The sequence below is a fragment of the Triticum aestivum genome, chromosome 1A (assembly GCF_018294505.1).
Source record: "Triticum aestivum cultivar Chinese Spring chromosome 1A, IWGSC CS RefSeq v2.1, whole genome shotgun sequence".
NCBI classification, from domain to species: domain Eukaryota; kingdom Viridiplantae; phylum Streptophyta; class Magnoliopsida; order Poales; family Poaceae; genus Triticum; species Triticum aestivum.
In genome coordinates, this window is record NC_057794.1 from 134,358,323 (window position 1) to 134,430,411 (window position 72,089).

Below are 72,089 nucleotides of genomic sequence, written 5' to 3' on the forward strand. Positions count from 1 at the left end.
AAACAATGCATAGCTTTTGTCTATTTTTTGCATTACCCTCTTTTTATATATATGTTTATTAATAACATGCTGCACCCGTACACTGTGGTATGACAAAATACGCCAGGGGCTTCAGTACCCATCAATATGGCGTGAGAAGTCTGTCCACTTTCAAAAGTGCGGCACCCCGAACTTATAGCACTATATGCATCGGCTCCGGATCATGATTTGGGTCAATAGTTGGGTTTGCCTGGCTCCTATGTTTTGGTGCCTTACGTTCTGCTATATCGGCTAAGGTAGCACTAGGAGAACCACTGCGATTGTGCCCCAGTTGAGCTGGGCCGAGCACCTCAGTGGAGAAAGCTAAAACTGACTGTCATGATGAGGCGAGAGACCGGTCGCTCTTCGAGAGGTTTTTCGAGTCCTTAAAGGCTTATGCCGCTTCGAGCGAGGAACCGGCTTTGTCTGGCCAAGGCGTGGATAGCGCCCCGAACTCGGTCTTCCGAATACTAGGGGCTTCGCTGAAATTTAAAATTATAGAGTTCTATGGCTAAGTGAGAGTGTTCAAGCATTATAGTCCGATTGCCTTGTTCGTTGTGCTGACCGCCTACCTCGACGGACCCAATCATGGGAAGAAGAGCGCTCAGGTTTATCCCGAATACCCCAGCACTAGTGGCATGGGGGCAGAAGCCGACGACTGGCCATCTCTCAATTTTTTGATAAACGGCCGCACAGAAAGTAATATTTTAAATTCAAGCATTGCTTAGCGCATATGAATAAGTTTTCAGCGCACAGGATAACACGAGCGAGTTCATTCAAAAATTACATCCTTGGTACATTCATCCGCCACAAGGCGGGCACCAGCAAGAACATCCTTGTAATAGTTCTCGGGCTTGCGATGCTCCTTCCCCGGCGGCGGCCCGTCCTTCACAAGCTTCTCACCGTCCAGCTTACCCCAGTGCACCTTTGCACGGGCAAGGGCCCTACGGGCACCTTTGATGCAGACGGAGCGCTTGATGACCTCGAGCCTTGGACAAGCCTCCCAGGCAGGGCCTCTCCAGGCCACAGCCGAACTATGAAGCTCTTCAGGGCCTGTTTGGCCGCCTTGTGGAGCTCGACTAGCTGCTTCAGCTGGTCGCTCAAGGGCACAGGGTGTCCGGCCTCAGCGTACTGAGACCAGAACACCTTCTCCGTCGAGCTACCTTCCTCGGCTCGGTAGAATGCGGCGGCATCGGATACGCTGCGGGGAAGATCTGCGAATGCCCCTGGAGAGCTCCGGATTCGGGTAAGTAACAAGTAGTTTACTTTTATATGTCTGCTTTGCATATAGAATGCCTTACCCGCCGCTATCTTTTTCACCGCATCCAATTCCTGGAGGGCCTTCTGGGCTTTGGCCTTGGCAGATTTGGCAGTTTTAAGGGCCGCAGCAAGCTCGGACGCTCGCGTCTTCGAGTCGAGCTTCAAACTCTCATATTTTTGCATGAGAACCTGAAGCTCTTGCCGCACCTCGCCGACCTGCGCCTCAAATTTCTCCCGCTCGGCGCGCTCCATGGCCGCTTTCTTCTCGGCCTCGGACAACGCCTGCTTGAGGGTCGCCACCTCAGTTGTGGCCCCTACAATAAGCAGTATACTCCTATCATTTTTTGCAATTGCGCCTTCCTATAGGCATTTTTTCTATAAGGTATCTCTTACCTTCTTTCTCCTCGAGCTGCCGTTTGGCAAGGCCGAGCTCTTGCTCGGTCCGCTCGAGGCCCTGCTTCAGGGCATCCACCTCCGCAGTCAGTGCGGCGGTGGCCAGCAGCGAAGCCTGCATACGTATATTGACTCCTTTTTAGTTAGACTCCTGCGATATTTAATAGATCCTCTATTCGGCTTTTCTTTCCGAACGCCAAACAGAGCATCAGGGGCTACTGTCTATACGGTAATATTTTTACATATTTTTACTTACCTCGAAGCCTGTTAGAAGGCTAGCACAAGCTTCATTCAGTCCGCTTTTGGCGGACCGAACCTTCTGGACCACCGTACTCATGATGGCACGGTGCTCCTCGTCGATGGAGGCGCCCTTAAGCTCCTCCAGCAGATTGTCTGGCGCTTCCGGTTGGATGGAGGACGCCGGCTCAGTAGGCTTGCTCCTCTTGGCAGGAGTTCGCCTACCGCGGTCCGGAACCGTTGATGATTCCGGCGCAGTGTCCGGCTTAAAGCCGGACTTGGAGCCCAGGGGGGTCTTGTCCCCTTCACTCCTGGAGTCTGGGAGGTCGCCTCGCGGCTCCTCCTGGACCACCTCCTCTCGCCCCGGAGCTTGTCGTGATGCCACTTCGGCGTCATCCGCAGCATAGGGGGAAGCAGCGGGCGGAACTGAATTCATGTCCGATGAATCCAGGGAGCCGCTCGACGACTCGTCGAGCCCGTCCTTGGGCGGACTGCATGATTATATCTGACATTAGGGAAAGCTGTGCAACAAAAGGAATATCACGAGTTACTCTGGTATCCGAACACTTACGATCTCGCCGGACGCTTGGCCCTGTCCGGCCACTCCTCTTCGTCCTCGTCGGCGTCGGGGACGTAGTCCGGCGGAGGGGTTTTCCTCTTCTTGGACCCCTCGGCTTCCCCTACTGGGGCGGCCTTCCTCTTCTCTCCTCCCCCCGCTGGAGGGGGAGAGGTTTCTTCTTCCTCCTCCTCGTTTTCACGGGAGGAGTGCGTCTCGGACTCGTCGGACGACGAGTCCGACACCACCATATGCCGGGAACTCTTTCGAGTCCCTGTGGCCTTCTTCTTCTTGGCCTTCTTCTCCGGCACCACATAAGGTGCCGGAATCAGCAGCTTCTCTAGGAGAGCAGGGGCTGGGTCTTCGGGCAAGGGAGCCGGACAGTTAATCTGTCCGGACTTCTCCCGCCAATCCTATCAAAGGTGAGGGAGTTTAGATCCCGCATAGAGTCAAACTATGAAAAAACTTAACATCCTGTAAAGGATGGAAATATCTTACCTCGCCAGCAGGACGCTGCGAGCTGAATTCGCGGTCTTCGGAGGTGGATGTGGGAGCCTCGGCGCCTTTGGTTAGCCCCCTCCAGACATCTTCGTACGTCGAGTCGAAGAGCCTGCTCAAAGTGCGGTGCTGCGCCGGGTTGAACTCCCAGAAATTGAAGTCCCGTTCTTGACACGGAAGGATCCGGCGGACGAGCATGACCTGGATTACGTTGACAAGCTTGAGCTGCTTGTTCACCAGGGATTGGATGCATTTTTGCAGTCCGGTTAACTCTTCTTCGTCGCCCCACGACAAGCTCGTCTCCTTCCAGGACGGGAGCCGCGTAGGGGGTCCGGATCGGAATTCAGGGGCTGCGATCCACTTCGGATCGCGTGGCTCGCTGATGTAAAACCATCCTGACTGCCACCCCTTCATGGTCTCCACAAAGGAGCCCTCGAGCCATATGACGTTGGCAATTTTGCCCGCCATGGCACCTCCGCACTCCGCCTGGTTGCCGCGCACCACCTTTGGCTTGACGTTGAAGGTCTTGGGCCAGAGGCCGAAATGGGGGCGAATGCAGAGGAAAGCCTCGCACACGATGATAAACGCCGAGATATTGAGGATGAAATTCGGGGCCAGATCGTGGAAATCTAGGCCATAGTAGAACATGAGCCCGCGGACAAATGGGTGGAGAGGAAAACCTAGTCCGCGGAGGAAGTGGGGAAGAAATACTACCCTCTCATGGGGCCTTGGGGTGGGGAGAAGCTGCCCCTCCTCGGGAAGCCGGTGCGCGATGTCTTTGGACAACTATCCGGCCTTCCTTAACCTTTTGACATGGCCCTCCGTGATGGAGGAGACCATCCACTTGCCTCCCGCTCCGGACATTGTTGGAGAGGGTTGAGGTAGGAAGTGCGGGCTTGGGCGCTGGAGCTCGGGTGCGCAGAAGATGGATAGGCAAAGGAGGAAGAAGGCGTAGGTAAAAAGGTGGATCCTTATCCCCTTATATGGGCGGATGCGACTATGCGTCCCCACCAGCCTAGAAAAACTCGCTTGCCTCCCAAGCGCCATGATAAGTGGCGCGTTTGGGTTACCCACGTCCGTATTAACAAGAATCCCGTAAACAAAGGGGACACGATCTCTGCTTTGACAAGACGTGCCAAGGAAACCGCCTCGCAAAACACGCTGAGGTGGAGAAGTGAAAACGATTTGAGTGAAGGCTTGGCCGTAGTGTGATGTCACGCTGCAGAATACGTCAGCAGATTAGATTTGTGTTAATATTATTCTCTCTATGGCAATACGTGGAAGCTTATTTTGCAGAGCCGGACACTACTCTTGGTGTTTACAAACTTTTATGAAGAATTTGGAGGAGGAACCCGCCTTGCAATGCCGAAGACAATTTGCGCGCCGGACTCGTCGTCATTGAAGCCTGGTTCAGGGGCTACTGAGGGAGTCCTGGATTAGGGGGTGTTCGGGTAGCCGGACTATACCTTCAGCCGAACTCCAGGACTATGAAGATACAAGATTGAAGACTCCGTCCCGTGTCCGGAGGGGACTTTCCTTGGCGTGGAAGGCAAGCTTGGCGATGCGGATATTCAAGATCTCCTACCATTGTAACCGACTTTGTGTAACCCTAACCCTCTCCGATGTCTATATAAACCGGAGGGTTTTAGTCCATAGGACAACTTCATCATACAACAATCATACCATAGGCTAGCTTCTAGGGTTTAGCCTCCTTGATCTCGTGGTAGATCTACTCTTGTACTACCCATATCATCAATATTAATCAAGCAGGACGTAGGGTTTTACCTCCATCAAGAGGGCCCGAACCTGGGTAAAACATTTTGTCCCTTGTCTCCTGTTACCATCCGGCCTAGACGCACAGTTCAGGACCCCCTACCCGAGATCCGCTGACACCGACAACGACGACCTCGGCCACGCCCCCTTCCGCCTCATCTCACTTTGGGCTTAGCCCCCGCATCGTTAGAAGGAGGAGGGAGGCGTTGTCGAGCAGAAGTTCTCGTCGCCACTGGAGCAACACCAGATCCCCGACCTCTCGCCATTATAAGCAGAGGCTATGGTAAGAATGGGAGGAGCAGGAGGTGTGGGAAAGTGTCTCGCCCCGCACCCCCTTTTATAGGCGGGCGAGGGAAGGGGCTGGGTTTTTCCATGGAGGTTGCCGCCCCGTTCGACCAATCTGACTCCTCATCACCATTAATGGCTCAAAGAATCAAGGTTGACCCTCTGATCCAATCCACGACACATGGCTTTCTGCCATGGCACCCATTCTCTTACCCTCCGCATCCGCCACCAACCCTGCGCAATGCATGCAGTACACGTGGCACAAGTGCTTGGAGTGGGATGAATCGTGGGATGGCAGTTACTGCCCCGTGAACGTGGGACGTGGGTACTCCGCAAGGCGTGGCCCATTATCTGCCCCACTACAATTAGTGTTACGCGACACGCGGGAGAATCGAAAACTGACCCGGGATCAGGTTAATGAAGAAGCAAAGAAGATCTCAAAAGGGCCAAGCCACCACTACGCCCCTGCGTGTGCACTGGTTAGGGCCTATCCCGACGACACCCATTGGCGCATTCGGGCCAGGCCCGGGGGCTTCTGTCGGTGCAACAAACCCTAGGTCCATTGCCCAGACCGGGCACTGGCCTAAGGACAAGTTTACAACACCCAAGATCAGACCAAGCACTAAGGATCAGCCCTTTGAAGAATCAAAGTGCAGATCAAGAAGACCAAGTCGAGCCAGAGAAGCAAGATATCACTAAGGGAAAGAAAACCTCCCTTGGCAGGTAGGTGACCCTGGCGAGGTCGGAGTTACCCCGGAAGCAAGCCTCCAGACCGTCCCAGCAGGCCTGGCGGGGCTTGCGGAGGTGAACTACCCCACCACACCACCTCACAGCAATGCACGTCACCGATCGGTGCGGTGTAAAGACCCCAAGTGACTAAGTGGCTGCTTCCTGCCACATGGAAGCCACTTCCTACAGGAAACACCTCCAAATGACACCTGTCCTGAGACATGTCAAGCAAGCAGGCGTGAAGCTGGCAAAACAGCCCGGCAAGGCCTACCGGGCACGTTGTGATGTGACACTGAGCGGCGCATTTAATGCGCTCTGTCCGCCTGCGAAGTTAGGTATGATAGCACTGTTTGCTATCTAATCAGTGTGTAAAAAGACTGATTTGCTGCTGTGGTGACCCCTTTATCTATAAAAGGAGGCCCATGGCAACCGTAGAGAGGATTCAGACCCTCGCATATTCATACGCGTGTAGCACTCTTGCCCCGAGGCAAACCCTGTCGGGCAAGAGCGCTACGTTCCCCACCATCAATCCACCAAAGCAGGAGTAGGGTTTTACGCCTCACGGCGGCCTGAACCTGGGTAAAACTGCCCATGTGATCTCCATTGCGCTGCATTACGCTTCTCCGCGCTTTGTGCAACATGCCCATTCCCCCTCCCCGCCGAACCAAAAGGGGGTCATGGCCCCATAGGTGGTCATGGTTTCCCACGACATAGGTGAACTGTTCAAACGTTGCCGGTTCTTGGTGTTCACACACAATTTTTTTACCCTTGTATTCAAACCCTTGGGCGTAGATGTTGTTATCATGCTCATCCTCCACGATCATGTTGTGCATGATCAAACAAGCAGTCATCACCTCCCAAAACTTCTCGGTGGTCCATATCAGTGCAGGGCGTCGAATGGTAGCCCTTCAAGATTGAAGCACACCAAAAGCACGCTCCACGTCCTTCCTAGTACTCACTTGTGCTTGGGCAAATCATTATTTCTTTTCTCCTTCCGGATTGGATATTGTGTTCACAAGAGTTGACCACTGAGGATAAATACCATCAACTAGGTAGTATTCCTTGTTGTATAGGTGGCCATTGATATCAAAGTTGACCTCTGAATAGTGGCCTTCTGCAAGCCTTGCGGACTCTGGAGAACACTAAAGCATGATGATGTCTGAGAACCATCCATGCCGAAGAAAGAGTGCCATATCCAAAGATCTCGTGAAGCGACCGCTTCAAGTATGATAGTGCAACCTTTCACATGCCCCTTGTACTACCCTTGCCAAGCTAATGCACAGTTCTACCACTTCCAGTGCATACAATCTATGCTGCCAAGCATTCCCGGAAAGCCTCTATCTGCATTGATCGCCAACAACCAGGATGTATCTATGACATTTGGATCTCTCAGGTACTCAGGCCAAACACTGCCACCACGACCCTGCGAACCTATACACTAATACGCAACATGTGGACTCACTCATGCGGACGTACTTATCCAGAAGATCACCAGGAATTCTGTATGCAAGCATACGAATAGCCGTTGTGCATTTCTTATAAGAGGAGAAGCCAACCTTACCAAGGGCATCATCTTTGCACTCAAAGTAATTATCATATGCTACCACTCCCTCCCGTATACGACTGAACACATGCCTCGCCATTCGGAAATGGTGCCGGAAATGATGGGGTTTGAAGAGAGGGGAACTCTCAAAGTAATCGGCATAGAGTAGGGAATGACCTCTCTCTCTCTCTCTATTGTGGTTCAATGCTGGAGCATGGCCCGGGATTGATCCCCTGAACCTAGGCAGCTGCCTAGCAATGTGTTCATTGACAACCAATGCAGGAACCACAAGCTACTTGTCATCCAACAACGAGTCATCCGATGAACAAATGAAGTTTTACAAAAATACTTGTCCCCGCTATCCATGGCACCTTGCAAGAAAAGTGTCGAACACCTTGGGGGTCGTGGTTGGGACGCGGCTGGTGAAGAGCACCTCGGCCTCCTCGTATAGACAGCCGACGTGTAGTAGAGGAGATGAGTGCGGGAGGCGGGCCTGTAGCGCTAGGGGGTGGTGTTGGGACCGATGGGCATCGCCGGTGGCTGTGGTTTCCGTAGTATCGGAGGCGGCGAAGAAAGCCCACAAACGCCGGCAAGAACTCCTCTGAAAATGGGCGAGGGTAGGGATTGTGTCGAGCTGCGAGGCTGTTGGATGGCCGGCCTAGACAGCGACGGAGCGGCCGGGCGGCGATGGCTATGGCGGGGGGTAGGGAGAGGTGCAAGCCGCGTAAGGAAGGGGGGAAGGGGGTATATTCCTCCGACGGGCGGGCCGGGGGAGGACAAAAAGAGCGCTTGTGTGCATCCGCGCCTTGTCCGTTTCGATGCAAACATGACCCAAGTTTGGGCCGGGGTCGAAGGCGGACGAAAAACGGATGCCAGTCCATTTGAAGGGGTGCGTTGGGCCGCGATTTGTGTCCGTTTAGCCCCAAACAGACGCGGCCGGACCAGATGTGGTGGCCGTCGGAGTTAGCCTTTTTTTTTTGAGAAAGGCCGTCGGAGTTAGCCTAACTACCTTCCATGCACCGGCACAGCCACGTTGTGACCGAATGGGCCGTGGCCCACCCAACTTTTGAGAAAATTTATAGAAATTCACCTAGGCCCAGCCCATGAATACACAACGCTACAAGGCAACAACCAAGATTTAGCATCAAATTCAGCCCGGCCCGCACAGTCTTCGTTTGTAGCTCCATGCTGCTTCCAGGGATCTCCTATTCAGTGATGTAGGCGCCGGGTCGCGCCCCTGGCGCTCGCAAGGACAGGAAGTAGGCCGGCCCAGCAACGTGCTATAAAGCAAAAGACAAAGAAAAATGCCAGGTTAAATTCGGAAAGACATGGGACTTGAACTGCTGACGCCCTAGTAGAAGCCCACACGAGTTAACCACTGGACCATGTTTAGTTTGTTGATTACTTGTGGAAAACTAAGCACTTTGACATTCATCCAGTACAAACATTAAACATATAGTACTAGTATTACGTACCCACTATAAATTATTTGACTAAAGAAAACATAAATATGAAAAAGCATTCACATGAACCATGAAATGAAAAGAAAACTTCACAAAAATGGAAAATGAAAAGAGTTCATCGAATTTGAATTTTTTTAATCCAATTTGAAAAAAAGATCATTGAATGAAAAAGTTCACCAAATTTGAGAAAGAGTTCATTGAATTTGAAAGCAAATCATCCAATTTGAAAAAAAAGTTCTTCAATTTTGAAAAAAGTTCATCGATTTTGAAAAGAGTTCACAGATTTTGTAAAAAAGTTCATCGAATTTCAGATAAAGTTCATCAAAATAAAAAAAATCATCAAACTTGAAAAAATTTCATTGAAATTGAAAAAAAGTTCATTGATTTTTTATAAAAAAAGGTCAACGAATTTTAAATGTTCATTAAATTTGAGAAAAGTTCATCGAATTTGAAAATAAGTTCTTGGATTTTTGAGAAAAGTTCATCAAATGTTAAAAAAAGTTCACAAAGTTTGAAAAAGTTCAACAATTTGGATAAAAGTTCATGAATTTTTTTAAAACGTTCTTTGATTATTAAGAAAAAATTCATCGATTTACAATCAAGCATTTCAAAAAAAAGAAATAAATAGAAAAGGAAAAATGGACAGAAAAATAGAAAAAAAAAGAGATCCGAATTGGGGAAGAAATAAAGTATGGAAGCGGTTTCCATTGATAAGTTCGCGATGGCCCTAGTGGTTAGCTCAGTGCGCTGAGAGCGCAGAGGTCTAGAGATTGATTCTCTGGCTCGCACCAATTTTGCACTTCAAAACGGATAAAAACAAACGCTAAATGGGCTGAGCCCAGCTAAGGTGCCTGCAGGCGCCGGTTTGCAGAAACAGAAGAAACTGACGCCTACAGCCCTAAATAGGATCCCCCTAAATAGGATTCCCCCTGCTTCCATGCAGGCACTGAAGATGAAGTTCCACTTCTAGCTTCTACTAGGGCATGACGGGCATCTGCACCCACTTTAAAAAAATGCATTTTAAGTATGTTTTAAAATAAAAAAAAATAAAAGAAAATTCTATGCATACATGTTCACAAATGTGTGTGCGCAGCATAAAGTTTTACGAAAAAATATCTTATTGTTTTGTCTCCGCAAAAAAGATAAATTTCAGTGCTTCTAAATAGCGTTTTAGGACACATTTTTTTTGTCTTTTTTGCACAGGCTAAAAAAAATTATTTTTCCGTGAAACATTATGCACACACATATAACATGAATACGTATCCGTGCCGCCTTTTTTTGGAGTTTTTTCTAGCATTTAAAAATGTGTTTTTCAAAGTGGGTTCATATATACCCGGATTCATCCATGCACTTCCCCTTCTACTAATTCCTTGTTTATGTGGATTCGGCTTTACCAGGATGTGAAATGAGTGTTTTGCCGCAGGGACGATGATTGATCGGGAGATACCACACGGTGGACAGTAATATCATATTCCCATACATATATAGATTACGGTTGCCCTCTCTTTCACTCCAAAACAGATCAACAACACTTGAAGAAAAAAGAAGTCTCTGGACTGATTATAGAGGAGCATCATCGCGTGTGGGAAGAGAATGTCGCCCTTGCACCACCCGTTCACAAGGGAGACGGTTTAAGGTTTTTGTCCACTACCAGGAGCTTTCCTCGCCCCGAATCATTCCCTTCTCCCACAAGCCCTCTGTCCCCCTCCTCCTCCTTCCTCTCTAACCATCTCCAACCCTGCCCAGCCCAGCCCAGCCCATTCTCTCGCTACCCCTTGCATATATATGCACCCACCAACACATAGCTAGGCATCCCTCCAAATAAACCTCGTGTTTTTCCTACTTTTTGCCCATTAACTGCCCCTGTTAATCACTTGCCCAAACCAGCGCGCTCCGATCCTTATCCCCTCGCTCGATCGCCGTCACCATCAGCTCATCGTCGTCCTTAGCTCCTCGTCGGGGCTGGATCGACGGTTATAAATAGAGCGACCCGCAGGCGGTGGAATTGAGGCACGTGCATGCATATTGCAGCCCGGCCAGCATGCAGCTCCGCCTCTCCTCGCCGGCGGGGGCGCCCTTCCGCCACGGTGAACCCCGGCTGCTGCCGCGTGCTCTCGCCAAAGGTGATGGATGTCCCTTCCTGCCATGCTTCTCGCTTGCCGCTGGCGCTGGTTTCTTCTCTGTTTCTTCAAACGGAACGCTGGTTTAATTTCTTCTGCTATACGATGTTTTCTTTGTGTGCGTGTACAGCCATTAAAATTTGGAAATCGGAAAATCCTTCGCTGGCTTACTACTGATCACTCCTCACCGTCATATACATGATCCATCAAGATTTTTTTATTCTAGCTTCGTCCCCGCCATTAATTCTACGGGTGCAGCGTATATACGCATGTACAGACGGGTCAGAACCACTGCATGCTCAACGTACGGATTAATTTTCGCCCAATTCTGCTAGTACTCTTTTCTACGGATTCGCCAGTCTCTTCTTCTCCGGTAAGATCGACCTCGCAATTTTTTCGTGCGCGCCAGCACATGCAGCTCCGATCCACCTCTCACCTTCTGTGGCACGAGTTCTTGTCTGTCACTCGCCGGCAGATTTTGATGGCTTCTGCAGTGCAGTTCGCTGCCTGCAGCTGACAGCCCTTTCTCCCTGTTCACGTACGTGCTTGAAACGAAGCTGGCAAACGAGTTCTTCGTGATTATTATCTTCAATTTTTTCTTTTTCGCGAGGTTACGTGTGTATATCTACACATTTTTGTAGCCTGTGCCTTTTCTTTCCGTTTTCTTTTGGGATGATGTATACTTGTGTTGAGAAAAGATTGGATTGGGTCTGATCACTTTGGCTTTGAACAATCAGGTCCATGCCGTTTGCGCGGCAAAGGAGATGCCGGCGGCACGCGCGTCGCTCGACGGACCAGCAGCGTATCCAGTACTCCTACCAAAGGTACGTATCATTGCCCTGACTTGGGCTGGGGCCCGGTAATCTTGTGTCTTATCTCTCGCTTTGCTTTATGCCCGCCGCTCTTCTCCATCGCTCCATGCATCCATCGCTTTTACCCTTACTACTACTGTCCTTTTTTGCTTAGCGTTACCATCTAGGAGTATCTATATACAGCTAGGAGCTAACACCGCAAGCGTCTTATACGTTACTATACTTGGGCAGCACAAGCGTCGTAGCATATGCCAATTACTTACTACTCCCGTTTTCGTGTCTTGTTTCCCTATCTGTCATATATCATACAAATATGCCAGCCTACGCACTCCACGAAATAGGCAGTTAATGATGTTCTCTTTTTCTTTTTTCTTTCTTCATCTCATTATGTTCCTTTTTATTGCCATACTCACACATTACCACACGTGCTCGTATTAGTTCATCCAAGGGCCTCCGGTGTCTGTCAACGAAAAGGGCCTCCCGTGAGTTCATACGTGCGTCTTATACCAGCCGTGGAGCAAAATGTTTTTTTCCTAATCTAAGGCCTCTAAAAAGAACCAGCAAATATGCTTTTTTATGTGTGTGTGTGTGTGGGGGGGGGGGGGGGGGGGGGGGGTAAACACACTTTTTTCTTTCTTTTCTAACCTCTCTCAAGTACTTAACAGACACTCAAGTTACTGGATGAGACACAAACAAATGCTCCATCAGGATTCAAAAGATACCGACAAAGTACAAAGAGAACACGAGAAAAAGCCCTACTAGAGAGTGGGGGGTCGGTGAGAGAAGAACAAATTGTCCGTTAAGTCAATACGAGGAATTCTTTTTTTACAAAACTACATATAGTGTCATTTATCTCCAAGATTCGAAAGACACCGACAAACTACAGGAAAACACGAGAAAAGTGCCAACTAGAGGGGGGGGGGGGGGGGTGAGACAAGAACAAATTATCTTTTAAGTGAATCTAAGGGTTTCCTTTTTTACAAGACGACTTGTAGTGACATTTATCTCCAAGATTTGAAAGATACCGACAAAAGTACAAAGGAAACGCGAGAAAAAAAATACCTACTAGAAGGTGGGGGGGGGGAGCAGTGAGACCGTAACAAATTATCCGTTAAGTGAATCTAAGGATTTCTTTTTACAAAACAACATATCGTGTCATTTATGACCAAGATTTGAAATATACAAACAAAGTATACAAAGAAAACACGACAAATATACCTACTAGAGGGGGTGGGTCGGCGAGACAAGAACAAATTATCTGTTAAGTGAATCCAAGGATTTCTTTTTACGAAACGAAATATAGTGTCACTTATCACCAAGATTCGAAAGATATAGACAAACTATACAAAGAAAACACAAGAAATATACCTACTAGAGGGAGGGGGGCGGCGAGACAAGAGCAAATTATCCATTAAGTGAATCTAAAATTTAGTTTTTGACAAAACGACATATAGTGTCATTTATCGCAAGATTTGAAAGATACCGACAAATTACAAAGAAAACATGAGAAAAATACATAGTAGAAAGGGAAAGCGGGGTCAGCGAGACAAGAACAATTATCTCGTCAAGTGAATCTAAGAATTTTCTTTTTAACAAAATGGCATATCGTGTCAATTATCGCCAATGGGAGTTCAAAATATATTGACAAAGTACAAAGAAAACACGAGAAAATTATGTACTAGTGTCCGGGGTGAGACAAGAATAGATTAACCGTCAAGCGAATCTTACTATTTCTATTTTTAGCAAAATGACATATTGTGCCAATTATCGGCAAGAGGAGTTTGGAAGATAGCGACAAATACCAAGAGGGCAGGGACAAGAACAAATGTTCTGTCAACGACTCTAGTTCTTTTTACACAAACAATGCAACATGCCATTTTCACCAAGAGGAGATGGAAAGATACCAACAGACTAGACAGAAACACAAGAGAATATATACAAGTGAGAAGGAAAGGGGGGAGGGGGTGGCAGAATATCAGCCACCTAAGCTTAGGTGCTCCCACGCGAGCTCGGCCATTTGATCTCAGCCAACGGTCACTTGAGGTGCTCTAGAAAATTTGCAAAAAGAACCTCTAAGAGTCCCTTAATTATGCGTAAGCCCGAGTGCTCCATAGATAACCACCTGATCAAGATCCAACGGTGGAGCTCGCATGGGAGCACCTGAGCTTAAGTGCTCCCGGAGCACCAGATATTTAGCCGTGAGGGGGGTAGGGTTGAGAACTTTTAGCGCACAACACACTAATTAGTAGATGAGACAGCGTCAACGGCTACATGGTTTTCGGTCTCGTGAAGAAAAGGAATCGAAACCTGTATGAAAAATCTACAGTTGAATAAAGAATGTAGCACCCCCGCAAAAAAAAAAAGAACAAAAAATGTAGCTTTTCCCCTGCAAAAACAGAAAAACAAAGGATGTAGCTTTCTCATCAGATCCAAAAGCATGCAACTACAGGGGAAAAAAAATGCTTCTGTAGTTTAAAGTCAATACGATGATAGAAAGATCCTCGACGTACTGTTATTCTTGTTACCGTCAATACTATATATCTACCTAGGTGAAGCTCACCCATTAATTCAATTAAGCTCACGCTATCTTAGTACAACGTAGGATCGATGCATGCTTTCCTGGCGCCGAACTTGGTCTCTAAGTAAGTACGGGCCCGGCGTTCTTTTGAGCCGAATATCCGGCCGGTCTACCAATTTGGTTACGGAATAATATGATCAGAGATTCGACTGAGACTGGCATGTGAAAGTTAGGAAGGATTAGATCGGATAGTAGAGGGTGTGCTTATGCAAAGTTCATATGCCCACAAAAAGAGACGTGATCAGGAAAGGTTTCGTTTGGTTTCTTTGGATAAGGTGCCTTTAGCTAGCACACAACTCCATGCTCCCAGTGACAGAAATCAGTGAGGCTCTGTGGCAAAAACGATGAAATTCCCTGCCTTTCTTATCAGTTGAAAGTCAGTATGAGCTTGCGGCCGCCCATGTTACTTCTGCCAACTTTGCGTGCAATTCCTTGTTGGTCACGTCAAACTGGGCCTGAGCTGAAGCTTTGATACTCCTATTATTATAAGACAAAGTCATGCAGCGGGTGACATTTTGACCATTATTAGACCAACTCTAACCGATCCCTTGAAAAGTAAAGGAATATAAATATTAGTGGAGTGTATTTATTTCATTAAATTTTGACCGAACCTAGCTGATCCTCTGTATATAACAGAATAAACATAAATTTTGGCTCATATATTTTGTCGAACACTTGCTACGCACCTCCGCAGCCAGTGACAACCATGGTAACCACGCCGGCAGCAAGCAGCAGAGGCACGCAATTGGAAGGAGCAGCAACATCATAAGCATGCACCGGCGGCGGCGAGCAGCAGCAGCACGGCCGCGGAGCAGCGGCGAGCAGCAGCAGTAGTAACACGCAACGGTGGCGGAGCAGCGGCGAGCAACAGTAGTAGCAGCACGCACTGGCGTTGGCGGTGGAGCAGCGGCGAGCAGTAGCAGCACGCACCGACCATGAACAGTGGCAGCACGCACCGACGATGGAGCAGTGGCAAGCAGCAGTAGCAGCACGCACCGGCGGCGGAGCAGCGGCGAGCAGTAGTAGCACGCACCGGCGGCGAACAGTAGCAGCACGCACTGGCGACGGAGCAGCGGCGAGCAGTAGCAGCACGCAACGGGGAGAAGCAGCGGTGAGCAACACACATCGGCAACAAGCAGTATCAACACACACCGGCGGCGGCGAGCAGCAGCAGCAACAGCAACAGCACACACTGGCGGCGGCGACCAACACACGCAACAGCGACGCGCAATAGCAGCATTTAGTGGTCGTACCAGTAGTAGTACGGGCAAGGGTCACCGAAGAGGCCCGAGGTCACCAGCAAGGCCATACGAGCTTCACGTAAGTCACCGGCCGGCCACGAGAAGGCCTTCACGCGAAGAAAGCTTTTATTCGGCCACCAAAAGAAAGAGTAAATATAGAGAAACTTTTAAGAAGAGAAGTAAAATTTTACTCCCTTACGACTGATAAAGGATCAGCTAGGTACCGGTTAGAGGAGTAAAACCGTATTTTTACTTCTCTAATTGGTTATAAAGGATCGGTTAAAGATGTCTTTATACCTTAAGACAGTTCTTGGTGTGCACATATGGCTCTGTACAAATATTTGATTATCACTTTTGATATGTCCTAAGCTTATGTTCTAAGCTGGTTACTACTGATATATTCGTTTGACCGTCAACTAATTTAGGACGAAGGAAATACTAAAATACACAACCTTGTAATTGTAATCATTCTGGCATTCATTCGTTTGTTTCGACGTAGTACCTGCAGGGCTGCAAGCGAAACCTGCCGGAAATGACATCCAGATTCTAGAACGGCCCGAGGAAGAGGAAGCACGCGACCTGGACGGGCACCGTGTGATTCCTGGGACAGAGCTCGAGCAGCCGCTGATCGACCGGGTGAAGGCCATGCTCGGGTCGATGGGCGACGGCGAGATCAGCGTGTCGGCGTACGACACGGCCTGGGTGGCCCTGGTGCCGAGGCTCGACGGCGGAGACGGGGCCCAGTTCCCCGCCGCCCTCCGGTGGATCCTCGGGAACCAGCTGCCCGACGGCTCCTGGGGCGACGCGGCCCTCTTCTCCGCCTACGACCGGATCACCAACACCCTCGCGTGCGTCGTGGCTCTCACCAAATGGTCGCTCGGCCCCGAAAACTGCACGAGAGGTACCATGCATGCACACTGAACCAGGCATGAGTTTGGTGAAACTGAACGTGCGTTTTGTTCACTCGATCAGGGCTGAGTTTTCTGGAGGACAACATGTGGAGGCTGGCCGAGGAAGACTCGGAGTCGATGCCCATCGGCTTCGAGATCGCCTTCCCTTCTCTCCTGGAGGCGGCCAGGAGCCTGGACGTGGTGTTCCCGTATGACCACCATGCTCTGCAGCGCATATATGCCAACAGAGAAGTGAAGCTCAAAAAGTACATATCCTCCTAGACAAGTGCAGCATCTTTGCCTTCAATTTCTTCCCATGTCGATGGAGAGGCTAACATTTCTGTAACTACATTGCTGATTACTTTGATCCGAAGGATTCCGATGGAGATGATGCACAGCATTCCGACGACGATCCTGCACTCCCTTGAAGGGATGCCCGGGGTGGACTGGCGCAAGATCCTCAGGCTCCAGTCCAGTGACGGGTCCTTCCTGTTTTCTCCGGCGGCTACAGCCTCTGCTCTCATGCAGACCGGTGACGCAAAATGCTTCGAGTATATAGACAGGATCGTGAAGAAGTTCGACGGAGGGGGTAAGAGATCAATTAATGAAACCCGTCCCATGCAGTACAACACTGACGTTGGACTGGAGTACATTATTCGTCTTGGCTGACCATGCATTTTTCAGTTCCCAATGTTTACCCGGTCGATCTCTTCGAGCACATCTGGGTCGTCGATCGGCTGGAGCGCCTTGGGATCTCGCGCTACTTCAAGCAAGAAATCAAACAGTGCTTGGACTATGTCCACAGGTTTGGTTCCTCCTTCATATATAGCTGTGTTTTGCTGAACATCGGTGTGCTGACCTTAAACTTCTTCTCGCTCCATGACCAAAGCTTCTTCTAACCTCTTTACTCATATATGCTGTAGGCACTGGACTGAGGGGGGGATATGCTGGGCGAGGAACTCTGCCGTGGTAGACGTGGACGACACAGCCATGGCGTTCCGGCTGCTGCGGCTGCACCGATACAACGTCTCCCCAAGTACGTACGACCCATGGTTCTCCCTCTTCTGAATCAAAATACTGGTGTTGTCATGTTGTGCATATCTCCCGAGTGTAAGTTTTTTACGTCGCGTGACAAACAAAACAAAACCGATGCCGATCCGCAGGCGTGTTCGAGAACTTTGAGAAGGATGGGGAGTTCTTCTGTTTCGTGGGGCAATCAACACAGGCGGTCACTGGGATGTACAACCTGAACAGGGCCTCTCAGGTAAGATTTCCCGGAGAGGACGTGCTGCAGCGTGCTGGCAGATTCTCCTATGAGTTCCTTAGACAAAGGGAGGCCCGGGGCACGATCCGGGACAAATGGATCATTTCAAAGGATCTACCAGGCGAGGTAATTAAACACCTCCATCCTTTTTCTTTTTGACCCGGTGACCGTATATTTTCATTTAAAAAAAGTATGGACATGCAAGTGAAAAAAAGGAAACAAAGTGTCACTCAACCTATGCCCGTTTTATGAAACATATTGTACAATTAGTTCAGAAACTGGATTTGTTTTTTTGCGAGGAGAAACTAGATTTGGTTTGGCTGTGTGCATCTTAACTATGCAGAGACCAGGTGTAATATCTAAACCCTTAATCAAAAATATAAGATAAAAGATCCATCCATTGAGGTGGGTCGAAGCTTGTCTAAAGATTTTATCATTCCTTACAGACCAGGTGCTACAGCAATTCATAATAATAATATCCGATGCTATCTCATTGTTAATGGCTTGAATCCTGAAGCATATTCATCAAAGCTTGAGACTCCATCCTACTAATCAATCGCTTTAGACAGAATGGGAAGTAACGTACTCCCTCCGTCCTTAAAAAAATGTACTTTCAACTTTATTGAAAAGTCAAAAAAATAATATATTTGACCGTATTTATACAATAACAGATCAACATTTACGTCATCAAATTAGTAGCATTAGATTCGTGATAAGATATATTTTCGTCATATACCTATTTGGTTTCACAAGCATTGATATATTTTTGCACAAACTCGGTTAAACTTTGAGATAGTTTGACCCTTCAACAAAGTTGAAAGTATACTTTTTTAAGGACGGGGGGAGTAGCTCTCAACAACTAGAGAGGGATTGCAGTTGATATTACAATATAAGTATTTTAGAAACCGAAACAAAATAACCATATATGGATATGTACAATAACGTAAATAACTCTGTATGTGATCATAGGTACAATATGCACTGGACTTTCCTTGGTATGCAAGCTTGCCGCGTGTAGAAGCAAGAGTCTACCTAGATCAATATGGCGGTGATGATGATGTCTGGATTGGGAAGACACTCTACAGGTAAAACAAAAATGGTTTACGACGGTGCACCAATCAATTTTAAACAATTTTAGTTTGTTCGTTGCACAACAAAGGCAATGTAGAACTGACTTATCAATATGTGATAAACTGAATGGCTTTCGCAGGATGCCACTTGTGAACAACAACACCTATCTCGAGCTGGCAAAGCGTGATTTCAATCGCTGCCAAATCCAACATCAGCTTGAGTGGCATAGCCTACAAAAGTATGCATCAATCTTACATAATACTCTGTATTTTGTTAATGGATGTGTCTAGAGTACATCTAGATGTGCGCTAGTTATTGCACATCTAAGTGAGTGAATCAAGCATAAAGAGGAAAAAAAAGGAATTATCCACACGAATCTCGACGTAAGATCAATGATATAGGACTTAGATGTGCAATACTTATGCCACATTTAGATGTGCTTTAGCAAGACTATTTATTAATTATATCACATTTTCCTTCATGAGAACTTATATTTCCATGCACCTAGGTGGTTTACAGAGAATGGCCTCGAGGCTTTTGGGGTGGCTCCAAGAGATGTATTGAGAGCTTATTTTCTAGCTGCCGCTTGCATTTTTGAACCAAGTCGTGCCACAGAGCGACTTGCATGGGCCAAAGCATCAGTGATGGCCAACATTATTTCTAAATATCTTCGTAGCGATTTGTCGGGTAATAAAATGGTGGAACGGTTTATGCATGGTGGCCTCTATGAAGGAAATAATGATATATCATGGTAAGTACATTAAACGAGCATCCCTATATACAGTCTAAATCATCACGTCATATGGTAAATATTTGCATGCTTAATTGGACCACTTTTGACTAATCCTAGTAATTTGGTATATGATTTCCACCAGTGAACAATTAAGATACATATGTGTAATACATTTTTATTTTGTACCCCCTCCGTCCCAAAATTCTTGTCTTAAATTTATCTAAATACGGATGTATCAAGTCAAGTTTTAGTATTAGATACATCCATATCTAGACAAATTTAAGACAAGGAGTTTGGGACGGAGGGGGTAAACTTAAGATCCCCATATTTGAATAATAATTCTTTTTTACTTGATAAAATGTCACACAATATCTTTAAGCACAACCATGTAGTAATTCGTCACTGTACTATTAGAAAAACATAGTCTTTCGTTATAGACTCTTTTCATTTTAAATATGCTTCGTATGACACAATTTGTGCATCTAGGCTTAAAGGAGATGCAAAAGTGGAAATTCTTGTGGGCGCACTTGAGAAGCTTATTGATTTATTGGCACAAACGGCGCTACATGTTGGTGAAGAACCCATGCACATCAACAATTTGTTACGTTGTGTTGTAAGTTAAATGAGCAATTGCGCATGTCTGGGAGTTATTAAATGCAATGGTCTCTCTTAGATAGAAATTCTAATATATATCTTTGAACTTCTAGTGGGTCGAATGGATGATGCAAGAGATAAATAGAGATGATGGCACAAACAATATGAGCGTTATTGAAACAGGGTTATGCATGGTTCATGACAAACAATCATCTTTGCTTCTAGTTAAAATTATCGAGATTTGTGCTGGACGAATTGGTGAAGCATCATCTATGGTAAATAGCAAGGACAATACTTGGTTTATTCAACTTGCATCCTCTATCTGTGACAGCCTTCACCACAGGATGTTACTTTCACAGGTAACTTTTATGCTTAATTTTCTTGACATTTTTGTGGTTAACCATGTGATACATTGGTGATTGTATTTTTCTTTTCATTTGTCGGTGCAACGTGTGTTTACTTTTGTTGCTATCTACTACGTACAATATTTGCATGTACACACAAACTACAAAAGGTACTTCCCATTGGAAAAAGAGCCACCTATTTTTTCTATATAAGCTACAATTATGTATTACATGGGCATGTAATATATTTATGATAGCTATTGTAAGTTGGTCCACATATTTCATACCGCATAGCTACAAGTTGCTTTTAATAACTATAATTTTTCAACTTCTACATTTTTAACCATTGTACTAATGATGCAATTTATAGGACACTGAGGAGAATAAGGCAGTAACAAGTCGCATGGACAAGAAAATTGAGGTGGACATGCAAGAACTTGCCCAAAATATTCTTCAGTCATATGATGATAGAGCAAGTAACAACATGAAGCAAACCTTCTGGAGTGTTGTGAAAAGTTGTTACTATGTTGCTAATTGCCCTTCCTACATATTTGATAGACATGTTTCAAAAGTTATTTTTGAACATGTCTTTTGAAAGAAAAAACTTACAATGATGGGGATGGAAGTGAAATTGTACATACAAAGAAATGTTGTAGGAATGCTGGTGGAATGGCGCGTAAGTGATAGTTCTCCTATTGGAAGTTGGTTGTTAGGTTGATATTTTTTCCAGAACCCGCAAAAGCTTTGCATGTCTTTTATATTAAGATTGAAGAAGAGTTTTACATTTGTAGGAGGATATTACATGGCTGAAAGGCCCTGCAAGATATCACAAACATCTACTAGTACTCTACGTGAATTCCCCTAGGTAGATTTCTTATAAGATTTTGTCCACCACCACCTGCTGGCTTGATGCAATTCTGTCAAAGGTCCTACCACTGCGCTCAAGCCATAGTTTATGCATGCCCATAGCATGCCTCTTGGCAAGGGTGACCATGCCATATGAAACAACCATTCGCAGATAGTCGAATCCCCTAATGGAGTCAAAGATTGCATAACATCATACCAGACTCGTTGTGAGAAGGGGCACTACACCAATAGGTGATGCATGCTCTCTGGTTCCTGGCAGCAAAGTGGACTAATGGTTGATGCGGCAATCCCCTCTGGGCTAGCCTATCTGTAGTCCAGCAGTTGTTATGCAGTACCGGTCAAACAAACACTTTAGCCTGAAGATACGCATGCGAGGACCACACTTGTTCTAGACTAGGGAATTCCTCAAGCCCTTTAAACAAGGCTTTTTAGGAAAATTGAGATGAGAAATTACCATTAGTTTCAAGCTTCTAGGTGAACTGATCCTCAACCATTTTATTCAATTGAACATGGTTGAGCTTCCCATAAGATACATAATTGCGCAATTGCCGGTAATGAAAATTGACCATGAATTTTGGACCCATTTCCCTCCTCAAGAGTGAGCACCACAGTGTCAGATAGTGCTTTGGGGCACACGAAGGGAAGAAGATCAGGGGCAATATTAACCTGTACCCCCATTAATCAATGCATCTTGCGAGATTACAATTTTCATATCGTTCCACAAACTAAATTTGTTCTTGGTGTAGTAGAAGATCTCCTTAGGTAGTCTCAACGCGTTGATTTTGAGGTCCTTCCATGGCCGATCCTCCTTAGATCACTCGAGCCAGTACCATCTAGCATGCAAGGCTGCATTCATCAATTTTAAATTAGGCCAGCCGAGCTCATCTAGGGATTTTGGTCTGCAAACCACCTCCCAAACCACTAGACAATGGCCCCCTTGGCATCATCGCACCTCTCCATAGAAATTCGAATCACGTGTTGGCATACAAAAAAATGGAGTGGACAAGAGGACAAAACTAGTTAAGATGAGTCGATCAGCACGCTTAAGCATCAAAGTTTCCCAGGTGGAAATTGCATGAGCAACACTATCGACCAGCGGCTGAGGATCAACTTTCCACATCCTCCATGGACTAAGGGGAAGCCCCATATATTTGCACAGGAATGTTCGAAACAGGCTTCGCAAAAGGCCAGCAAGGTGTACTTTATCCTCCTCGCACCTGATGGGAATCACCTGGCTCTTATCCATATTAACAAGCATTCCAGAAACTGTTGCAAAATTGAAAAGAAGCTCTCTAGTGGGGACACATTCATGCTAGACATGTCTAAGAAAAAGGACCACGTCGTTGGTGAAGAGGGAAATGTGATACCGAATGTCAAGATTGCGCATTGCCCCCAAAACTTGAACTTCTTCCACTTTGCTTCAGATAATATGACTCAGAATGTCCATAACTAGGAACAACATTGGAGATATTGGATCTCCCTGCCTCAAACCTCTAGCATGCAAAAAATAGAATTGCTAGTGCCACCATTTACAACAACTTTTGTGTCGATAGTTCATAAAAGAGTGGCGATCCAAAGCAAACATCTTGGAAAAATCCTAAAACATAGAATCACATTCAGGAAAGGCCATGCAATCGTGTCGAAAAGCACATGCAATGTTGAAGGAAATATGCCCTAGAGGCAATAATAAAGTTGTTATTTATATTTCCTTATATCATGATAAATGTTTATTATTCATGCTAGAATTGTATTAACCAGAAACTTAGTACATGTGTGAATACATAAACAAATAGAGTATCACTAGTTTGCCTCTACTTGACTAGCTCGTTGAATCAATGATGATTATGTTTCCTAACCATAGACATGAGTTGTCATTTGATTAACGAGATCACATCATTAGCACATCATTAGAGAATGATGTGATTGACTTGACCCATCCGTTAGCTTAGCACGATGATCGTTTAGTTTGTTGCTATTGCTTTCTCCATAACTTATACATGTTCCTATGACTATGAGATCATGCAACTCCCGAATACCGGAGGAACACTTTGTGTGCTACCAAATGTCACAACGTAGCTGGGTGATTATAATGGTGCTCTACAACTGTCTCCAATGGTGTTTGTTGAGTTGGCATAGATCGAGATTAGGATTTGTCACTCCGAGTATCGGAGAGGTACCTCTGGGCCCTCTCGGTAATGCACATCACTATAAGCCTTGCAAGCATTGTGACTAATGAGTTAGTTGCAGGATGATGCATTACGGAACGAGTAAAGAGACTTGCCGGTAATGATATTGAACTAGGTATTGAGATACCGACGATCGAATCTCGGGCAAGTAACATACCGATGACAAAGGGAACAACGTATGTTGTTATGCGGTTTGACCGATAAAGATCTTCATAGAATATGTAGGAACCAATATGAGCATCCAGGTTCCGCTATTGGTTATTGACCGGAAGTGAGTCTCGGTCATGTCTACATAGTTCTCGAACCCGTAGGGTCCGCACGCTTAACGTTTGGTGACGATCGATATTATGAGTTTATGTGTTTTGATGAACCGAAGGTTGTTTAGAGTCCCGGATGCGATCACAGGCATGACGAGGAGTCTCGAAATGGTCAAGACATAAAGATCGATATATTGGAAGCCTATGTTTGGACATCGAATGGTTCCGAGTGGTTCGGGCATTTTTCCGGAGTACCGGGAGGTTACCGGAACCCCCCGGAAGAAGTTATGGGCCTTATGGGCCATAAGAAGGAAGCACACCAGCCCACAAGGGGCTGGTGCGCCCCCCTTGGGCAGGAGGCCGAATTGGAATAGGTTTGGGGGGGGGGGGCTTTCCTTCTCTCCTACTCCTCCTTCCCTTCCTCTCTTACTCCCACTAGGGAAGGGGGAGATCCTTCTCCCGGTGGGAGTAGGACCCCCCTAGGGCGCGCCAAAATTTTATCATTGATCTCTTAGCCGTGTGCGGTGCCCCCCTCCACCATAATCCACCTCGGTCATATCGTAGCGGTGCTTAGGCGAAGCCCTGTTCTGGTAGCATCATCATCACTGTCATCATGTCGTCGTGCTGACGAAGCACTCCCTCGACACTCTGCTGGATCGTGAGTTCGTGGGACGTCACCGAGCCGAATGTGTGCAGATCGCGGAGGTGCTGTACTTTCAGTAGGGCCAATTCCAGTTGTGCCCCTAACTCGAACCCACAACTAGCTCAAACCCACAACTCAGTTTTGCCCCTAATTTTTAGGTATGCTCAGTTTTGCCCCTCCATCGTTTGTGTCACTTATAGAAATGCCCTTTTGCGTTGTTACCGTCCAGTCAAAGAACTTTGACCATCCATAAAAAATAGCAAAAAAATAAAAAAACTGAAATTTTTGGGGATCAAAGATAGTCATGTCCGCAAGGCGCGTGCAAATTTTGGTGTTGGTTGGACACTCCGGGAGCTCGTGGCAAAGGAAAACAAAAATAATTTGTGACGCCCCTGATTCAATCATACACTAAATATGCACGCAAATGTGTACGATCAAGATCAGGGACTCACGGGAAGATATCACAACACAACTCTACAAATAAAATAAGTCATACAAGCATCATAATACAAGCCAGGGGCCTCGAGGGCTCGAATACAAGTGCTCGATCATAGACGAGTCAGCGGAAGCAACAATATCTGAGTACAGACATAAGTTAAACAAGTTGCCATAAGATGGCTAGCACAAACTGGGATACAGATCGAAAGAGGCGCATGCCTCCTGCCTGGGATCCTCCTAAACTACTCCTGGTCGTCGTCAGCGGGCTGCACGTAGTAGTAGGCACCTCCGGTGTAGTAGGGGTCGTCGTCGTCGGTGGTGTCTGGCTCCAGGGCTCCAGCATCTGGTTGCGACAACCAGGTAGAAGGGAAAGGGGAAAAGAGGAAGAAAAGCAACCGTGAGTACTCATCCAAAGTACTCGCAAGCAAGGAGCTACACTACATATGCATGGGTATATGTGTAAAGGGCCAAATCGGTGGACTGAACTGCAGAATGCCAGAATAAGAGGGGGATAGCTAGTCCTATCGAAGACTACGCTTCTGGCAGCCTCCGTCTTGAAGCATGTAGAAGAGAGTAGATTGTAGTCCTCCAAGTAGCATCTCCAAGTAGCAACTCCAAGTAGCAACTCCAGTAGCATCGCATAGCATAACCCTACCCGACGATCCTCTCCTCGTCGCCCTGTAGAAAAGCGATCACCGGGTTGTCTGTGGAACTTGGAAGGGTGTGTTTTATTAAGTATCCGGTTCTAGTTGTCATAATGTCAAGGTACAAGTCCAAGTCGTCCTATTACCGAAGATCACGGCTATTCGAATAGATTAACTTCCCTGCAGGGGTGCACCAACTTACCCAGCACGCTCGATCCCATTTGGCCGGACACACTTTCCTGGGTCATGCCCGGCCGCGGAAGATCAACACGTCGCAGCCCCACCTAGGCACAACAGAGATGCCAGCACGCCGGTCTAAACCTAAGCGCGTAGGGGTCTGGGCCCATCGCCCTGAGCACACCTGCACGTTGCGTGGGCGGCCGAAAGCAGACCTAGCCTAGTGGCGTTCCAGTCCAATTCGGCGCGCGCTGCTCCGTCGCTGACGTCTGAAGTGCTTCGGCTGATACCACGACGTCGGGATACCCATAACTACTCCCGCGTAGATGGTTAGTGCGTATAAGCTCGTAGCCAACTCAGATCAAATACCAAGATCTCGTTAAGCGTGTTAAGTATCCGCGAACGCCGAACAGGGCCAGGCCCACCTCTCTCCTAGGTGGTCTCAACCTGCCCTGTCGCTCCGCCTCAAAGATCCACTCGCGGGTGCTCCACCAGCCGACCCGACTTTAGTCTCCACATGTATCATGTATAAAGTATAGTATATACCCGTGATCACCTCCTGAGTGATCACGACCCGATAGTATAGCACGGCAAACGGACAAGAATGTAGGGCCACAGATGGAATACTAGCACCCTATACTAAGCATATAGGATTGCAGGTAAAGGTAACAACAGTGGTAACAAGGACAGGCTATGCATCAGGATAGGTATAACAGAAAGCAGTAACATGCTACACTACTCTAATGCAAGCAGTATAGAGAAGAGTAGGCGATATCTGGTGATCAAGGGGGGGGGCTTGCCTGGTTGCTCTGGCAAGAGAGAGGGGTCGTCAACTCCGTAGTCGAACTGGGCAGCAGCAGCATCGGTCTCGTAGTCTACCGGAGAGAAGAGGGGGGAAGAAACAATGAATACCATGTAAACATATGCATATCGATGCATGACAAGACAAGTAACGATGCTAGGCGTGCCCTAGCGTGGTATGAGGTGATGCCGGTTAAGGGGGGAAACATCCGGGAAAATATCCCCGGTGTTTCGTGTTTTCGGGCAGAGGAGCCGGAGGGGGAAAGTTGCGGGTTCGATAGGTTAGGGGTGTGCGGCGGACGAACGGACTGTGTATCCGGATTCGTCTCGTTGTTCTGAGCAACTTTCATGTAGAAAGTATTTTCATCCGAGTTACGGTTTATTTTCTATGAATTTCCAAAGATTAAAGCAATTTTTGGAATTATTTAAATAAACAGAAAAAGGAAATATGACGTCAGCATGACGTAGGAGTGACGTCAGCAGTCAACAGTACAGTTGACTGGTCAAAACTGGCACAGGGGACCCACCTGTCAGCCTCTGTTACTTAACAGAGCTTATTTCAAACTAATCAGGGGTTATTTAGCTACTGGGCCCCACATGTCAGTGACTGGTTAGGTTAACTAATTAGTTTTGTTTATAAAACGTTTAATTAGAGGATTATGCGGGGGGGGCCCGCACGTCAGTGGCTGGGGGCTGCCCAGTCAGCATAGTTGGCCAGGTCAACAGGGGGCCAGGGGCCCCACTGGCAGTGACCCAGGGGGTGGCCCCAGGTGTGCCAGCTCAGCGTGGCCGGCGGCTCAACACCGGCGACGCCAGATGCGGTGGCACGGCTCGGATCTCGCCGGAAAACGCGTACAGGGCTCGGGGAGGAGCGGGGCTAGGCTCATTCGAACAAGCTCTCAGCACCGCGTGCAGTGATGGCCGTAGCATCGCCGGACTTGGCCGGAATCGGCGCCGGCGAGCGGCGGAGGCGGCGGCGTGCACGTGTGCTCGACGAAAATGGAGCTACGGCGCGGTATCAAGCAAACGGAGAGGCTGGGGAGTAGCTACACGGTGTGGGGAGTGCAACGGGCTTGAGCCCGTGACCAAAAGGTCACCAGAACCTTGCCGACGGCGAGCTCCGCGGCGATGCGTTCGGACGCTCATCGGGGACAGCGCTAGGAGGCACGGGAGAGAGCGTGTGCGTGCGTTTTGGGCTCCTAGGAACCCCAGGAGCACAACGGTGAGCTCGGGTGAGCGGGTCAAAGGCCACAATGACGGCATCGACCTCGTCGACGGCGACGTGTTCAGGCGCAAGGAGAACGGCGGCTACGAGAGCTCAAGAGGCCAGGAGGGTGAGGGGAGAGGATGAGGGGCTCACCGTACGGCACAAGAAAGGCCCGTGGGAGGTTTAGGAGCTGTCGTGCAGTGGATCGACGCCGGCGAGCTTCTGGGATCCGAAGTGGAAGACGAGGCCGGGGCAGCGTTCGGGGGCGCCCGACGTCTTGTGGCTCGTCGGGGAGGTGTAGTCGAGGGAGGCGGAGCGGTTGGACAGGTCGGCGAGGTGAACGGGCCTCGGTGGCCGCGAGGACGAGGAGAACGACGGCGAGCGCGCTCGGGATCGAGCGAGAGGAGAGGGGAGAGGTGGATCTGGGGGAGGGGAGGCGCAAAGGCGAGCGAGAGGGGGGCAAGTGGGAGAGATGGGTGGAGGCCGAGGCATCGTGGTGGCCTTATCCCCTCCCGGCGTTGGCGCCGGCGAGGTGGTCGGGCGGGGACGTGCCCCTGTAGCGACACGCACCAGGGGAACAGGAGGGAGGGGAGAGCGACCGGGGAGGAGAGCTGGGCCTGGCCGGCTGGGCCTGTCTCTGTGGTCTTAGGCCCAGGGGCAGGGGCTTCCCCTCTTTTCTTTTTCTTTTTTTTGTCTGTTTAGTTTTTCTCTTTTGTATTTTCTTTTCTGTTTTATTTTAAGTTCCCTTTTTATTACCGTTTTATAAAAACATTAGCACCTAAATTTGTACTTATAAATATACTACTGCCACCTTAACTCTCAACCAAAAATAAAATAGTTTAATATTTTATAAAATTCAATAGGCACGTATTTAACTGTTCTAACTACTGTTTTAATTATCTTAGAGCCTTTAAACATTTTATCAAAGTTTGGTTTCTCCACCATAATTATCGCTGCATTATTTAGTTCACTCCGAACATTTTAGTTTTAAGTTTGGAAACTTTTGTTGTTTGCCTATGTTTTAAATTTGAATTTGAATCGGGTTCGAATCAACGTGAGTTTAACCACAGTAATGGAGGTGACGTGGCATCATTAGCTTGGGATTACTGTAGTCTAATTATCCGGGCGTCACATAATTTATGCCCATGAACAGTAAATTCAAAAAAAAAATAGCAACAAAATTCAAAAAAAGTTGATTTTTTGGCTTCAAAGAGGCTTGAGTGCACAAGGTGCTTGCAAGTTTTGGTGATCAAATGGCGTACGAGGCGCTCTGGAGAAAAAACAAAATAGTGCATTTTTTCAAAGTTTTTTTGAGCTAAATTTTACTCCCTCCGTCCCATAATATAAAAACATTTTTGATACTACACTAGTATAAAAAACGTTCTTATATTATGGGACGGAGGGAGTAGCTTTTTTCTCCACGAGTTCCTACGATGTTCAAACACCACAAAAATGTGCACACATCTTGCGCACCTGAGTATCTTCAGTCCCACAAAATTTCTTATTTTTTGATTTTTTTTCCTCTATTTTTTGAATTTATTATTCACATACGTACAAAATTTATGTTTTCCTTTGCCACGAGCTCCCAGGGTGTCCGAACAGCATGAAAATTTGTACACACCTTGCAGACATGAGTATCTTTGATCCCACAAAGTTTTAATTTTTTTTTGAATTTTTTTGCTATTTTTTTAGGATGGTCAAAGCCCTTTGACCGGACGGTAACGACACAGAAGGTCATTTCTATAAGTGAAACTAATGACGGAGGGGCAAAACTGAGCATACCTAAAAATTAGGGGCAAAACTGAGTAGTGTGTTCAAGTTAAGGGCATGGATGTAAATGTCCCCTTTCAGTACTAGGATCGGTCGATCGTAAAGACGTACAACTACATCAACCGTGTTATCATAACGCTTCCGTTTACAGTCTACGAGGGTACGTGGACAAAACTCTCCCCTCTCCTTGTTATGCATCACCATGATCTTACGTGTGCATAGAATTTTTTTTGAAATTACCGCGTTCCCCAACAGTGGCATCGTAGTCACGTCTATGCGTAGATGTTATATGCACGAGTAGAACACAAAGGAGTGCTACCTCTTGAGCACCGCGTTGGATTTCCTTGAAGAGGAAAGGATGATGCAGCAAAGTAGTGTAAGTATTTCCCTCAGTTTTTTAGAACCAAGGTATCAATCCAGTAGGAGGCTACGCGCAAGTCCCTCGTACCTGCACAAAACAAATAACTCCTCACAACCAACGCAATAAGGGGTTGTCAATCCCTTCACGGCCACTTACGAGAGTGAGATCTGATAGATATGATAGAATAATATTTTTGGTATTTTTGTGATAAAGATGCAAAGTAAAATAAAAGCAAAGTAAAAAAGCAAAGGAAATAACTAAGTATTGGAAGATTAATATGATGAAGATAGACCCGGGGGGCCATAGGTTTCACTAGTGGCTTCTCTCAAGAGCATAAGTATTTTACGGTGGGTGAACGAATTACTGTTGAGCAATTGACAGAATTGAGCATAGTTATGAGAATATCTAGGTATGATCATGTATATAGGCATCACGTTCGAGACAAGTAGACCGACTCCTGCCTGCATCTACTACTATTACTCCACTCATCGACCGCTATCCAGCATGCATCTAGAGTATTAAGTTCATGAAAACAGAGTAACGCCTTAAGCAAGATGACATGATGTAGAGGGATAAATTCATGCAATATGATAAAAACCCCATCTTGTTATCCTCGATGGCAACAATACAATACGTGCCTTGCTGCCCCTACTGTCACTGGGAAAGGACACCGCAAGATTGAACCCAAAGCTAAGCACTTCTCCCATTGCAAGAAAGATCAATCTAGTAGGCCAAACCAAACTGATAATTCGAAGAGACTTGCAAAGATAACCAATCATACATAAAAGAATTCAGAGAAGATTCAAATATTTTTCATAGATAATCTTGATCATAAACCCTCAATTCATCGGTCTCAACAAACACATCGCAAAAACAAGATTACATCGAATAGATCTCCACGAGAGAGGGGGAGAACATGGTATTGAGATCAAAAAAGAGAGAAGAAGCCATGTAGCTAATAACTATGGACCCGAAGGTTTGAGGTAAACTACTCACACTTCATCGGAGAGGCTATGGTGTTGATGTAGAAGCCCTCCGTGATGGATGCCCCCTCTGGCGGAGCTCCGAAACAGGCCCCAAGATGGGATCTCGTGGATACAGAAGGTTGCGGTGGTGGAATTAGGTTTTTGGCTCCGTATCTGATCGTTTGGGGGTACGTAGGTATATATAGGAGGAAGGAGTACATCGGTGGAGCAACAGGGGGCCCACGAGGGTGGAGGGCGCGCCTGGGGGGGGTAGGCGCGCCCCCTACCTCGTGGCTTCCTCCTTTATTTCTTGACGTAGGGTCCAAGTCTCCTGGATCATGTTCGTTCCGAAAATCATGTTCCCGAAGGTTTCATTCCGGTTGGACTCCGTTTGATATTCCTTTTCTGCGAAACTCTGAAATAGGCAAAAAACAACAATTCTAGGTTGGCCTCCGGTTAATAGGTTAATCCCAAAAATAATATAAAAGTGGATAATAAAGCCCAATAATGTCCAAAACAGTAGATAATATAACATGGAGCAATCAAAAATTATAGATATGTTGGAGACGTATCAAGCATCCCCAAGCTTAATTCCTGCTCGTCCTCGAGTAGGTAAATGATAAAAAAGATAATTTTGATGCGGAGTGCTACTTGGCATAATTTTAATGTAGTTCTTCTTAATTGTGGTATGAATATTCAGATCCGAAAGATTCAAGATAAAAGTTCATATTGACATAAAAATAATAATACTTCAAGCATACTAACTAAGCAATTATGTCTTCTCAAAATAACATGGCCAAAGAAAGTTCATCCCTACAAAATCATATAGTTTAGTCATGCTCCATTTTCGTCACACAAGAATGCTCTCATCATGCACAACCCCGATGACAAGCCAAGCAATTGTTTCATACTTTAGTAATCTCAAACCTATAAACTTTCACGCAATATATGAGCGCGAGCCATGGACATAGCACTATGGGTGGAATAGAATATGATGATGGGGGTTATGTGGAGAAGACAAAAAAGGAGAAAGTCTCACATCAACGAGGCTAATCAATGGGCTATGGAGATGCCCATCGATTGATGTTAATGCAAGGAGTAGGGATTGCCATGCAACGGATGCACTAGAGCTATAAATGTATGAAAGCTCAACAAAAGAAACTAAGTGGGTGTGCATCCAACTTTCTTGCTCACGAAGACCTAGGGCACTTGAGGAGGCCCATTGTTGGAATATACAAGCCAAGTTCTATAATGAAAAATTCCCACTAGTATATGAAAGTGACAAAACAAAAGACTCTCTATCATGAAGATTATGGTGCTACTTTGAAGCACAAGTGTGGCAAAGGATAATAGCATTGTCCCTTCTCTCTTTTTCTCTCTCTTTTTTTGGGCCTTCTCTTTTTTTATGGCCTTTCTCTCCCCCTTTTTTAATTCCTCACTTGGGACAATGCTCTAGAAAATGATGATCATCACACTTCTATTTATTTACAACTCAATGATTACAACTTGATGCTAGAACAAAAGATGACTCTATATGAATGCCTCCGGCGGTGTACCGGGATATGCAATGAACCAAGAGTGACATGTATGAAAGAATTATGAATGGTGGCTTTGCCACAAATACTATGTCAACTACATGATCATGCTAAGCAATATGACAATGATGAATGTGTCATAATAAACGGAATGGTGGAAAGTTACATGGCAATATATCTCGGAATGGCTATGGAAATGCCATAATAGGTAGGTATGGTGGCTGTTTTGATGAAGATATAAGGAGGTTTATGTGTGAAAGAGCGTATCATATCACGGGGTTTGGATGCACCGGCGAAGTTTGCACCAACTCTCAATGTGAGAAAGGGCAATGCACGGTACCGAAGAGGCTAGCAATGATGGAAGGGTGAGAGTGCGTATAATCCATGGACTCAACATTAGTCATAAAGAACTCACATACTTATTGCAAAAATCTACAAGTCATCAAAAACCAAGCACTACGCGCATGCTCCTAGGGGGATAGATTGGTAGGAAAAGACCATCGCTCGTCCCCGACCGCCACTCATAAGGAGGACAATCAAAGAACACCTCATGTTTCAAATTTGTTACATAACGTTTACCATACGTGCATGCTACGGGACTTGCAAACTTCAACACAAGCATTTCTCAAATTCACAACTACTCAACTAGCACGACTTTGATATTATTACCTCCATATCTCAAAACAATCATCAAGCATCAAACTTCTCTTAGTATTCAAAACACTCATAAGAAATTTTTTACTAATCTTGAATACCTAGCATATTAGGATTATTTAAGCAAATTACCATGCTATTTAAGACTCTCAAAATAATCTAAGTGAAGCATGAGAGATCAATAGTTTCTATAAAACAAATCCACCACCGTGCTCTAAAAGATATAAGTGAAGTACTAGAGCAAAACTATATAACTCAAAAGATATAAGTGAAGCACATAGAGTATTCTAACAAATTCCAAATCATGTATGGCTCTCTCAAAAGGTGTGTACAGAAAGGATGATTGTGGTAAATAAAAAGCAAAGACTCAAATCATACAAGACGCTCCAAACAAAACACATATCATGTGGTGAATAAAAATATAGCTCCAAGTAAAGTTACCGATGGAAGTAGATGAAAGAGGGGATGCCTTTCGGGGCATCCCCAAGCTTTGGCTTTTAGGTGTCCTTAGATTATCTTGGGGGTGCCATGGGCATCCCCAAGCTTAGGCTCTTGCCACTCCTTGTTCCATAATCCATCAAATCTTTATCCAAAACTTGAAAACTTCACAACACAAAACTTAAAGTAGAAAATCTCGTGAGCTCCGTTAGCGAAAGAAAACAAAAGACCACTTCAAGGTACTGCAATGAAATCATTATTTATTTATATTGGTGTTAAACCTACTGTATTCCAACTTCTCTATGGTTTATAAACTATTTTACTAGCCATAGATTCATCAAAATAAGCAAACAACACACGAAAAACAGAATCTGTCAAAAACAGAACAGTCTGTAGTAATCTGTAGCTAGCGCAAGATCTGGAACCCCAAAAATTCTAAAATAAATTTCTGGACGTGAGAAATTATATATTAATCATATGCAAAAATAATTAACTAAATATAACTTTCCAAATAAAAATGGCAGCAGTTCTCGTGAGCGCTAAAGTTTCTGTTTTTAACAGCAAGATAACAAGACTTTCCCCAAGTCTTCTCAACGGTTTTACTTGGCACAAACACTAATTAAACACAAAAAACACAACCAAAACAGAGGCTAGGTAAATTATTTATTACTAAACAGGAGCAAAAAGCAAGGAATAAAAATAAAATTGGGTTGCCTCCCAACAAGCGCTATCGTTTAACGCCCCTAGCTAGGCATAAAAAGCAAGGATAGATCTAGGTATTGCCATCTTTGGTAGGCAATCCATAAGTGGCTCTCATAATAGATTCATAAGGTAATTTAATTTTCTTTCTAGGAAAGTGTTCCATGCCTTTCCTTAACGGAAATTGGAATCTAATATTTCCTTCCTTCATATCAATAATTGCACCAATCGTTCTAAGGAAAGGTCTACCAAGAATAATAGGACATGAAGGATTGCAATCTATGTCAAGAACAATAAAATCTACGGGCACATAATTCCTATTTGCGACAATAAGAACATCATTGATTCTTCCCATTGGTTTCTTAATAGTGGAATCCGCAAGGTGCAAGTTTAAAGAGCAATCATCAAAATCACGGAAACCTAACAAATCACACAAAGTCTTTGGAATCGTGGAAACACTAGCACCCAAATCACATAAAGCATAGAACTCATGATCTTTAATCTTAATTTTAATAGTTGGTTCCCACTCATCATAAAGTTTTCTAGGGATAGAAACTTCCAACTCAAGTTTTTCTTCATAAGATTGCATCAAGGCATCAACGATATGTTTAGTAAACGCTTTATTTTGACTATAAGCATGAGGAGAATTTAGCACGGATTGCAACAAGGAAATACAATCAATCAAAGAGCAATTTTCATAATTAAATTCCTTGAAATCCAAAATAGTGGGTTTAGCAACATCTAGGGTTTTAATTTCTTCAATCCCACTTTCATCAAATTTAGCATCAAGATCTAAAAACTCCGAATTTTTGGAACGCCTTCTAGGTAAAGGTGGATCATATTCAGTCCCATCATTATCAAGATTCATATTGCAAAACAAAGATTTAATAGGGGACACATCAATAACTTTTAGATCTTCATCTTTATTTTCATAGGAACTAGAAGAACACGCTCTTATAAAGGCATCTTTCTTAGCACGCATCCTAGCGGTTCTTTCTTTGCACTCATCAATGGAAATTCTCATGGCTTTGAGAGACTCATTGATATCATGCTTAGGAGGAATAGATCTAAGCTTTAAAGAATCAACATCAAGAGAAATTCTATCAACGTTCCTAGCCAAATCATCAACTTTAAGCAATTTCTCTTCAAGCAAAGCATTGAAATTCTTTTGCGAATTCATAAATTCCTTAACACTATTCTCAAATTCAGAGGGCATCTTATTGAAATTTCCATAAGAGTTGTTGTAGGAATTTCCATAATTATTAGAGGGATTACTAGGATAAGGCCTAGGATTAAAGTTTCCTCTATACGCGTTGTTACCAAAATTATTCCTACCAACAAAATTCACATCCATAGATTCATTATTGTTCTCAATCAAAGTAGACAAGGGCATATCATTAGGATCAGAAGAAACACTCTTACTAGCAAATAATTTCATAAGTTCATCCATCTTTCCACTCAAAACATTAATTTCTTCTATCGCATGCACCTTTTTATTAGTAGATCTTTCAGTATGCCATTGAGAATAATTAACCATAATATTATCTAGGAGTTTAGTAGCTTCTCCTAAAGTGATTTCCATAAAAGTGCCTCCCGCGGCTGAATCTAAAAGATTTCTAGAAGCAAAATTCAATCCGGCATAAAAATTTTGTATAATCATCCACAAATTCAAACCATGAGTAGGGCAATTACGTATCATTAATTTCATCCTCTCCCAAGCTTGTGCAACATGTTCATGATCAAGTTGCTTAAAATTCATAATATCGTTTCTAAGGGAGATGATCTTAGCGGGAGGAAAATACTTAGAGATAAAAGCATATTTGCACTTGTTCCAAGAATCAATACTATTTTTAGGCAAAGACGAAAACCAAGCTTTAGCACAATCTCTAAGCAAAAAAGGAAATAGCTTCAACTTAACAATATCGTTGTCCACATCTTTCTTCTTTTGCATATCACACAAATCAATGAAGCTATTTAGATGGGTAGCGGCATCTTCACTAGGAAGGTCGGAAAACGGATCTTTCATGACAAGATTTAGCAAAGCGGCATTAATTTCACAAGATTCAACATCGGTAAGAGGAGCAATCGGAGTGCTAATAAAATCATTGTTATTGGTATTGGTAAAGTCACACAATTTGGTGTTATCTTGAGCCACCATGACAAGCAAGCGATCCAACACACAAGCAAACAAAAAGCAAGCAGGCAAAAAGAGGCAAATAGAGAAAGAGAGGGAGGATAGAGAGAGAGAGAGCGAATAAAACGGCAAGGGTGAAGTGGGGGAGAGGAAAACGAGAGGCAAATGGCAAATAATGTAATGTGGGAGATAAGAGTTGTGATGGGTACTTGGTATGTTGACTTTTGCGTAGACTCCCCGGCAACGGCGCCAAAAATGGCTCGTTGTTGGGAGTCAAATATTGACTTGCGCGAACCTCCCCGGCAACGGTGCCAGAAATCTTCTTGCTACCTCTTGAGCACTGCGTTGGATTTCCTTGAAGAGGAAAGGATGATGCAGCAAAGTACCATAAGTATTTCCCTCAGTTTTTGAGAACCAAGGTATCAATCCAGTAGGAGGCTACGCGCGAGTCCCTCGTACCTTCACAAAACAAATAACTCCTCGCAACCAACACGATAAGGGGTTGTCAATCCCTTCACAGTCACTTACGAGAGTGACATGTGATTGATATAATAGAATAATATTTTTGGTATTTTTGTGATAAAGATGCAAAGTAAAATAAAAGCAAAGTAAAAAAGCAAAGGAAATAACTAAGTATTGGAAGATTAATATGATGAAGATAGACCCGGGGGCCATAGGTTTCACTAGTGGCTTCTCTCAAGAGCATAAGTATTTTATGGTGGGTGAACGAATTACTGTTGAGCAATTGACAGAATTGAGCATAGTTATGAGAATATCTAGGTATGATCATGTATATAGGCATCACATCTGAGACAAGTAGACTGACTCCTGCCTGCATCTACTACTATTACTCCACTCATCGACCGCTATCCAGCATGCATCTAGAGTATTAAGTTCATGAAAACAGAGTAACGCCTTAAGCAAGATGACATGATGTAGAGGGATAAATTCATGCAATATGATAAAAAACCCATCTTGTTATCCTCGATGGCAACAATACAATACGTGCCTTGCTACCCCTACTGTCACTGGGAAAGGACACCGCAAGATTGAACTCAAAGCTAAGCACTTCTCCCATTGCAAGAAAGATCAATCTAGTAGGCCAAACCAAACTGATAATTCGAAGAGACTTGCAAAGATAACCAATCATACATAAAAGAATTCAGAGAAGATTCAAATATTTTTCATAGATAATCTTGATCATAAACCCTCAATTCATCGGTCTCAACAAACACACCGCAAAAACAAGATTACATCAAATAGATCTCCACAAGAGAGGGGGAGAACATGGTATTGAGATCAAAAAAGAGAGAAGAAGCCATCTAGCTAATAACTATGGACCCGAAGGTTAAACTACTCACACTTCATCGGAGAGGCTATGGTGTTGATGTAGAAGCCCTCCGTGATGGATGCCCCCTCTAGCGGAGCTTCGAAACATGCTCCAAGATGGGATCTCGTGGATACAGAAGGTTGCGGCGGTGGAATTAGGTTTTTGGCTCCGTATTTGATCGTTTGGGGGTACGCAGGTATATATAGGAGGAAGGAGTACGTCGGTGGAGCAACAAGGGGCCCACGAGGGTGGAGGGCACGCCTAGGGGGGTAGGCGCGCCCCCTACCTCGTGTCTTCCTCCTTTATTTCTTGACGTAGGGTCCAAGTCTCCTGGATCATGTTCGTTCCAAAAATCACGTTCCCGAAGGTTTCATTCCGTTTGGACTCCGTTTGATATTCCTTTTCTGCAAAACTCTGAAATAGGCAAAAAACAGCAATTCTGGGCTGGGCCTTCGGTTAATAGGTTAGTCCCAAAAATAATATAAAAGTGGACAATAAAGCCCAATAATGTCCAAAACAGTAGATAATATAGCATGGAGCAATCAAAAATTATAGATACGTTGGAGACGTATCAAGGAGTTGTGGGCGTGGGTATATACATATTGCTTGTCGTCACTAGTTGATTCTTGATTCGGCGGTATTGTTGGATGAAGCAGCTCAAACCGACATTACGCGTACGCTTACACGAGACTGGTTCTACCGACGTGCTTCGCACACAGGTGGCTAGTGGGTGTCTGTTTCTCCAAGTTTAGTTGAATCGATTCAATGAACAGGGTTCTTTCTGAAGATCAAAAAGCAATCACTATACCGCGTTGTGGTTTTTGATGCGTTGGTAAGAACGGTTCTTGCTCAACCCATAGCAGCCATGTAAAACTTGCAACAACAAAGTAGAGGACGTCTAACTTGTTTTTGCAGGGCATGTTGTGATGTGATATGGTCAAGACGTGATGAGATATAAATTGTTGTATGAGATGATCATGTTTTGTTAAAGTTATCGGCAACTGGCAGGAGCCTTATGGTTGTCCCTTTAGTGCATAAGATGCAAGCGCCATATAATTGCTTTACTTTATCGCTACACGATAGCAATAGTTGCAAAAGCAATAGTTGGTGAGACGACCATGTGACGACACGTTGATAGAGATCAAGATGATGGAGATCATGGTGTCATGCCAGTGATGATAGAGATCATGACGGTGTTTTGGAGATGGAGATCAAAGGCACAAGATGATGGTGGCCATATCATGTCACATATTTTGATTGCATGTGATGTTTATCCTTTATGTATCTTTTTTTTCTTAGTTCAGCGGTAGCATTATAAGATGATCTCTCACTAAATTTCAAGGTATAAGTGTTCTCCCTGAGTATGCACCGTTGCGATAGTTCGTCGTGCCGAGACACCATGTGATGATTGGGTGTGATAAGCTCTGCATTCACATACAAGGGGTGCAAGCCAGTTTTGCACACGCGGAATACTCGGGTTAAACTTGATAAGTCTAGCATATGCAGATATGGCCTCGGAACACTGGAGATCGAAAGGTCGAGCGTGAATCATATAGTAGATATGATCAACATAGTGATGTTCACCATTGAAAACTACTCCATCTCACGTGATGATCGGACATGGTTTAGTTGATTTGGATCACATGATCATTTAGATGACTAGAGGGATGTCTATCTAAGTGGGAGTTCTTAAGTAATATGATTAATTGAACTTTAATTTATCGTGAACTAAGTCCTGATAGTATTTGCATATCTATGTTGTAGATCAATAGCTTGCGATGTACCTCCCCCTTTATTTTTTTTGATATGTTCCTAGAGAAAAATAAGTTGAAAGATGATAGTAGCAATGATGCAGACTGGGTCCGTGATCTGAGGATTATCCTCATTGCTGCACAGAAGAATTATGTCCTTGATGCACCGCTAGGTGACAGACCTATTGCAGGAGGAGATGCACACGTTATGAACGTTTGACAAAGCTCGGTATGATGACTACTTAATAGTTTAGTGCACCATGCTTTACGGCTTTGAACCAGGACTTCAAAAACGTTTTGAACGCCATGGAACATATAAGATGTTCTAAGAGTTGAAATTGGTATTTCATACTCATGCCCGTGTCGAGAGGTATGAGACCTCTGACAGTACTTTGCCTACAATGTGGAGGAGAATAGCTCAACCAGTGAGCATGTGCTCAGATTGTCTGGGTACTACAATTGCTTGAATCAAGTGGGAGTTAATATTCCGGATGAGATAGTAGTTGATAAAGTTCTGTAGTCACTATCACCAAGTTACTAGAACTTAGTGATGAACTATAATATGCAAGGGATGGCAAAAGTAATTCCCAAGCTCTTCGCGATGCTGAAATCGGTGAAGGTAGAAATCAAGAAATAGCATCAAGTGTTGATGGTTAACAAGACCACTAGTTTCAAGAAAAGGGCAAAGAGAAAGAAAGAGGAACTTCAAAGAAGAAAGGCAAGCAAGTTGCCACTCCCATGAAGAAGCTCAAAGCTAGACCCAGGCCTGGAACTGAGTGCTTCTACTGCAAAGGAAATGGTCACTGGAAGTGGAACTGCCCTAGATACTTGGCAGATAAGAAGGATGGCAAAGTGAACAAAAGTATATATTTGATATACATGTTATTGATGTGTACTTTACTAGTGTTTATAACAACACCTCAGTATTTGATACTGGTTCAGTTACTAAGAGTAGTAACTCGAAACAGGAGTTGCAAAATAAACAGAGACTAGTTAAGGGCGAGGTGATGATGTGAGTTGGAAGTGATTCCAAGGTTGATAAGATCACCATCGCACACTCCCTTTACCTTCGGGATTAGTGTTGAACCTAAAAATAAATGTTATTTGGTGTTTGCGTAAAGCATGATATGATTGGATCATGTTTATTGCAATACGGTTATTCATTTAAGTCAAGGATAATTGTTATTCTGTTTACATGAATAAAACCTTCTGAGGTTATGCACCCAAGGTGAATGCTCTATTAAATCTCGATCGTAGTTATACACATATTCATAATACTGAAGCCAAAAGATGCAAAGTTAATAATTATAGTGCAACTTATATGTGACACTGTCGTTTAGGTCATATTGGTGTAAAGCGCATGAAGAAACTCCATGCTGATGGGCTTTTGGAATCACTTGATTATGAATCATTTGATGCTTCCAAACCATGCCTCGTGGGCAAGATGACTAAAACTCCGTTCTCTGGAACAATGGAGCAAGCAACTGACTTATTGGAAATAATATATACTGATGTATGCAATCCGATGAGTGTTGAGGCCCGCGGCGTTTATCATTATTTTCTGATCTTCACAGATGATTTGAGCAGATATGGGTATATCTACTTGATGAAACATAAGTCTGACATTTGAAAAGTTCAAAAAATTCAGAGTGAAGTGGAAAATCATCGTAACAAGAAGTAAAGTTTCTGCGATCTGATCGTGGAGGAGAATATTTGAGTTACGAGTTTGGACTTTATTTGAAACAATGCAGAATAGTTTCGCAACTCACGCCACCTGGAACACCACAGCGTAATGGTGTGTCCGAACGTCATAACCGTACTTTATTAGATATGGTGCAATCTATGATGTCTCTTACCGATTTATCACTATTGTTTTAGGGTTATGCATTAGAGACAGTTGCATTCTCGTTAAATAGGATACCATCTAAATCCGTTGAGACGACACCATATGAACTGTGGTTTAGCAAGAAACCTAAGCTGTCGTTTCTTAAAGTTTGGGGCTATGATGCTTATGTGAAAAAGTTTCAACCTGATAAGCTCGAACCCAAATCAGAGAAACACGTCTTCATAGGATACCCAAAGCAAACTGATGGGTACACCTTCTATCACAGATCCGAAGGCAAGATATTCGTTGCTAAGAATGGATCCTTTCTAGAGAAGAAGTTTATCTCAAAAGTAGTGATTGGGAGGAATGTAAAACTTGATGAGGTAATTGTACCTTCTCCCGAATTGGAAAGTAGTTCATCACAGAAATCAGTTCTAGTGATTCCTACACCAATTAGTGAGGAGTTAATGATGATGATCATGAACCTTCAGATCAAGTTACTACCGAACCTCGTAGGTCAACCAGAATACGTTCCGCACCAGAGTGGTACGGTAATCCTGTTCTGGAGGTCATGTTACTTGACCATGACGAACCTACGAACTATGATGAAGCGATGATGAGCCCAGATTCCACGAAATGGCTTGAAGCCATGAAATCTGAGATGAGATACATGTATTAGAACAAAGTATGGACTTTGATTGACTTGCCCATTGATCGGTGAGCCATTAGGAATAAATGGATTTTTAAGAGGAAGACGGACACTGATAGTAGTGTTACTATCTACAAAGCTCAAATTGTCGCAAAAGGTTTTCGACAAGTTCAAGATGTTGACTACGATGAGATTTTCTCACTCGTAGCGATGCTTAAGTCTGTCCGAATCATGTTAGCAATTGCCACATTTTATGAAATCTGGCAAATGGATGTTAAAACTTCATTCCTCAATGGATTTCTTAAAGAAGAGTTGTATATGATGCAACAAGAAGGTTTTGTCAATCCTAAAGGTGATAACAAAGTGAGCAAGCTCCAGTGGTCCATCTATGGACTGGTGCAAGCATCTCGGAGTTGGAATATATTCTTTGATAAAGTGATCAAAGCATATGGTTTTATACAGACCTATGGTGAAGCATGTATTTACAAGAAAGTGAGTGGGAGCACTACAACATTTCTGATAAGTATATGTGAATGACATATTGTTGATCGGAAATAATGTAGAATTATCTGAAAAGCATAAAGGACTATTTGAAAGGAGTTTTTCAAAGAAAGACCTTGGCGAAGCTACTTACATATTAAGCATCAAGATCTATAGAGATAGATCAAGACGCTTGATATATTTTCAATGAGTACATACCTTGACAAGATTTTGAAGTAGTTCAAAATGGAAAAGTCAAAGAAGGAGTTCTTGCCTATGTTGCAAGGTGTGAAGTTGAGTAAAGACTCAAAACCCGACCATGGCAGAAAATAGAAAGAGAATGAAAAGTCATTCCCTATGCCTCAGTCATAGGTTCTATAAAGTATGCTATGTTGTGTACCAAACCTATTGTGTACCTCACCATAAGTTTGGCAAGAGGGTACAATAGTGATCCAGGAGTGGATCACTGGACAGCGGTCAAAAATATCCTTAGTGGAATAAGGAAATGTTTCTCGGTTATGGAGGTGACGAAGAGTTCGTCGTAAAGAGTTACATCAATGCAAGCTTTGACACCAATCTGGATGACTCTAAGTCTCGATCTAGATACATATTGAAAGTGGGAGCAATTAGCTAGAGTAGCTCCGTGCAAAGAATTGTAGACATAGAAAATTTGCAAAATACATACGACTCTGAATGTGGCAGACCCGTTGACTAAATTTCTCTCACAAGCAAAACATGATCACTCTTTGGGTGTTAATCACATACCGATGTGAACTAGATTATTGAGTCTAGTAAAACCCTTTGGGTATTAGTCACATGACGATGTGAACTAATCACATGGTGATATGAACTATTGGTGTTAAATAACATGGCGATGTGAACTAGATTATTGACTCTAGTGCAAGTGGGAGACTGAAGGAAATATGCCCTAGAGGCAATAATAATGTTGTTATTTATATTTCCTTATATCATGATTAATGTTTATTATTCATGCTAGAATTGTATTAAGCGGAAACTTAGTGCATGTATGAATACATAGACAAACAGAGTGTCACTAGTTTGCCTCTACTTGACTAGCTCGTTGAATCAATGATGGTTATATTTCCTAACCATAGACATAAGTTGTCATTTGATTAATGGGATCACATCATTAGAGAATGATGTGATTGACTTGACCCATCCGTTAGCTTAGCACGATGATCGTTTAGTTTGTTGCTATTGCTTTCTCCATAACTTATACATGTTCCTATGACTATGAGATCATGCAACTCCGGAATATCGGAGGAACACTTTGTGTGCAACCAAACGTCACAACGTAACTGGGTGATTATAAAGGTGCTCTACAGCTGTCTCCAATGGTGTTTGTTGAGTTCGCATAGATCGAAATTAGGATTTGTCACTCTGAGTATCGGAGAGGTGTCTCCGGGCCCTCTCGGTAATGCACATCACTATAAGCCTTGCAAGCATTGTGACTAATGAGTTAGTTGCGGGATGATGCATTACAGAACGAGCAAAGAGACTTGCCCGAAACGAGATTGAACTAGGTATTAACACACCGACGATCGAATCTCGGGCAAGTAACATACCGATGACAAAGGGAACAACGTATGTTGTTATGCGGTTTGACCGATAAAGATCTTCGTAGGATATGTAGGAACCAATATGAGCATCCAGGTTCCGCTATTGGTTATTGACCGGAATTGAGTCTCGGTCATGTCTACATAGTTCTCGAACCCGTAGGGTCCACACGCTTAACGTTCAGTGACGATCGGTGTTATGAGTTTATGTGTTTTGATGAACGGAAGGTTGTTCGGAGTCCCAGATGTGATCACGGGCATGACGAGGAGTCTTGAAATGGTCGAGACATAAAGATCGATATATTGGAAGCCTATGTTTGTACATTGGAATGGTTCCGAGTGGTTCGGGCATTTTTCCAGAGTACCGGGAGGTTACCGGAACCCCTCGGGAGAAGTTATGGGCCATAAGAAGGAAGCACACCAGCCCATAAGGGGCTGGGGTGCCCCCCTTGGGCAGGAGGCCAAATTGGAACAGGTTTGGGGGTGGGGGGGTTGGTGTCAAAACCGGCAGATCTCGGGTAGGGGGCCCCGAACTGTGCGTCTAAGGTCGATGGTAACAAGAGATAGGGGACACAATGTTTGCCCAGGTTCGGGCCCTCTCTATGGAGGTAATACCCTACTTCCTACTTGATTGATCTTGATGAATATGAGTATTACAAGAGTTGATCTACCACAAGACCATAATGGCCAAACCCTAAAAGTCTAGCCTGTCTGACTATGATTATGAGGATATATGTCTACGGACCTAGCCCTCTAGTTTATATAGACACCGGAGGGATCTAGGCTTACATAAGGTCGGTTACATGGGAATGAATCTTCATATTTGGACGCCAAGCTTGCCTTCCACTCCAAGGGGAGTCCCAGCCGGACACGGGTAGAGTCTTCGGTCCTTGTGTCTTCACAGCCCATTAGTTCAGCCCATGTCTAATAGGTCGGACGCCCGAGGACCCCTTAGTCTAGGACTCCCTCAGTAGCCCCTGAACCAGACTTCAATGACGAGGTGTCCGGCGCGCAGATAGTCTTCGGCATTGCAAGGTGGGTTCCTCCTTCGATGACTTCAAAGTGATGTATTCGGCTTTCGATTTAATGTCGTACCCCTCAGCTTCCACGCCTTCCTCACTTCAGCTTCCACGTGTCTAGTGAATACGATAGGTCGGGGTATTCTTGCACATACCACCCTGACCATACAAGAAAGGTGCCTATTTAACGAGAATAGATCTCAGATCCATTCCACACCCCGTGGAAAAATCCTCAGAGCTTGCTAGGTGGAACCACCCCAACATGGCTAACGCTCCCAGCTCTTGCTCTCATCCCCACGGCTCCGAAAAGGGCAATTGGGAGAGATGCTCCGTATCTCACAGTCAGCTATCGAAGCTCCAAAAACAGGGTTTTCTTCCTCCCGTGGATCTAGTCCCCGTCCGAGCAGGGCTGACGTCCTTCAATGGCAGGGTTAAGGCGGAGAACTTCCCCAATCTGTCCAGGGGGAACAAGTATGCTTCATTCCCTTTTTGCTAAGAGGCATCGGATTTCCAATCCATCCCTTCCTCCGAGGGCTTCTGGAGTATTATGGCCTCCAACTGCACAGTTTCACTCCCGCCTCCATCTTGCATATCGCGGGTTATGTTGCTCTTTGCGAGCTATTCCTAGGCTGCAAGGCCCATTTTGATTTATGGAGAAAACTATTCTGCCTCGTCCCTCGTAATCAAGGTGGGTTAATATTCGAAGTGGGAGGAGCCGAAGTGTGGCGTATCGCCGGGACCGGATACCTGTCCGGCACGCCGAAGAAGGCTTCCGAAGAGTGGCCCTCCGAATGGTTCTATATTGACGACGTCGCTCTTCCTGACCCAGTCCGAATGGGCCTCCCCGAATTTTCAAGCGCTCCATTGAAGAAACGCCACAGCTGGCGTCCTCGGAGCCTCGAGGAGGAGGATAGCGCAGAATCCAGTCTGTTGATGGGCAAGATTAAGATGCTCGCCTAGTCCGGATTGTCAATAATAGAGGTAATGGCGATCTCCATAGTGCGGGGGGTCCAACCACTTCAATACAGAGGGCTTCCCATGTGGCACTATATTTGGGAAGATGACGCCTCACGTTGCGGCCGGAAGGGTCCGAAACCCCCCGCCTCTTTGGTCAAAATATTGGTCGAACTGTATAAGGGGGAGAAGGAGGAGTTCACTTGTCTCCAATGTCGAGATGGATTTTCCATGTATAATCCTCCTAGCTGGGTAAGCTCCAATCCCACCATTTTACTCCTCTTCCAGAATCATTTTCGATGGACAGTAACCTATCCACTTGCTACAGGAATGGTGGAAGGCTATCGAGGGGATCCATAACCCCGCTCCCCAGCCAGAGGGTCACAACCGGGACCTTGACACCGGATACAAAGAAGATCCGGACATATTTGTGGAGCTCGAGGATGGAGTATTCTATCAGACGAGTTATGATGGTACAGAAGTACCCATCATCACCGATTACCCCGGCCTCCTCCCTGCTTCGCATGTGAGTAATTTAAAAGACACCCTCTTCGAAAGAGTTTCCTTACAATTCCTCACCCACCACACTATTTTGTGTTTTAAAGGGGAGGTGCTTGATGCCACAACATGCACTGATGTCTACTACACAACCTTCTTCCTGTAGACGTTGTTGGGCCTCCAAGTGCAGAGGTTTGTAGGACAGTAGCAAATTTCCCTCAAGTGGATGACCTAAGGTTTATCAATCCGTGGGAGGCGTAGGATGAAGATGGTCTCTCTCAAACAACCCTGCAACCAAATAACAAAGAGTCTCTTGTGTCCCCAACACACCCAATACAATGGTAAATTGTATAGGTGCACTAGTTAGGCGAAGAGATGGTGATACAAGTGCAATATGGATGATACATATGGGTATTTGTAATCTGAAAATATAAAAACAGCAAGGTAACTAATGATAAAAGTGAACACAAACGGTATTGTAATGCTAGGAAATAAGGCCTAGGGTTCATACTTTCACTAGTGCAAGTTCTCTCAACAATAATAACATAATTGGATCATATAACTATCCATCAACATGCAACAAAGAGTCACTCCAAAGTCACTTATAGCAGAGAACAAACGAAGAGATTATTGTAGGGTACGAAACCACCTCAAAGTTATCCTTTCTGATCGATCTATTCAAGAGTCCGTAGTAAAATAACACGAAGCTATTCTTTCCGTTCAATCTATCATAGAGTTCGTACTAGAATAACACCTTAAGACACAAATCAACCAAAACCCTAATGTCACCTAGATACTCCAGTGTCACCTCAAGTATCCGTGGGTATGATTATACGATATGCATCACACAATCTCATATTCATCTATTCAACCAACACAAAGTACTTCAAAGAGTGCCCCAAAGTTTCTACCGGAGAGTCAGGATGAAAACGTGTGCCAACCCCTATGCATAGGTTCATGGGTGGAACCCGCAAGTTGATCACCAAAACATACTTCAAGTGGATCACGTGATATCCCATTGTCACCACAGATAAGCACGGCAAGACATACATCAAGTGTTCTCAAATCCTTAAAGACTCAATCCGATAAGATAACTTCAAAGGGAAAACTCAATCCATTACAAGAGAGTAAAGGGGGAGAAACATCATAAGATCCAACTATAATAGCAAAGCTTGCGATACATCAAGATCGTGCCACCTCAAGAACACGAGAGAGAGATCAAACACATAGCTACTGTTACATACCCTCAGCCCCGAGGGAGAACTACTCCCTCCTCGTCATGGAGAGCGCCGGAATGATGAAGATGGCAACCGGAGAGGGACTCCCCCTCCGGCAGGGTGCCGGAACGGGTCTAGATTGGTTTTCGGTGGCTACGGAGGCTTCTGGCGGCGGAACTCTCGTCTATTCTGCTCTCTGAAATTTTTAGGGTATAGTGGCTATATATAGGAGGAAGAAGTACGTCGGTGGATCTTCGAGCTGTCCATGAGGCAGGGGGCGTGCCTAGGGGGGTGGGCATGCCCCCCACCCTCGTGGGCAGCCTGGGACTCTCCTAGTCCATATCTGATACTCAGTGGGCTTCTTCTGGTCCAAAAATAAGTTCCGTGAAGTTTAAGGTCAATTGGACTCCCTTTGATTTTCTTTTTCTACGATACTCTAAAACAAGAAAAAAAAACAGAAACTGGCACTGGGCTCTAGGTTAATAGGTTAGTCCCAAAAATAATATAAAATAGCATATAAATGCATATAAAACATCCAAGGTTGATAATATAATAGCATGAAACAATCAAAAATTATAGATACGTTGGAGACGTACCAGCATCCCCAAGCTTAATTCTTGCTCGTCCTTGAGTAGGTAAATGATAAAAACAGAATTTTTGATGTGGAATGCTACCTAACATATTTACCCATGTAATTCTCTTTATTGTGGCAAGAATGTTCAGATCCATAAGATTCAAGATAAAAGTTTAATATTGACAAGAAAACAATAATACTTCAAGCATACTAACAAAGCAATCATGTCTTCTCAAAATAACATGGCCAAACAAAGCTATCCCTACAAAATCATATAGTCTGGCTATGCTCTACCTTCACCACACAAAATATTTAAATCATGCACAACCCCGATGACAAGCCAAGCAATTGTTTCATACTTCTGATGTTCTCAAACTTTTTCAATCTTCACGCAATACATGAGCGTGAGCCATGGACATAGCACTATAGGTGGAATAGAATGGTGGTTGTGGAGAAGACAAAAAGGAGAAGATAGTCTCACATCAACTAGGCATATCAACGGGCTATGGAGATGCCCATCAATAGATATCAATGTGAGTGAGTAGGGATTTCCATGCAACGGATGCACTAGAGCTATAAGTGTATGAAAGCTCAAAAAGAAACTAAGTGGGTGTGCATCAAACTCGCTTGCTCACGAAGACCTAGGGCATTTTGAGGAAGCCCATCATTGGAATATACAAGCCAAGTTCTATAATGAAAATTTCCCACTAGTATATGAAAGTGACAACATAAGAGACTCTCTATCATGAAGATCATGGTGCTACTTTGAAGCACAAGTGTGGTAAAAGGATAGTAGCATTGTCCCTTCTCTCTTTTTCTCTCATTTTTTATTTGACCTTTTCTCTTTTTTATGCCCTCCCCCCTTTTTTAGTCTGGAGTCTCATCCCGACTTGTGGGGGAATCGTAGTCTCCATCATCCTTTCCTCACTGGGACAATGCTCTAATAATGATGATCATCACACTTTTATTTACTTACAACTCAAGAATTACAACTCGATACTTAGAACAAGATATGACTCTATATGAATGCCTCCGGCGGTGTACTGAGATGTGCAATGACTCATGAGTGACATGTATGAAAGAATTATGAATGGTGGCATTGCCACAAATACGATGTCAACTACATGATCATGCAAAGCAATATGACAACGATGGAGCGTGTCATAACAAACGGAACGGTGGAAAGTTGCATGGCAATATATCTCGGAATGGTTATGGAAATGCCATAATAGGTAGGTATGGTGGCTGTTTTGAGGAAGGTATATGGTGGGTTTATGGTATCGGCGAAAGTTGCGCGGTACTAGAGAGGCTAGCAATGGTGGAAGGGTGAGAGTGTGTATAATCCATGGACTCAACATTAGTCATAAAGAACTCACATACTTATTGCAAAAATCTACTAGTTAACGAAACAAAGTACTACGCGCATGCTCCTAGGGGGATAGATTGGTAGGAAAAGACCATCGCTCGTCCCCCACCGCCACTCATAAGGAAGACAATCAATAAATAAATCATGCTCCGACTTCATCACATAACGGTTCACCATACGTGCATGCTACGGGAATCACAAACTTCAACACAAGTATTTCTCAAATTCACAACTACTCAACTAGCATGACTCTAATATCACCATCTCCATATCTCAAAACAATCATCAAGTATCAAACTTCTCATAGTATTCAATGCACTTTATATGAATTTTTTTATTATATCCCTCTTGGATGCCCATCATATTAGGACTAGTTTCATAACCAAAGCAAACTACCATGCTGTTCTAAAGACTCTCAAAATAATATAAGTGAAACATGAGAGCAAATGACAAACTACTCCGAAATATATAAGTGAAGATCAATGAGTAGTCGAATAATTATGCAACTATGCGAAGACTCTCTAACATTTAATAATTTCAGATCTTGGTATTTTATTCAAACAGCAAGCAAAACAAAAGAAAATAAAATGGCGCTTGCTACGTCTTGAGCTTGCATTGGTTTTCCCCGAAGAGGAAGGGATGATGCAGCAGAGTAGCGTAAGTATTTCCCTCAGTTTTTGAGAACCAAGGTATCAATCCAGTAGGAGCCCACGCTCAAGTCCCTCGTACCTGCACAAAGCGATAGCTACTCGCAACCAACACGATTAGGGGTTGTCAAGCCCTTCACGGTCACTTACGAGAGTGAGATCTGATAGATAGAATATTTTTGGTATTTTTGATATAAAGATGCAAAGTAAAAAGTAAAAGCAAAGTAAATAGCAAAACAATATAAAAGTGATGGAGATTGATATGATGAGAATAGACCCGGGGGCCATAGGTTTCACTAGTGGCTTCTCTCAAGAGCATAAGTATTCTACGGTGGGTGAACAAATTACTGTTGAGCAATTGATAGAATTGAGCATAATTATGAGAATATCTAGGCATGATCATGTATATAGGCATCACGTCCGTGACAATTAGATCGAAACAATTTTGCATCTACTACTATTACTCCACTCATCGACCGCTATCCAACATGCATCTAGAGTATTAAGTTAAACACAGAGTAATGCCTTAAGCAAGATGACATGATGTAGAGAGATAAATTCATGCAATATGAAATAAACCCCATCTTGTTATCCTCGATGGCAACGATACAATATGTGCCTTGCTGCCCCTTCTGTCACTGGGTAAGGACACCGCAAGATCGAACCCAAAGCTAAGCACTTCTCCCATGGCAAGAACTACCAATCTAGTTGGCCAAACCAAACGGATAATTCGAAGAGACTTGCAAAGATAACCAATCATGCATAAAAGAATTCAGAGAAGATTCAAATATTATTCATAGATAGACTTGATCATAAACCCACAATTCATCGATCTCAACAAACACACCGCAAAAAGAAGATTACATCGAATAGATCTCCACAAGAGAGGGGAGAACTTTGTATTGAGATTCAAAGAGAGAGAAGAAGCCATCTAGCTACTAACTATGGACCCGAAGGTCTGAGGTAAACTACTCACACTTCATCGGAGGGGCTAGGATGATGTAGAAGCCCTCCGTGATGACGGCCCTCTTCCGGCAGAGCTCCGGAACAGCCCCAAGATGGGATCTCGTGGATACAGAAAGTTGCGGCGGTGGAATTAGGTTTTTGGCTCCTGTTCTGATTGTTTGGGGTACGTGTGTATATATAGGAGGAAGGAGTACGTCGGTGGAGCACCGAGGGGCCCACGAGGCAGGGGGCGCGCCCTAGGGGGGCGCCCCCACCCTCGTGACCACCTCTTTGATCCCTTGCAGTAGGGTCCAAGTCTCCTGGATCACGTTCGGTGAGAAAATCACGTTTCCGAAGATTTTATTCCGTTTGGACTCCGTTTGATATTCTGTTTATCCGAAACACTGAAATAGGCAAAAAACAGCAATTCTGGGCCAGGCCTCCGGTTAATAGGTTAGTCCCAAAAATAATATAAAAGTGGAAAATAAAGCCCAATATAGTCCAAAACAGTAGATAATATAGCATGGAGCAATCAAAAATTATAGATACGTTGGAGACGTATCAGGCATCCCCAAGCTTAATTCCTGCTCGTCCTCGAGTAGGTAAATGATAAAAAGAGAATTTTTGATGCGGAGTGCTACTTGGCATAATTTCAATGCAAATCTTCTTAATTGTGGTATGAATATTCAGATTAGAAAGATTCAAGACAAAAGTTTATATTGACATAGAAAATAATAATACTTCAAGCATACTAACAAAGCAATTATGTCTTCTCAAAATAACATGGCCAAAGAAAGTTATCCCTACAAAATCATATAGTCTGGCTATGCTCCATCTTCCCCACACAAAGTATTTAAATCATGCACAACCCCGATGACAAGCCAAGCAATTGTTTCATACTCTAACTTTTTCAAAACTTTTTCAATCTTCACGCAATACATGAGCGTGAGCCATGGATATAGCACTATAGGTGGAATAGAATGGTGGTTGTGGAGAAGACAAAAAGGAGAAGATAGTCTCACATCAACTAGGCGTATCAACGGGCTATGGAGATGCCCATCAATAGATATCAATGTGAGTGAGTAGGGATTGCCATGCAACGGATGCACTAGAGCTATAAATGTATGAAAGCTCAACAAAAGAAACTAGTGGGTGTGCATCCAACTTGCTTGCTCATGAAGACCTAGGGCAATTTGAGGAAGCCCATCATTGGAATATACAAGCCAAGTTCTATAACGTAAAATTCCCACTAGTATATGAAAGTGACAACATATGAGACTCTCTATATGAAGAACATGGTGCTACTTTGAAGCACAATATATGAGACTTGCTATATCATGGTGCTACTTTGAAGCACAAGTGTGGAAAAAAGGATAGTAGCATTGCCCCTTTTTTTGGCCTTCTTTTTTTTCTTTGGCCTTTCCTTTTTTTGGGACAATGCTCTATTGAATGATGATCATCACACTTCTATTTATTTACACTCAATGATTACAACTCGATACTAAAACAAAGTATGACTCTATATGAATGCCTCCGGCGGTGTACCGGGATATGCAATGAATCACGAGTGACAAGTATGAAAGAATTATGAACGGTGGCTTTGCCACAAATACTATGTCAACTACATGATCATGCTAAGCAATATGACAATGATGGATGTGTCATGATGAACTAGATGGTGGAAAGTTGCATGGCAATATATCTCGGAATGGCTATGGAAATGCCATAATAGGTAGGTATGGTGGCTGTTTTGAGGAAGGTATATGGTAGGTGTATGATACCGGCGAAAGTTGCGCGGTATTAGAGAGACTAGCAAGGATGGAAGGGTGGGAGTGTGTATAATCCATGGACTCAACATTAGTCATAAAGAACTCATATACTTATTGCAAAAATTTAGAAGTTATCAAAGCAAAGTATTACGCGCATGCTCCTAGGGGGATAGATTGGTAGGAAAAGACCATTGCTCGTCCCCGACCGCCACTCATAAGGAAGACAATAAATAAATAAATCATGCTCCGACTTCATCACATAAAGGTTCACCATACGTGCATGCTACGGGAATCACAAACCTCAACACAAGTATTCTTTAAATTCACAACTACTCAACTATCATGACTTTAATATTATCACCTCCATATCTCAAAACAATTATCATGCTTCAATCTTTTCTTAGTATTCAACACACTCAAAAGAAAGTTTCACAAATCTTGAATACCAAGCATATTATTATTAGGAAAATTACCATGCTATTAAGAGACTCTCAAATTAATTTAAGTGAAGCATGAGAGATCAATAGTTTCTTTAAAACGAATCCACCACCGTGCTCTAAAAGATCTAAGTGAAGCACACAGAGCAAAATTATCTAGCTCAAAAGAATATAAGTGAAGCACATAGAGCATTCTATCAAATTTTAATTCATGTATGGATCTGTCAAAAGGTGTGTACAGCAAGGATGATTGTGGCATACTAACAAACAAAGACACAAATAATACAAGACGCTCCAAGCAAAACACATATCATGTTGGTGAATAAAAATATAGCTCCAAGTAAATTACCGATGGAAGTGGACGAAAGAGGGGATGCCTTCCGGGGCATCCCCAAGCTTTGACTTTTTGGTGTCCTTGGATTATCTTGGGGGTTCCATGGGCATCCCCAAGCTTAGGCTCTTGCCACTCCTTGTTCCATGATCCATCAAAAGAATTCACCAAAAACTTGAAAACTTCACAACACAAAACTCAAAATAGAAAACTCGTGAGCTCCGTTAGCGAAAGAAAACAAAAGACCACTTCAAGGTACTGTAATGAACTCATTCTTTATTTATATTGGTGTTAAACCTACTGTATTCCAACTTCTCTATGGATTATAAACTATTTTACTAGCCATAGATTCATCAAAATAAGCAAACAACACACGAAAAACAGAATCTGTCAAAAACAGAACAGTCTGTAGTAATCTGTAGCTAGCGCAAGATATGGAACCCCAAAAATTCTAAAATAAATTTCTGGACGTGAGGAATTTATCTATTAATCATCTTCAAAAATAATTAACTAAACAGCGCTCTTCAAATAAAAATGACAGCAGTTCTCATGAGCGCTAAAGTTTCTGTTTTTTACAGCAAGTTCAACAAGACTTTCCCCAAGTCTTCCCAACGGTTCTACTTGGCACAAACACTAATTAAACACAAAAAAACACAACCAAAACAGAGGCTAAATAATTTATACTAAACAGGAGCAAAAAGCAAGGAATAAAAATAAAATTGGGTTGCCTCCCAACAAGCGCTATCGTTTAACGCCCCTAGCTAGGCATAACAAGCAAGGATAGATCTAGGTATTGCCATCTTTGGTAGGCAATTCTTCAATTAGGCATATACCATCTTTAGGAATTTCTTTCTTTTTATTAATTATCAAACTTTTAGGCACAAGATCGAAAAATTCATTTGTAATAAATGGTTCTTTAATGATAGCAAAAAGATTGGGATGAATACTTATAGATTTAAGATCAGCAGTTTCCTTACTAGATGATTCACCCTTATTTTTAGGAACATACATGAGCTTGGCAATTTTAGTAGGAGGACTAGGAGTATTCTTTACGGAAGAAAAAGCAGTTCCCAAATTTGTAATGATACACTCAAGTTTATCAATTCTAGTAGAATCTAAGTTCATCTTCTCATTAACTATGGGTTCTTTTTCCTTAATATTTTTCAAAGTCATTCCTACCTTAGATCCATATTGAGTGATTTGATTGTGGATCTTTTTATCTAGATTTTCAATTGATTCAATAGTAGCAACTTTATTTCAATAATTTCAAGTCTTTGCGTAACATGCTCCAAAGTTAACATGGTTCCATTAACCAAAAGAGGTGGTGAGCCAAATAAATCTAACATAGCATTATAAGAATCAAAAGTATGGCTACCCAAGAAGTTCCCTCCGGTAGTGGTATCAAGGATATATCTATTCCAAGGATTAATACCTACATAAAAATTGCGGAGAAGAACTAAGGTAGATTGTTTCCTGGTAGATCTATTTTGAGCATTGCAAATCCTATACCAAGCATCTTTTAGATTTTCTCCCTCCCTTTGTTTAAAATTTAGAACTTCACTCTCGAGAGACAACGGGGAAGATATGAGACTAGCCATGACGACAAGCAATCAAACTAGCACACGAGCAAACAAAAAGGGAAATGGACAAAAGAGGCAAACAGAGAGGGAGGATAGAGAGAGAGGGCGAATAAAACGGCAAGGGTGAATTGGGGGGAGAGGAAAACGAGAGGCAAATGGCAAATAGTGTAATGCGAGAGATAGGGATTGTGATGGGTACTTGGTATGTTGACTTTTTGCGTAGACTCCCCGACAACGGCGCCAGAAATCCTTCTTGGTACGTCTTGAGCTTGCGTTGGTTTTCCCCGAAGAGGAAGTGATGATGCAGTAGAGTAGCGTAAGTATTTCCCTCAGTTTTTGAGAACCAAGGTATCAATCCAGTAGGAGCCCACGCTCAAGTCCCTCGTACCTGCACAAAGCGATAGCTACTCGCAACCAACGCGATTAGGGGTTGTCAAGCCCTTCACGGTCACTTACGAGAGTGAGATCTGATAGATAGAATATTTTTGGAATTTTTGATATAAAGATGCAAATTAAAAAGTAAAAGCAAAGTAAATAGCAAAACAATATAAAAGTGATGGAGATTGATATGATGAGAATAGACCCGGGGGCCATAGGTTTCACTAGTGGCTTCTCTCAAGAGCATAAGTATTCTACGGTGGGTGAACAAATTACTGTTGAGCAATTGATAGAATTGAGCATAATTATGAGAATATCTAGGCATGATCATGTATATAGGCATCACGTCCGTGACAAGTAGATCGAAACGATTCTGCATCTACTACTATTACTCCACTCATCGACCGCTATCCAGCATGCATCTAGAGTATTAAGTTAAAAACAGAGTAACGCCTTAAGCAAGATGACATGATGTAGAGAGATAAATTCATGCAATATGAAATAAACCCCATCTTGTTATCCTCGATGGCAACGATACAATACGTGCCTTGCTGCCCCTTCTGTCACTGGGTAAGGACACCGCAAGATCGAACCCAAAGCTAAGCACTTCTCCCATGGCAAGAACTACCAATCTAGTTGGCCAAACCAAACGGATAATTCGAAGAGACTTGCAAAGATAACCAATCATGCATAAAAGAATTCAGAGAAGATTCAAATATTATTCATAGATAGACTTGATCATAAACCCACAATTCATCGATCTCAACAAACACACCGCAAAAAGAAGATTACATCGAATAGATCTCCACAAGAGAGGGGGAGAACTTTGTATTGAGATTCAAAGAGAGAGAAGAAGCCATCTAGCTACTAACTATGGACCCGAAGGTCTGAGGCAAACTACTCACACTTCATCGGAGGGGCTAGGATCATGTAGAAGCCCTCCGTGATGACGGCCCTCTTCCGGCGGAGCTCCGGAACAGGCCCCAAGATGGGATCTCGTGGATACAGAAAGTTGCGGCGGTGGAATTAGGTTTTTGGCTCCTGTTCTGATCGTTTGGGGGTACATGTGTATATATAGGAGGAAGGAGTACGTCGGTGGAGCACCGAGGGGCCCACGAGGCAGGGGGCGCGCCCTAGGGGGGGCGCCCTCACCCTCGTGACCACCTCTTTGATCCCTTGCAGTAGGGTCCAAGTCTCCTGGATCACGTTCGGTGAGAAAATCACGTTTCCGAAGATTTTATTCCGTTTGGATTCCGTTTGATATTCTGTTTATCCGAAACACTGAAATAGGCAAAAAAACAGCAATTCTGGGCTGGGCCTCCGGTTAATAGGTTAGTCCCAAAAATAATATAAAAGGGGAAAATAAAGCCCAATATAGTCCAAAACAGTAGATAATATAGCATGGAGCAATCAAAAATTATAGATATGTTGAAGACGTATCAGTGCTCCAAGCAAAACACATATCATATGGCGAATAAAAATACAGCTCCAAGTAAAGTTACCGATAGACAAAGACGAAAGAGGGGATGCATTTCGGGGCATCCCCAAGCTTAGGCTCTTTGTTGTCCTTGAATATTACCTTGGGGTGCCTTGGGCATCCCCAAGCTTAGACTCTTGCCACTCCTTATTCCATAGTCCATCGAATCTTTACCCAAAACATGAAAACTTCACAACACAAAACTTAACAGAAAACTCGTAAGCTCCGTTAGTATAAGAAAATAAATCACTACTTAGGTACTGTTGTGAACTCATTCTAAATTCATATTGGTGTAATATCTACTATATTCCAACTTCTCTATGGTTCATACCCTCCGATACTACTCATAGATTCATCAAAATAAGCAAACAACACAATGAAAACAGAATCTGTCAAAAACAGAACAGTCTGTAGTAATCTGTAGGTTCCGATAACTTCTGTAACTCCAAAAATACTGAGAAATTAGGAAGTCTTAGGCAATTTGTTACTGATATACTACAGTTGGAATTGGTATTTTATCTCTCTCTGGTAAAAAATCAAAATTATTCTCGTGAGCGCATACTTTCTGTTTTTTACAGCAAGATCAAATAACAATCACCCAAGAAGATCTTAAAGGCTTTACTTGGCACAAACACTAATTGAAACATAAAAACACAATCATAACAGAGGATAGATGATTAATTTATTACTAAATAGGAACAAAAAGCAAGAAACAAAAATAAAGTTGGGTTGTCTCCCAACAAGCGCTATCGTTTAACGCCCCTAGCTAGGCATGATGATTTCAATGATGCTCACACAAAAGATAAGAATTGAAACATAAAGAGAGCATCATGAAGAATATTACTAGCACATTTAAGTCTAACCCACTTCCTATGCATAGGGATTTTGTGAGCAAACAATTTATGGGAACAACAATCAACTAGCATAGGAAGGCAAAACAAGCATAACTTTAAAAATTTAAGCACATAGAGAGGAAACTTGATATTATTGCAATTCCTACAAGAATATATTCCTCCCTCATAATAATTTTCAGTAGCATCATGAATGAATTGAACAATATAACAAGCACCTAAAGCATTCTTTTCATGATCTACAAGCATAGAAAATTTACTACTCTCCACATAGGCAAAATTCTTCTCATTCGGAATAGTGGGAGTAAACTCAACAAAATAATTATCATGTGAGGCATAATCCAATTGAAAACAAAAATCATGATGACAAGTTTCATGGATATCATTATTCTTTATATCATACAAGTCATCACAATAATCATCATAGATAGGAGGCATGCTTTCATCATAATAAATTTGCTCATCAAAACTTGGGGGACAAAAATATCATCTTCATCAAACATAGCTTCCCCAAGCTTGTGGCTTTGCATATCATTAGCATCATGGATATTCAAGGAATTCATACTAACAACATTGCAATCATGCTCATCATTCAAATATTTAGTGCCAAACATTCTAATGCATTCTTCTTCTAGCACTTGAGCACAATTATCGGAATCCTTATTTTCATGATAGATATTAAAAAGATGAAGCATATGAGGTACCCTTAGTTCCTTATTTTTATAATTTTATTTTATAGACTAAACCAGTGATAAAACAAGAAACAAAAAGATTCGATTGCAAGATCTAAAGATATACCTTCAAGCGCTAACCTCCCCGGCAACGACGCCAGAAAAGAGCTTGATGTCTACTACACCACCTTCTTCTTGTAGACGTTGTTGGGCCTCCAAGTGCAGAGGTTTGTAGGACAGTGGCAAATTTCCCTCAAGTGGATGACCTAAGGTTTATCAATCTGTGGGAGGTGTAGGATGAAGATGGTCTCTCTCAAACAACCCTGCAACCAAATAACAAAGAGTCTCTTGTGTCCCCAACACACCCAATACAATGGTAAATTGTATAGGTGCACTAGTTCGGCGAAGAGATGGTGATACAAGTGCAATATGGATGATACATATGGGTATTTGTAATCTGAAAATATAAAAACAGCAAGGTAACTAATGATAAAAGTGAGCACAAACGATATTGTAATGCTAGGAAATAAGGCCTAGGGTTCATACTTTCACTAGTGCAAGTTCTCTCAACAATAATGACATAATTGGATCATATAACTATCCCTCAACATGCAACAAAGAGTCACTCCAAAGTCACTAATAGCGGAGAACAAATGAAGAGATTATTGTAGGGTACGGAACCACCTCAAAGTTATCCTTTCTGATCGATCTATTCAAGAGTCCGTAGTAAAATAACACGAAGCTATTATTTCCGTTCAATCTATCATAGAGTTCGTACTAGAATAACACCTTAAGACACAAATCAACCAAAACCCTAATGTCACCTAGATACTCCAATGTCACCTCAAGTATCCGTGGGTATGATTATACGATATGCATCACACAATCTCATATTCATCTATTCAACCAACACAAAGTACTTCAAAGAGTGCCCCAAAGTTTCTACCGGATCGGAGAGTCAGGACGAAAACGTGTGCCAACCCCTATGCATTGGTTCATGGGCAGGACCCGCAAGTTGATCACCAAAACATACTTCAAGTGGATCATGTGATATCCCATTGTCACCATAGATAAGCACGGTAAGACATACATCAAGTGTTCTCAAATCCTTAAAGACTCAATCCGATAAGATAACTTCAAAGGGAAAACTCAATCCATTACAAGAGAGTAGAGGGGGAGAAACATCATAAGATCCAACTATAATAGCAAAGCTCGCGATACATCAAGATCATGCCACCTCAAGAACACGAGAGATAGAGAGAGAGAGAGAGAGATCAAACACATAGCTACTGGTACATACCCTTGGACCCGAGGGAGAACTACTCCCTCCTCGTCATGGAGAGCGCCGGGATGATGAAGATGGCCACCGGAGAGGGATTCCCCCCTCCGGCAGGGTGCCGGAACAGGTCTAGATTGGTTTTCGGTGGCTACAGAGGCTTCTGGCAGCGAAACTCCTGATCTATTCTACTCTCCGGAGTTTTTAGGGTATATAGGTATATATAGGAGGAAGAAGTACGTCGGTGGATCTCCGGGCTGTCCATGAGGTAGGGGGGCGCGCCCAGGGGGTGGGCGCGGCCCCCACCCTCGTGGGCAGCCCGGGACTCTCATGGTCCATCTCCGATACTCCATGGGCTTCTTCTGGTCCGAAAATAAGTTCCGTGAAGTTTCAGGTCAATTGGACTCCGTTTGATTTTCTTTTTCTGCGATACTCCAAAACAAGGAAAAACAGAAACTGGCACTGGGCTCTAGGTTAATAGGTTAGTCCCAAAAATCATGTAAAATAGCATATAAATGCATATAAAACATCCAAGGTTGATAATATAATAGCATGACACAATAAAAAATTATAGATACGTTGTAGACGTATCATGTACCAGAAGCGTCTCCGCAGAGAACGGCGCCTGCGCCGAGCATATCTTCAAAGAGGAAGGCAAATGATAACACGGCAGAACATTCGTCAAAGAGGTAAGGCTTTCTTTTCAAGAATACATCTTCTGATTGTCACATCAAATTGTGATGCCATTCGCCGCAATCTATCAGGAAATGTGTCCATAGAACTATGTCCGGGGATCCGGCCGAATGTGCCTCCACTAGTCAGGTTCTGGACCCTGCCCTAAGGACGGGGGCTGACACGGGAGTGGCGCTGAACTGTCGTTCCACAGAGGATTCGGACGATATGTCTGTCACGAACTTCGAAGTGGAGAGCGCCATGAATCATCATCGTCGGAGGGCCGCTCTTCGTGACCCCGACTTTTCAAAGGAGGCATTTGATGCCTTCAGCTCGGCTAATGCATACATCCGAGCTGCTCGGGATGGGCTTGCTAGAGCCACGGACCAGCATCTGAAAGATATGTGGGTAAGTGTAGATTTAATAATCATACACCAGTAGCCCCAGAGACTTAAAGCAGTTGATTCAACTGATTTAAGGATCGACGTATAACCAGGTGCTTACGGAGAAGAACACCATGTTGTCTCAAGAGCTAGAAAAATGTCAGACATAGCTAACTGCTGTTATCGCCGAACTGGAGAAATCCAATAAGGCCTCAACTGGTAAGGTTTCCCTCCATCGAGAAAACATAATTATATGCCAGCTATGTTAACGTTGTTGCTCACCTCTTAATAGGATCAGCAGATCAACTGCAAGAGCAACTGAAAGCCACTCAAAGGGGAGAACAAGAAGCCAACAAACTACTAGCCGCGGGTGAGCGTGTGCTGACAAAAGTTGTGGAGAAGAAAAACAAGCTCGAGGATTCCAATACCCAACTGGGCGAGGAACTGAAAGATGTGTGGGCCCAGCTGGCTGACTTCATAAAGGAGAATAAAAGGCGGCGAGGCAGCATATTCAGTATGTGGTCAAACTTACCTTCGAATAATTCAAAGATAAAAGGGGACTGACAGAGTTATGTGCGCAGGTATGCTGACCGGTCGTCCCGAAGAGGAGATGTCCGGATTCTAGGGTGATTTGCTACAAGAGCTATCGCAAGTGCTCGAGCAAGCTCGGCAGGCAATGTGAAGTGTTGCCAAGGCCTTGTGGCCATCCTTCGCCCCTCCCGGAAAGATGGAGGAGCTTATACAGCTATTCAAGGGAGCCCGGCAGGGCTTTCGATTGTGAAAGATATCGGTCTATCGAGCAGGCGCACGAGAAGCCTGGGCCATGGTGAAAACACGGTATACCAAGCTTGATCCGAATCATATGGCTCGGGTCGGATGATACGTCTCCAATGTATCTATAATTTTTGATTGCTCCATGCTATATTATCTACTGTTTTGGACATTATTGGGCTTTATTATCCACTTTTATATTATTTTTGGGACTAACCTATTAACCGGAGGCCCAGCCCAGAATTGATGTTTTTTGCCTATTTCAGAGTTTCGCAGAAAAGGAATATCAAACGGAGTCCAAACGGAATGAAACCTTCGGGAACGTGATTTTCGGAACGAACATGATCCAGGAGACTTGGACCCTACGTCAAGAAATAAAGGAGGAAGCCACGAGGTAGGGGGGCGCGCCTACCCCCCCCCCCCCAGGCGCGCCCTCCACCCTTGTGGGCCCCCTGTTGCTCCACCGACGTACTCCTTCCTCCTATATATACCTACGTACCCCCAAACGATCAGATACGGAGCCAAAAACCTAATTCCACCACCGCAACCTTCTGTATCCACGAGATCCCATCTTGGGGCCTGTTCCGGAGCTCCACCGGAGGGGGCATCCATCACAGAGGGCTTGTACATCAACACCATAGCCTCTCCGATGAAGTGTGAGTAGTTTACCTGAGACCTTTGGCTCCATAGTTATTAGCTAGATGGCTTCTTCTCTCTTTTTGGATCTCAATACAATGTTCTCCCCCTCTCTTGTGGAGATCTATTCGATGTAATCTTATTTTTGCGGTGTGTTTGTTGAGACCAATGAATTGTGGGTTTATGATCAAGATTATCTATGAACAATATTTGAATCTTCTCTGAATTCTTTTATGTATGATTGGTTATCTTTGCAAGTCTCTTCGAATTATCAGTTTGGTTTGGCCTACTAGATTGATCTTTCTTGCAATGGGAGAAGTGCTTAGCTTTGGGTTCAATCTTGCGGTGTCCTTTCCCAGTGACAGTAGGGGCAGCAAGGCACGTATTGTATTGTTGCCATCGAGGATAACAAGATGGGGTTTTTATCATATTGCATGAATTTATCCCTCTACATCATGTCATCTTGCTTAAGGCGTTACTCTGTTTTCATGAACTTAATACTCTAGATGCATGCTGGATAGTGGTCGATGAGTGGAGTAATAGTAGTAGATGTAGGCAGGAGTCGGTCTACTTGTCTCGGACGTGATGCCTATATACATGATCATACCTAGATATTTTCATAACTATGCTCAATTCTGTCAATTGCTCAACAGTAATTCGTTCACCCATCATAAAATACTTATGCTCTTGAGAGAAGCCACTAGTGAAACCTATGGCCCCCGGGTCTATCTTCATCATATTAATCTTCCAATACTTAGTTATTTCCTTTGCTTTTTTACCTTGCTTTTATTTTACTTTGCATCTTTATCACAAAAATACCAAAAATATTATCTTATCATATCTATCATATCTCACTCTTGTAAGTGACCGTGAAGAGATTGACAATCCCTTATCGTGTTGGTTGCGAGGAGTTATTTGTTTTGTGCAGGTACGAGGGACTCGCGTGTAGCCTCCTACTGGATTGATACCTTGGTTCTCAAAAACTGAGGGAAATACTTACGCTACTTTGCTGCATCATCCTTTCCTCTTCAAGGAAATCCAACGCAGTGCTCAAGAGCTAGCAAGAAGATTTCTGGCGCCGTTGCCGGGGAGGTTCGTGCAAGTCAAGATTTGACTCTCGACAACGAGCCATTTCTGGCGCCGTTGCTGGGGAGTCTATGCAAAAGTCAACATACCAAGTACCCATCACACCCTTATCTCCCGCATTACATTACTTGCCATTTGCCTCTCGTTTTCCTCTCCCCCACTTCACCCTTGCCGTTTTATTCACCCTCTCTCTCTATCCTCCCTCTCTTTCTCTATTTGCCTCTTTTTGCCCGTTTCTTGTTTGCTCGTGTGTTGGATTGCTTGCTTGTCATTATGGCTAGTCCTCTATCCTCTTCGTTGTCTCCCGATAATGAAGTCCTAAATTTTAAACAAAGGGAGGGAGAAAATCTGAAAGATGCTTGGTATAGAATTTGCAATGCTCAAAATAGATCTACCAGGAAGCAATCTACTTCCGTTCTTCTCCGCAATTTTTATGTAGGTGCTAATCCTTGGTATAGATATATCCTTGATACCATTACCGGAGGGAATTTCTTAGGTAGCCATACTTTTGATTCTTATAATGCTATGATAGATTTGTTTGTCTCACCCCCTCTTTTGGTTAATGGAACTGTATTAACTTTGGAGCATGTAATGCAAAGGCTCAAAATTATTGAAAATAAGGTTGCTACCGTAGAGTTAATTGAAAATTTGGATAAAAAGATCCACAACTGAATCTCTCAATATGGATCTAAAATGGAGTCACTTTGAAAAATATTAAAGAGAAGGAACCCATAGTTAATGAGAAAATAAACCATGATTCCACTAGGATCGATAAACTTGAAGATATCACTACCAACTTGGGAACCTCTTTTTATTCCATAAATATTACTCCAAGTCCTCCTAATAAAATCGCCAAGCTTATGTATGTTCCTAAAAATAAGGGTGAATCCTCTAGTAAGGAAACCGCGGATCTCAAATCTATAAGTATTCATCCCAATCTTGTTGCTATCATTAAGGAACCATTTGTTACAAATGAATTTTTTGATCTTGTGCCTATAAGTTTGATAATAACTAAAAATAAAGAAATTTCTAAGGATAATAGATGTCTCATTGAAGAATTGCCTACCAAAGATGGCAATACCTAGATCTATCCTTGCTTTTTATGCCTAGCTAGGGGCGTTAAACGATAGCGCTTGTTGGGAGGCAACCCAATTTTATTTTTATTCCTTGCTTTTTGCTCCTGTTTAGTAATAAATAAATTACCTAGCCTCTGTTTTCGTTGAGTTTTTTGTGTTTAATTAGTGTTTGTGCCAAGTAGAACTGTTGGGAAGACTTGGGGAAAGTCTTGTTATGTCGCTGTAAAAAACAGAAACTTTAGCGCTCACGAGAACTGCTGCCATTTTTATTTAAAAAGTGCTATTTAGTTAATTCTTTTTTCAGATGATTAATAGATAAATTACTCAAGTCTAGCAATCTATTTTAGAATTTTTGAGGTTCAGATCTTTCTCTAGCTACAGATTACTACAGACTGTTCTGTTTTTGACAGATTCTGTTTTTCGTGAGTTGTTTGCTTATTTTGATGAATCTATGGCTAGTAAAATAGTTTATAAACCATAGAGAAGTTGTAATACAGTAGGTTTAACACCAATATAAATAAATAATGAGTTCATTACAGTACCTTGGGGTGGTCTTTTGTTTTCTTTCGCTAACGGAGCTCACGAGATTTTCTACTTTAAGTTTTGTGTTGTGAAGTTTTCAAGTTTTGGGTAAAGATTTGATGGATTATGGAACAAGGAGTGGCAAGAGCCTAAGCTTGGGGATGCCCATGGCACCCCCAAGATAATCCAAGGACACCTAAAAGCCAAAGCTTGGGGATGCCCCAGTAGGCATCCCCTGTTTCGTCTACTTCCATCGGTAACTTTACTTGGAGCTATATTTTTATTCACCACATGATATGTGTTTTTCTTGGAGCGTCTTGTATGATTTGAGTCTTTGCTTTTTAGTTTACCACAATCATCCTTGATGTACACACCTTTTGAGAGAGCCATACATGATTTGGAATTTATTAGAATACTCTATGTGCTTCGCTTATATCATTTGAGTTATATAGTTTTGCTCTAGTACTTCATTTATATCTTTTAGAGCACGGTGGTGGATTTGTTTTATAGAAACTATTGATCTCTCATGCTTCACTTAGATTATTTTGAGAGTCTTAAATATCATGGTAATTTGCTTAAATAATCCTCATATGCTTGGTATTCAAGAATAGTAAAAACTTTCTTATGAGTGTGTTGAATGCTATGAGAAGTTTGATGCTTGATAATTGTTTTGAGATATGGAGGTAATAATATCAAAGTCGTGCTAGTTGAGTAGTTGTGAATTTGATAAATGCTTGTGTTGAAGTTTGCAAGTCCCGTAGCATGCACGTATGGTAAACGTTATGTAACACATTTGAAACATGAGGTGTTCTTTGATTGTCCTCCTTATGAGTGGCGGTCGGGGACGAACAATGGTCTTTTCCTACCAATCTATCCCCCTAGGAGCATGCACGTAGTTCTTGGTTTTTGATGACTTGTAGATTTTTGCAATAAGTATGTGAGTTCTTTATGACTAATGTTGAGTCCATGGATTATACGCACTCTCACCCATCCATCATTGCTAGCCTCTTCGGTACCGTGCATTGCCCTTTCTCACATTGAGAGTTGGTGCAAACTTCGCCGGTGCATCCAAACCCCGTGATATGATACGCTCTTTCACACATAAACCTCCTTATATCTTCCTCAAAACAGCCACCATACCTACCTATTATGGCATTTCCATAGCCATTCTGAGATATATTGCCATGCAACTTTCCACCATTCCGTTTATCATGACACATTCATCATTGTCATATTGCTTAGCATGATCATGTAGTTGACATAGTATTTGTGGCAAAGCCACCATTCATAATTCTTTCATACATGTCACTCTTGGTTCATTGCATATCCCGGTACACCGCCGGAGGCATTCATATAGACTCATCTTTTGTTCTAGCATCGAGTTGTAATCATTGAGTTGTAAATAAATAGAAGTGTGATGATCATCATTTTCTAGAGCATTGTCCCAAGTGAGGAATTTGAAAAAAGGGGGGAGATAAAGTCCATAAAAAAAGAAGAGAAGGCCCAAAAAAAGAGAGAGAAAAGGAGAGAAGGGACAATGCTACTATCCTTTGCCACACTTGTGCTTCAAAGTAGCACCATAATCTTCATGATAGAGAGTCTTTTGTTTTGTCACTTTCATATACTAGTGGGAATTTTTCATTATAGAACTTGGCTTGTATATTCCAACAATGGGCCTCCTCAAGTGCCCTAGGTCTTCTTGAGCAAGCAAGTTGGATGCACACCCACTTAGTTTCTTTTGTTGAGCTTTCATACATTTATAGCTCTAGTGCATCCGTTGCATGGCAATCCCTACTCCTTGCATTAACATCAATCGATGGGCATCTCCATAGCCCATTGATTAGCCTCGTTGATGTGAGACTTTCTCCCTTTTTTGTCTTCTCCACATAACCCCCATCATCATATTCTATTCTACCCATAGTGCTATGCCCATGGCTCGTTCTCATATATTGCGTGAAAGTTTATAGGTTTGAGATTACTAAAGTATGAAACAATTGCTTGGCTTGTCATCGGGGTTGTGCATGATGAGAGAATTCTTGTGTGACGAAAATGGAGCATGACTAAACTATATGATTTTGTAGGGATGAACTTTATTTGGCCATGTTATTTTGAGAAGACATAATTGCTTAGTTAGTATGCTTGAAGTATTATTATTTTTATGTCAATATGAACTTTTGTCTTGAATCTTTCGAATCTAAATATTCATACCACAATTAAGAAGAATTACATTAAAATTATGCCAATTGGCACTCCGCATCAAAATTATCTTTTTTTATCATTTACCTACTCGAGGACGAGCAGGAATTAAGCTTGGGGATGCTTGATACGTCTCCAACGTATCTATAACTTTTGATTGCTCCATGCTATATTATCTAATGTTTTGGACATTATTGGGCTTTATTATCCACTTTTATATTATTTTTGGGACTAACCTATTAACCGGAGGCCCATCCCAGAATTGTTGTTTTTTGCCTATTTCAGAGTTTCGCAGAAAAGGAATATCAAACGGAGTCCAAACGGAATGAAACCTTCAGGAACATGATTTTTCGGAACGAACATGATCCAGGAGACTTGGACCCTACGTCAAGAAATAAAGGAGGAAGCCACGAGGTAGGGGGGCGTGCCTACGTCCCCAGGCGCGCCCTCCACCCTCGTGGCCCCCCTGTTGCTCCACCGATGTACTCCTTCCTCCTATATATACCTACGTACCCCCAAATGATCAGATATGGAGCCAAAAACCTAATTCCACCGCCGCAACCTTCTGTATCCACGAGATCCCATCTTGGGGCCTGTTCCGGAGCGCCGCTGGAGGGGGCATCCATCACGAAGGGATTCTACATCAACACCATAGCCTCTCCGATGAAGTGTGAGTAGTTTACCTCAGACCTTCGGGTCCATATTTATTAGCTAGATGGCTTCTTCTCTTTTTTTGGATCTCAATACCATGTCCTCCCCCTCTCTTGTGGAGATATATTCGATGTAATCTTCTTTTTGCGGTGTGTTTGTTGAGACCGATGAATTGAGGGTTTATGATCAAGATTATCTATGAACAATATTTGAATCTTCTCGGAATTCTTTTATGTATGATTGGTTATCTTTGCAAGTCTCTTCAAATTATCAGTTTGGTTTGGCCTACTAGATTGATCTTTCTTGCAATGGGAGAAGTGCTTAGCTTTGGGTTCAAGCTTGCGGTGTCCTTTCCCAGTGACAGTAGGGGCAGGAAGGCACGTATTGTATTGTTGCCATCGAGGATAACAAGATGGTTTTTTTTATCATATTGCATGAATTTATCCCTCTCATCATGTCATCTTGCTTAAGGCGTTACTCTGTTTTCATGAACTTAATACTCTAGATGCATGCTGGATAGCGGTCGATGAGTGGAGTAATAGTAGTAGATGCAGGCAGGAGTCGGTCTACTTGTCTCGGACGTGATGCCTATATACATGATCATACCTAGATATTCTCATAACTATTCTCAATTCTATCAATTCCTCAACAGTAATTCGTTCACCCATTGTAAAATACTTATGCTCTTGAGAGAAGCCACTAGTGAAACCTATGGCCCCCGGGTCTATCTTCATCATATTAATCTTCCAATACTTAGTTATTTCCTTTGCTTTTTACTTTGCTTTTATTTTTCTTTGCATCTTTATCACAAAAATACCAAAAATATTATCTTATCATATCTATCAGATCTCACTCTTGTAAGTGACCGTGAAGGGATTGACAACCCCTTATCGCGTTGGTTGCGAGGAGTTATTTGTTTTGTGCAGGTACGAGGGACTCGCGCATAGCCTCCTACTGGATTGATACCTTGGTTCTCAAAAACTGAGGGAAATACTTACGCTACTTTGCTGCATCATCCTTTCCTCTTCAAGGAAATCCAATGCAGTGCTCAAGAGGTAGCATCGGACCTCTAGGGTCATATGGCAAAGAAGTTCCCGTTAATTTGGTATATGACCAAGTAGAGGTAGCCGCCAAGTATTCCCAGCAGGATTGTAAGATAGGCAGCCTGCTGGACGGCATAGAGGAGGAAATTTGAGTCCAAGTGACTATGTACTTTCCTGACATATGTAACTCTAGCTGAATTGTAAAATTATTTTCATGGCAGACCTTTTCGCTTCGACCTCTGGACCCGAAGGTGCGTAGTGTTTCCGAATACCTGAGAGGTAAAATAGACCGGTGTATGCGTGGAAACCAGGCGTAGGGTTCATAGTTGCTTGAACAAACAAGTTGTATCCAGCTAGTTATGTTATATTACATTATGATTGTAAGAAACATCTTCCAGAGAGAATAGTTCCATTAAGGGTTCCTTTCCCTGGGTGTGCATGCGTTTAAATGCATGTCCGAACTATGATAATAAGAATCGCAGTATATGCAACATCTGGGGGTTCTCCATGGGGTGAATGCAAAAACATCTTTAATCCATCGACCGAATATTCCCTTAAGAATGCTAGCTTTCGGCTTCACCTAGTCTGAGGTACACATCCGGATGACCCGGCAGAACAATCGCAGAGTTGCTCCCTTTATGCCCTAGCCGACCTAACAGGAACGTAGGGCATAAGCACAGGAGCCAGGCAACCCAGCTTGGCCAAAACTTAAGTCATATTGATGCATATACTGGCGAAGAAAAGGTACATATGGGAAAAATGCATATCTAATGAGCTTGATGCTCGGAAAATAAGAATAAGCTTCTATCCAGGAAGCCCCCAGGTACAATGGGCGTACATGTTCGAGGATGTGGATGTCACAGGTGCACGGTTGAGCCGCGCGAAGAGCTTTAAAGCTAGAAAAAAGGAAAAAAGGCGAAAAGAGAGGAAAAAAGTATTTGAGACAATAGGTAGAAGGATACGAACAAAGAGTTCGGCACTAGGCATAGAATCTTCAGAGTCTGGCCGCGTTCCAGGGGTTCGGCTCGAGGCGATTGTCAGATGCATCACGCAGGCGGTACGCTCCCCCAGTGAGAACTTCGTCGATGATGAAGGGACCCTCCCACTTTGGCTTGAGTTTGTCCTTTTTCTTCTCCGGGAGGCGTAGAACAAGTTCACCAACGTTGTAAGTCTTGGCCCATACTTCTCTGCTTTGATATCTGCAGGCCTGATGTTGATAAAATGCGGAACGGGCTTTTGCGACGTGACGCTCCTCCTCCAAGGCATCTAAGTTGTCCTGCCGAGCTCGGCCTCTCTCTCTTCGTACATGCGCACTCGAGGTGAGTCATGAATAATGTCGCAGGGTAACACAGCCTCTGTGCCGTACACCATGAAGAAAGGTGTATATCCGGTAGTGCGATTGGGCGTGGTCCGCAGCCCCCAAAGTACGGAGTCGAGCTCCTCAACCCAGTGCTTGTCTGATTCTTTCAAAGACCGCACTAGTCTGGGTTTGATGCCGCTCATAATAAGACTATTGGCTCGTTCGACTTGACCGTTTGTTTGTGGATGATAGACGGAGGCGTAATCGAGCTTAATGCCTAGATTAACACACTGGGCTTTCACCTCATCGGCTGTAAAATTAGAGCCGTTGTTGGTGATGATGTTGTGTGGGACACCGTAACGGTGTACAACGCCGGATATAAAGTCTATTACTAGTCCGGCTTCGGCCGTTTTAACTGGTTTGGCCTCTATCCACTTAGTGAACTTATCTATCATGACTAGCAGATATTCTTTCTTATGACTGCCTCCTTTAAGGGGTCCAACCATGTCAAGCCCCCAGACCACAAAGGGCCAAGTAATGGGGATTGTTTGTAGAGCAGTGGGTGGCATATGGCTTTGGTTGGCGAAAAGCTGGCATCCGACGCAACATTGGACAAGGTCCTGTGCATCTGTTCGGGCCGTCGGCCAGTAGAAACCTGTACGGAAGGCCTTGCTTACAAGGGCCCGAGCTGTGGTGTGGTGACCACCGAGACCGGCATGAATTTCAGCCAAGAGCTGCCGCCCCTCTGCCTCGGAGATACATCTTTGAAGTACTCCGGTAGCACTTTTCTTTTAGAGTTCTCCTTCGTGGACCTTATAGGCTTTCGAACGCTGAACAATGCAGCGAGCCTCGTTATGATCCTCAGGGAGCTCTCTCCTATTGAGGTAGGACAAGAAGGGTTCGGTCCATGGGGCAATGACTGCCATAATAAGATGGGCCGACGGTGTTATTTCGGTGGCTGGGCCTCCGATGATATCGGTGTGTTCGGAATCTGGGGTTATGGTCGGATCCGAACTGACATTGCCGCTCTCCCCTTGCCACACCACGGATGGCTTGAAAAGCCTTTCCGGAAAGATGTTAGGTGGGACGGGGTCGCCCTTGGCGCCGATGCGAGCAAGGACATCCACCGCTTGATTACTTTCTCGAGCTACATGGTGAAATTCGAGCCCCTCGAACCGAGCCGACATATTTAGGACGGCGTTATGATAATCTGCCATCTTCGGATCTTTGGCATCAAAATCTCCATTTACTTGAGATATTGCGAGGTTCGAGTCCCCGCGCACTTCCAGGCCTTCTATTCCCATGGAGACAGCCATCCGGAGACCATGCAATAAGGCCTCGTATCCGGCTGCATTGTTGGAGTCTGTGTATAATATTTGGAGTATGTACTGAACTGTATCTCCAGTGGGGGATGTTAAGACAACGCCTGCCCTAAGCCTGCCAGCATTTTGGAACCATCGAAATACATAACCCAGTTGGAATATGTGACGTACTCTTTAGGAAGTTCAGCCTTTGTCCATTCGGCGATAAAGTCCGCCAGTACTTGGGATTTAATGGCTCGACGCGGTTTATATGTTATGTCGAATGGAAGGAGCTCAATGGCCCATTTGGCAATCCGGCCCGTAGCATCATGGTTGTTTATTATGTCATTGAGTGGTACTTCGGAAGCCACCGTGATCGAACATTCTTGGAAGTAGTGTTGTAGCTTCCGGGGTGCCATGAAGACCACGTATGCTATCTTTTGGTAATGAGGGTACCAGGATTTGCATGGTGTGAGGATAGTGGATATGTAGTATACCGGCTTCTGAAGTGGGAATTTGTGTCTGTCCTACTCTCGCTCAACGACGAGCACGGCACTCACCACCTGGTGTGTTGCCGATATGTATAATAACATGGGTTCGCCGACGTGCGGTGCGACCAGGATTGGGTTGCTCTCAAGAAGGGCCTTTATTTCTTCCAGTCTGGCCGTTGCC

General features: G+C 43.7%; 1 protein-coding gene across 3 annotated transcripts; it reads left to right on the plus strand.

Moving 5' to 3' along the window:
• The first annotated feature begins 10,507 nt into the window (after window positions 1–10,507).
• Window positions 10,508–21,207, plus strand: LOC123107348 (ent-copalyl diphosphate synthase 1, chloroplastic). 3 transcript variants are annotated; one of them, XR_006451687.1, is made up of 14 exons: window positions 10,508–10,878; window positions 11,613–11,699; window positions 16,006–16,407; window positions 16,479–16,662; window positions 16,771–16,985; window positions 17,081–17,201; window positions 17,320–17,432; window positions 17,560–17,786; window positions 18,630–18,745; window positions 18,871–18,969; window positions 19,240–19,482; window positions 19,951–20,077; window positions 20,284–20,417; window positions 20,773–21,011. XR_006451687.1 is itself a non-coding variant. In XM_044529430.1 (14 exons), exons 1-14 carry the CDS (start codon window positions 10,797–10,799, stop codon window positions 20,995–20,997), a joined length of 2,478 nt encoding a protein of 825 aa, XP_044385365.1. In that variant the 5' UTR covers window positions 10,515–10,796; the 3' UTR covers window positions 20,998–21,207. The 3 variants fall into 3 exon arrangements, 2 of the variants coding, with proteins under 2 accessions (XP_044385365.1, XP_044385305.1); XM_044529430.1 differs by having other exon boundaries at window positions 10,515–10,878; window positions 16,015–16,407; window positions 20,172–20,417; window positions 20,773–21,207; XM_044529370.1 differs by having other exon boundaries at window positions 10,516–10,878; window positions 20,172–20,417; window positions 20,773–21,207.
• The last annotated feature ends 50,882 nt before the right edge of the window (window positions 21,208–72,089 follow it).

Coding starts and splice junctions, on each gene's coding strand:
- LOC123107348 (XM_044529370.1), top strand. CDS start 10,797: ATGCAGCTCCGCCTCTCCTCGCCGGCGGGGGCGCCCTTCCGCCACGGT. Junction 10,879..11,612: donor GCCGCGTGCTCTCGCCAAAG/GTGATGGATGTC, acceptor TTGAACAATCAG/GTCCATGCCGTTTGCGCGGC. Junction 11,700..16,005: donor ATCCAGTACTCCTACCAAAG/GTACGTATCATT, acceptor GTTTCGACGTAG/TACCTGCAGGGCTGCAAGCG.